We start from the raw sequence: 72,089 nt of genomic DNA, 5'->3' as shown, positions 1-72,089 counted from the left end.
AACCTTCGGAATAATGAACCTTCGGAATATTTGAACCTTCGGAATAACGAACCTTCGGAATTACGAATGTCACCCGAAAAATTTTCTGCATTACCGGTTATTCAAGCAAGTCCCATTTATAAGATGGTACTTTTTCTTGTTTATTTCTGGTACATGTAGGTTTTGATGACATCTACCCTCTCATGATAATACTAAATTACTTTTCATTTTCATCTACTTTTATTTGTAATATTTATTATCTATTACATTTTTTACTCTTATTTTCCATAAAGGTATCCCACAAGTGTTATAAATGCTCTCATCATAGCACTTATTGGTGTTTTGGTCTATCTTCTTCCAGCTGTGTTTGAACCACTGCAATTTCAGTAAGTTATTTGTGTTTCATAATTCATTTGATTCTATATTGAAACAAAAATATGGGACTTTGCTACTTATTTGGAAATATAATAAAAATATGATTTGTATATATATATGGCCCACCTTACTTTGCCCATGAATACTATCATATACACTCATGATAAAGATTAAAGAATTTTTTTTTTCTTCTGCATAGCATGAAAATTCTTGTTTAGAAAACACTTTTATATACACAATTAAACTGTTTGCTTGTTTCATCACCCGATATTTCATAATTTGCAACCATGTGGAAAAGTTAATTGTAATATGCATTAAATGAGATCCAAATATAAGAGAACATGCTTAACTGCTTATCAGTTAGCAATATACAGGGGCGGACCCAGGATTTTCCAAAAGGGGGGGCAAATTTTTTGGAGGAAAAATTTGACAAGAAAAAAAAAGTATTTAATTTCATGGCATTTTTACATTACAAATTTAAATTTTGCTTCTCAAAAGGGGGCACGTGCCCCTGTGCCCCCCCCCCTGGATCCGCGCCTGGCAATACAGATTCAACTCCATTTTATCAACTTTTTTTCAGATTAAAAAGTCCTCCTTACCTTGGTGATACTCTGCCTGTTAATAACCATCTTGAAAATTCGGATAAAATTCTTGAGAATCTGCTTCTCGGTCCAGAGTCCCTGGCTTTCAATGATGGTATGTTACAATCTTTAGCAGTTTGACATTGGTAAATTAAAAACAAATCCCTTTTGTTTGGCCATTACTAGGTTGGATGGAAGGGGCATTGGGTGATTCCACTATCCAATAGTTAAAATATACTATTCATATAACAACAAATGTATTGTACAAAAATGTATTAATGCACATTTATGAGTGTGTTATGGCGATGGAGCGCACTCAATGCTATTTGCAATACGCAAAAGCACGAGGCGCTTGTCTCCTTGTTTTCTTGGTCGTGACTTTTTTTTGGGGGGAGGGGGTCCATTCATACTCCCCCCCCCCCCCCGCCATCTGTACGTCTGAGTGTCTCATTGTAAATTTCACTTGACGTACGTATGAAGTAGGCCTTGTGCAAACCATCCGCCTCCCTAAAGGTGCCGGTTGGAAAGTAGATATATAACTGAAGGTGACTAAAACCCTGCCCCCTACTGTTACCATGGAAATGCAGTTTCCATAACATTTAGAAAATGAATCTTGCATGTCTTTACCCCAAGCTGAATATATGTGCCAACTTCCATGAGCACTGGCTGAAAACTGGGGAAGTAGTTTGTCCCGCAATGAGTTTTTCGGACTTTTTAGCCAAAGTATGTGTAACCATGGCAACACAATTTCTGAGAAATACAAAAAATGAGTCTTTCATCGATCTCTCTAGCTATATAGGTCTGTGTGTGTACCAAATTTCATGAGCATACATTGTAGGTCATAAAATGTAGAAGTAGTTCAATCCGCATGATGTTCATAGATTAATTGTTGTAATGTGCTGTTACCATATGGTGACGCAATTTTAAAAGTAGTTTTTATACAAGATTCGAAGTTGTAAATGCTAAATCGCATCATAATCATTTAAAATCATTGGTCCATATAGACATCCTTTGTACTGCATGGTTGCTAATGAAAATAGGTTACCTAGCAACCGTTGCTTTGCTAATTAGAGTTCATTTTGGCAACACCCCTAAACATGTTTAGAATGTTATTTTGATCACGTGTGTCACGTTTCATGCTTTAAGCAGAATCTGAACATTTTTTTCCACCCCTGATCGCCTAGACTAGTGGAAAGGTTGTTCGAATTGCTCCAAATGTGTTAGGGTCGCACAGATGAAGAGATCACATAAGCATGCCTAAGTAGCGCTGGTGACATGCCTTGCCTTTGAAAGAACGCATATATCTCAGATGGATGTACCAAAATGCAAAATACAGTGTGCTGCACAAAAAAAAAATGCACGGCTGGAAGGTTAATTGTGACTTACTTGCACTCACTATTGGCAACATCCTTGAACCTGTTTTATAATTTCTAATGCAAAGAAGACCATTGAACAATCCATCAAGCTCCTCACCTATTCTGTAGGAAATTGATATTCCATCTCAATTTCAACTCTGTGATTCATTTTTACTTGGTACATATTTGAATTTAACAAGAAGGAAAAAAATAGGATAGCTAATAAATAAGGAAAATGTTGATATTTTCAAATCATGCGCAAGACTATTGTTTTTTTTTTTGTACAAAAAGGTATAATCTACAGTGGTACCGCCGATGGAAAGATCATCAAAATCAGCCCATATATGGAGTTAACCACCCTGATTTCACTTGGCCCTTTAGGTTGTGGTAAGAATCCTTTACTTCATTCTTATAATGATGATAAGAGAAAACAGTATTTTATTATACAGTAATCTATATATCTATTCATATATTGGTTCTTTCATGCCGAACACAATGACCATGCAGGTTTATTTTGTTTCGATGTTATTCAAACGATCGAATTTGTCATATTCAAAGCAATATCATTTAAACAATACTCGATTGTGTATTGCACAGTACAATATTTATATGCACCTTGATCATAAGCAAAAGCATAGGGGTGACACTAGAAGTAACCGAGTACTGAATGAAGGGTTAATATTCAGAATATGGGATAAGGAGATACTATGCCCCTTATTTTGAATACATATGTAGATTGATATTCACAATAATGATTATGTTTTTTTTCCTTTAGTTAATGAAACTGAATGTGGTCGTCCGCTTGGTCTACGGTTCACTCAGGATGGATTATTGTATGTTATTGATGCATATCTATATAGGCATATTTCAAATTAATACATCAACAGGACCTGGTATGTACGCATCTTTGTCGCATTGCCAATGGGAGGATCTCCATAGCATTAGTGATAGCAATATTCAAATGCTCATAAATTTCTTATTATTTGTCTGATTTTCTCAAACTTTCGTTGATCTGTTTCTTTGATTTTTCTGTTTTCACACAAGCTATCTTGTTTCAAAGGTTTCATTCTCCTTTAAATTACAATGCTTAATGAAAATACATCCTTCCACCACCTAGCTCTTTTCAATTTTTACTTTTTTTTCCTTTTGGTATAAATTCACACAATTGAGATGCAATATATTACTGTTATTATTATAGGTTCGAGGTTTTAAACTAGTTTTGTACACTATGAATGTAAACCTGTAACTTGTACACAATTCAGCCTCTTAGCTGCAAAGTACAATCTGAATAAAACCTTTTCAATTCAATTCAGTTTAACACTCTCTCCTCTCTTGTTCTCCATTCATATCACTTCTAACCCTAATTACATTGTTGGTATACTGTTACAGATGTAACATAATTATCTTGTTTAATTACATACTAGTAATTGAAGAATGTCCACCTCGTTACCACACCATCACCAACACTGCAGGTTTGATCTCAGTACTGACTAACCATCTCACCCAATCCTTTCAGGTGAGAGTACCAATTTAGTAGCAAGAGATACAACAGTGGATGACAAGCCTATTCTATTTTTCAATGACCTGACTGTTGGCTCTGATAGCATCATCTATTTCACGCATAGTAGCACGAGATGGCATAGATTTCAACATCTCTCTCTTGCGATGGAAGGAAATAATGATTCAAGGTTATTATTCTTGTCATTCTTTCTATTATTCATCGTGTTGCTGTTTAATTACTTTAATAATGAAAAGCAATGTTGAAAAAAACATTCTTAGATTTTTCCCCTTCCCAGTTTATTACCTCTCTCTTTCTATCCCCTCCTTATTTTAATAATTCCCGTTATATGTAGAAAATGATACTTGTAGAAATATCCGGGGGGCCGTTTCATAAAGCTGTTCGTAAGTTAAGAGCGACTTTAAGAACGACTGGTGATCATTTCTTATGCGCTAAACCATCGCCAATGAATATACCATTTACCACAAGAAAAGATCACCAGTCGTTCTTAAAGTCGCTTTTAACTTACGAACAGCTTTATGAAACACCCACCTGGTGGAAGGGGGATTCTTGGTGTGTACTAGATACATGTATATACTCTATAAAGAATAAGTACAATATTTAATATATGTGGTGTATTATAACAAATAGGCCCGTATTCTGAAGTCAGGTTTAACTTAGACCAAGGTCTAACTCTGTGCTAAAATTATGGAAAGCCAAAAAATGTCAAAATTTTTACTTACATTGTATATTTCTTATGATCATTGTGCTCTTTTCTAACTCGTCATGGTGAAGATAGCTATCTTTCTTATCCTTCCGAAACAGCTAATGATTTGAAAGAAAAATGAGCTGATACATTGAAATAATACTGTTATAGATATATGACACTATTGACTATCCATACTTAATTAAACCCGGGATTAAACCACAACTTTAAACCCGAGTTTAAATTAAACCAGACTTCAGCTACGGACCATTTGTGTTTTTACTGTTCCCATGATACTCTTGACATATTTCAGACTACTTCAGTACAACCCGTCATCCGGGGAAGTTTCTATTCTTATCGATGGTTTAGCGTTGGCTAATGGAGTACAACTATCAAAGGATGAAAGTTTCTTATTGGTGGCTGAAGGAGGAAGAATGAGAAAACATCGGTAAGTTGTTATAATAAAGGTAATAGAAATGTCAGTGACAGGATAGATGGAGGAGGGAGGGAGAGAGGGGGGGGGGAGACAGAAAGAGAGAATGGTGAGAGAGAGGAGACAGAAGGGGGAATGGAGGAGAGAAAGAATTTAAAGACCCCAACAAAAAGTTGATTTGAATAAAAAGAGAAAATCCAACAAGCAAAACACGGAAAATTTCATGGAAGTCGGATGTAAAATAAGAAAGTTATGACATTTTAAAGTTTTGCTTAATTTCACAAAACAGTTATATGCACATCCTGGTGCTTATGCAAATGAGGAGACTAATGACGTCATCCACTCACTATTTCTTTTGTATTTTATTATATGAAATAGGGAATATTTTATTTTTCTCCTCATTGTCAAGTAAAACAACGATTAATTCCTCCCTGAACATGTGGAATGAGCATTGTTTAATACTATATGATTCAGTCAAGTAAGTACTTATTGTCAAATCTATAAACAATGAAATATTGTGTAATTCAAACAATAATAAACAAAAGAAATTGTGAGGGACATCATCGACCTCATTTGAGTTGTGCATATTCACTGTTTTGTGAAAAATCAGCAAAATTTTAAAGTGTCATAACTTTCTTATTTTACATCCGATTTTGATGAAATTTTCAGCGTTTTGCTAGTTTGATTTTTCTCCATTTATTCACATCAACATTTTTCTGGGGGTGTACTTGACCTTTAAACTGTAACTCAAACTACTTCATGCAGCACATGCATGGGTTGAAAAGAAATGAACTCATCTACATCTTTATCGACATATGTATGGTTAGCTTACTTCATCAGATGATGTATTCAATATTCTTATCAGAGTAAGGTTTGAATAGGATTCTCTTACATTGTAGTTCAAGGTTAGGTAATACAAATTGATTGAATTTATTTCAATTTACAGGTACTTCCTAACTGGTCCTCGTCAAGGAGAAATGGAACTATTTGCTGATAATCTACCGGGCTTTGCAGATAATATTCGTCCAAGTTCGGATGGGGGTTTTGGGGTAGCCTTTCCTACCATAAGGCGACGATGTCTCTATGATGTCTTTGCTCAAAGACCATGGCTTAGAAAGCTCCTTATTAAGGTAATATCGGTGTCATAGCAAGCATACTCGGGCATTGATGTTTATTAAAATGCATCAAAATATTTGGAATAATAAGGAACCATTTTTTTTTCAATGCTTCTCATGAAAATGATTATATTTGAATATAGAGAAAAAGTGTAAGCTGTAGATAGTGATAGTTGAAATGATTCTCAAACTTATTTTCCTGGCCATAAATGATGAATATGTAACATGGGTAGATCTATAAAGTCATTATTTTTTAGTCTGACCAAGTGTATAAAGTGAGAAACAATTATAAACGAACTAGAAAACAGATAGATCCCTTTAGGAAGCTCCCACATATAGGGGGGTGGACATATATACTTTATAGAATTTAAAAATTGATTTACTTCTATTGATATTAATAATTTCTGCTATCTCTCTGTTTATCCTAGTTTTTGAGCCCTGATTTCATTATTCATTCTACCACCAAGCCTTATGGTCTGATCATGGAGTTTGCAGAGGATGGTCACATCATACAAAGGTTAGATGATCCTACCGGTGCTGTAGTTCCTTACATCAGTGAGGTCCTTGATACCGGAAATGCCTTATACCTAGGATCATATACTTCTCCCTTCTTGGCTAAGATGCATTTACCATAAATTGTTTTTTTTTCTTTTAGTTAATTAGCTCATTGTACCAGTATTTCATGAAAGCTTTAGAGCGTCAATTATTACACTAAAATAAAGTCTGCATAAGTCAAATAATCACTCAAATTGGAGTACATTTTCATACCAGAATATGTAAAAATGTGATATCTACTCTAATTTGAATTTTGCTAATGTCTAATGGATTTCTGTGGTTTCAAGCGCTTTGAATTAAGTAGATTCACATGTACAGTATATCCCAGAATTGTGAAGATTATGCAGGAATGTTGTAAATATATGGAATATTCAAACACAAATTTACAATGTAACTTGAAATTCTGAATGGTCTTTTTATTTTGTACTATTTGGATGCTGGCCTGTCAAAATAATTAGTATTGTTTCATTTGTTCAAATAAAACTTGAATTTGTTCAAATGAAATTTGAATGTTCAAATTTATGGATGAAAAGTAGTGTGGTGATTTCACCACTGACTCAGATGAGCCTAAGAAAATCAGATTTACCTGAAAAGAATCAGTCAAGTTTGATGTTGGAGTTTTTGTGTTACTGTTGGAAGCACAATACCTTCCCTAGCTCTAACACCTCATCTGAATGAATCAAAATCACATTTATAGCTCAAAACCAAATGAGATTCATCATCTCAAGACCTAATTCATTTTGGCCCGAATTCACAAAGGTGGTTTTTAAAACCATCGGTTGAATCCATGGTTAAAGCAGGATTTCTGTCTAAATTACACTTATTAATCACGAATATTAAAAATATGTCCAATACTTGATGTGCGCTTTTATCACAGTGCGCCAAATTGACGCCTGTTGCCGTAGATATCCACGCTATTTTATTCACGAGTCCACTGTTTTGAATTCATGAGTCCACTCTTCAAACATTAGGCTCTTAAATAAAATAGTGTACTTAACCATGGCAACAGGCGTCAATATGGCGCACTGGCAAAGCGCGCATCAGCAATGGACATTTTTTATATACACGGTAAATATGTGTAATTTATACAGCAAATCTGCATAAACCAATGGTTTTAAAAACCACATTGGTGAATCTGGGCCTTACAGTTTAGAACGAAGCTGATATATACATTGAAAACAAATACAAAAAGGTCAAAACCAAACTTGAAATCAATAATGTATCCAATATTTTCAATTGTTTGATTTTATGAAATATCAAAATACAATATTACAATTTTATTGTAAAAGTTTGGTTGTCAATTTTTTTAATCTGTGGATGGTGTCTTATGAAAATAATTGAGAAATATTCAAGTCTATGTATCAGAGGTCATTTAGAGATATTAAGATGTGTTACGCAGCGGGGGGGGGGGGGGCGGCAGGGGGGGCGGCAGTTGCCCCCCAGAAATTTTGAAAACTTGCACATTTTATACTGACAATTTTCACAAAACTCACCAAAAGTATGCATGGAATCCTTCTTAATTTCACTTTACAAAATGCATAAGCGCCTCAATGACAAGCTCGGTTACTTCGCTCCCTCGCTATCAACTTAAAAAGTTAATGCGTGCTGCCCCCCCCCCCCCCCCCTGCGAAAAATATCTGCGTACAGCCATGAGCCACAGTAATGGCGCATGCTACCCACGACTCTTGGTATAGGAGTGATTCAACATGGAAAAATTTATAGATGCAATAATTCACTATTGATATTTCCACCGACCCTCAATTCTCTAACTCGAGTATTCAAACATTAACCCTTTTCCCCATCTGCATTAAAATGTTTCATATTTGCTGAAAAAAAGAAGAGAAAGAACGACCTACTGTGATTTATCAATAAGTTTTATTTTATTTACAACATTCACGCCAGCAATAAACCCAGGATATTGTAGGAAGTGCAGTCAACCAGAGAATACATAGAGAAAATATTTCATATATATATATGACATGAAATATATAATGAAACCTGTCTGCAAGGTCACCTTCACACAAGAAAAGTGGTCTTTATGAGCAGGTTAATATCATACCTGTTTCCATGGAGAATACTATTGAAGGGATACCAAACCTGTTTATCTTTAACAATAATAATGATAATAATCCGCTTTTATATAGCGCTTAATACATCAGAACGACGTGTCTTAGCGCTTTACAGATATATTATTACCCCGGTCATCGGATTCAATCAGTCATTCCCGCACACAATGTGTGCAAATCCTCCACTCCCTGGGGAGCATTCCTGTCAGTCGCCGGTGAGGCGCACACACTTTTTTTCTGAAGCGCTTAGAGACATGTTTTGTGATAAGCGCTATACAAATAATGTTAATTATTATTATTACATGTAACTCCAATTTTTTCACAAAGTATGTGGTGCTCACTCAGTTGGAAATCTTTTTCAAAATTAACATGATTCTTGAAATTGACTGTCTGGGAACATGCAAAACAGGTAATATTTTTTATTTAAAAAATCTTGAATTAAGCCCTTGTCATTTCTTTTTTTGATGGAGTGCTTATTTCAAAAAGAATTCTGAAGAATGCCCCAAGTCACCACTACACTCATATGTTATTGATGTGTTTCCTTGGAAAAGGGAGCATTAATGGATTAAAAAAAGGAAAAAAGAACCTCCCGAAAAATATCAATTTTTATGAAAATCGTGAACTCCATGATATTTCCCCCAAAAGTGATCTTTTAAAAAAAAAAATTCTGAAAAGTGTCCCAATGTGTGATGAGGGAGACAAACAATAAAGATTTCAAATTCAAATTCATTTATTTCACTTCCATCAAACAAAAACAAATTGTATACCATATATAAAACATAAATATTTGTATCCGTTGCAAACAAAATTAATTATACATATGTAGTGAAAAAAAAAAAAAAATACTTAGACGATTTGGGCAACACATTGTAGGTTTTAAATATATATACTATTTTTCAATATAAATTAAATTAAGATGGAAATGGAGGGACCCACTAAAAAGCAATGCTTGTACAATGTGGGCCCCTCAAGAAATAGATAACACAACAAATAACAAAATGACAAAGTATAAAGACAGATAATCAAATGAGAAAAGAATGAATAAATGAGAGGGAAATACTCACAAAATAAATACAAAGTAATAAAAAATATACAGTTTGGTGAAGGACAAAACAACCCGTCCTAAAAATATCTACCCTTCCCACCCCCCCCCCCCAGAAAAACTTGAGAAGAAAAAAAAAAAAAAAAGGGAAAAAGGGGGAGAATGCCCTGAGAAGATGGATGGGTGCTGCTGTACGTAGCTAGAACACATGCCGTCGTGGACTCAAGCAAACTGGATTCAATGATGTGTATAAGAGGAGAAAAAATATATAAAATAACCTGGAAAGAATATAATGCACGAAAAATGTGATTGATGCCGTTAAACAAATAACCGGTAGGAAGGCGGATAAGCGGACTGGACAGGAGAAAATAGAGGAGAGGATAGACACAATAATGAGCACATCTGAGAAGGACTTGTGTCAGATTTTTTTAATAAAAAAGGGATAATAATTTTATGTTTTAATTTTAGTTTAAAGTAATAATGATGATGACTTGACATAATAATGATGATGACTTGACAGAAATGATGAATTAAAATTAATTTGGGAGTATATTATAAGGTTTTAATAGAGATAATTTGAATTTAGTCTTAAAAGAGTTCAAAGATTTTGCATTTGTTATATCATTATGAAGTGAGTTCCATAACTTCGGTCCATCGTATATAAATGTGTTCTGAGCCCGCAAAGTTCTTAAAAGTGGTAAATGAAATTCACCCAATCGCCTTGTTGGATAGTTGTGAATGGATTGATTTTTTGGAAACATTGAATTGAATACATTTGGGAGGTTGTTGTTGTTATAGTTATACATAAATTGACCGAGATTAAACAAAAATAAGTCCTTAATTTTCAATATTCTATGTTCAAAAAATAATGGGTCAGTATGAGACAAATATGCCGTGTGACATATAATACGTAGAGACTTCTTTTGTAATAGGAGTAATTTGTCTAAGAGTGTTTGTTGTGTGTTACCCCACGCTAAAATTCCATAATTTAAATAAGGCAATATAAGGGATGAATATAATGTAAGCAGGGACGATAATGGTAAACAAAATTTAAGCTTGTTAATTATACCAATGTTGCGTGAAATAGTTTTACATATGTTATCTATGTGAAATTTCCATGAGAGCTTATTATCGACTGTTATTCCAAGAAACTTAATATGGGATACATTTTCCAAGGTAGTTCCATCCAAAATAATATCAACAGGAAGTGTATTTATGGAGTTGCTAAACAACATATATTTTGTTTTTTGAAGATTTAGTGACAATTTATTTGCTCTTATCCATTCGGTAACATTTTCTAGTTCAGAGTTGATTATATTAGCAAGGTGAAGAGGATTTTTATGTGAAAAAAATAAGTTAAGATGGACAAAAGAAGAAATTTTTTTTTTTCATGAAAAACCATGAACTAGCCCATTGCCATTTTTGTCTCGCCCACCAGATGTGAAGGCGAGACTTAGGGATCCAAATGTCGTCCCTTTTTCTCCTTTATTTCACCATGCAAGAGAAAAATAAAAAATACCGCTTGTGCTAGCCAAGTTAGATTTGTTATAATATCTGTGTGATTTTGTGTGTATTGTGTCGAATATTGGGATTGTACAATAATTGGAACATTTTTTATATATATCGGAGGATTTCTACTCAGATTTTTCTACACGCCTAAAGTCGGTAAGTGGTGCTTGGATATTATCATTTGCAACCCCCGCTTCAGGTTTTTTTTACCAGGACCAAGATACAAAACAGTAATTTTATCTCTGATCTTGTGAACCTGTTTGTGTGAACTGTTTGTATGTGAATAAATATATCAGAGAACAGAAAAATGCTGGGAGATCATTTTTACTATGCAATTAGCCAAGATGGAAAAGATAGATATTGTTACCATGGTAACCCCAATGTTTAAAGGTCAAGTCCACCCCAGATAAATGTTGATTTTTATAAATAGAGAAAAATTAAACTAGCATAACACTGAAAATTTCATCAAAATCAGATGTAAAATAGGAAAGTTATGACACTTTAAAATTTCGCTTATTTTTCTCAAAACAGTGATATGCACAATTCAGTGACATGCAAATGAGACAGTCGATAATGTCCATCGCTCACTATTTCTTTTGTTTTTTATTGTTTGAATTATACAATATTTAATTTTTGCATATTTGACAATAAGGACCAACTTGACTGAACCATATAGTATTAAACAATGCTAGTTCCACAAGTTCAGTGAGGAATTAATCATTGTTTCACTCAATGAGGAGAAAATTAGAATATTTCATATAATAAAATATAAAAAATAGTGAGTGGATGACGTCATCAGTCTCCTAATTTGCATACCGACCAGCATGTGCATATAACTGGTTTTTTTTAATTAAGCAAAACTTTAAAATGTCATAAATTTTTATTTTACATCCGATTTTAGTAAAATTTTTAGTGTTATGCTTGTTGGATTTTTCTCTTTTTATTCAAATCAACTTCTTGTTGGGGTGGACTTGTCCTTTAAAGAGAAACATTGTAGATTGATACGAATTGACTTAAGAACTCTTTTTTCAAATACATCATACAAGATAACTGATCAAAATATTTTCTCGTTCAACAGGCCCTTACTTTGAACACATTCAGTGAACTTGCTGAGCTGAGCATGTTGTATCCCATGCCCACGTACTGCAGAGACCGATCATTCATGCATTGTTCAATCCCATACGCTGTCTGAGTAATAATCATTTAAGAACAAACATAGACATGTACTGTACATGGAAGTTGAAAGGTTATCTTCCAACTGGGTGCTAGGGTATGTCTCGAAGTGATGAGCCAAATATCCACTCCCTTCATTTGCATCAACTTCCATGAATGTTTTCATTGCAGCTAAACTGTAAAGGAGGAATTTTGGGATGTGTTTTGGGGTGATTCAAAAGAAAGAATGAGAATGTGTAATATGTATTATAAAGGATCTTGATGATTCTATGAATATGAAATAAAATGATGAATTGTCCTTGCTTGCTCCATAGAGCTTTATTAGGACCTTGATGTGGTGAATATATTGAAGCTATCTGTTGCTTCGATACCATGGCAACTGTATCAATTAAAAGTTTAACATTTGTTTTAACATTTGACAACACAGAGCTTGGCTGTTCTTATTTTTTATACCAAGTAATTCAGAAAAAAAACTTTACATCTCAAAATATTGCTAATTTCAATGAAAAAATATTATGAACACACAGAACTATATATGTCTTTAAAAATATATTCTCCCCCCAAAAAAAATCTTATTAGTATTACTGCTTGGATAATAAGGAGGTGAATTTCATATTTGTCAAAGTAAGGCATGACTGCAATGAATGAAATCATAATGCTTCATGAGCTTCCCTGAACATCATTGCAAAATACCTTTTCAATTAACCCTAACTAGGGCCCTGCCCCCCTTCGGCTTTTCACCTGGTAAGTCCAAATTGCGCAGAGATTTTGCCCTGACTTTTTTCTTTGAAGTCTCGCGCAACTTTTGACACCAAATTTGCTACACCCAGATACGAAGTCTGAAAGTTCCAAATTTACATATGCACAGCAGACCCAAAGTTGCTCAAAAACGGATGTCATGTACAAGGGGCGACTGAAAAGTTTTGAGCCTAGCATAGATAGATTAAGAACATATGAAGATCAAATTTGGGCCATTAACATTTTACACAATACTTAATCCTACCAACCCAATGTCGTGGTCATAGCGATATCTAGTCATATTTTAGAAGTTCCTATAAAGGTGTGTGATGAAAAATGGACAAACCTGAGTACGGTATTAAGCTATCATCAAGTTTAACCAGCTGAAAGGCATGACCCTTGCTGAGACTTGGCACTCATTGAGGGTAACCCGTCTGATTTCTTGCAATGATTTCTAACTGGATTAAACTTGGTTCATCGTATGTTTTCATATTAGATTCACAAAGTAGCCTACAAAGAGGGTCTGGAGCCCAAATTGTGATATTTGGCCTTTTATTTCTTGATTTAGAGCAGAATTTTTATATTATGCATAAATTAGCATAATTAATAGAACTATACAACTTTTTGATATATCAACTCTGCAGTTTTATAGATTATGCCATGGACAGCATATGCGTGCCAATTTACAGCACGATCGGCCGATCGACGGCCGAGATCACAAAGGATGGGGGGCTGGGAGGCCCCTCTCCTCCCTGGACTTATAAACTACCAAAGTGGCCTGGCCTAGTTGGGGTTAAATTAACATGGGAGTCAATTTTAAAAAGTGTTTATTAAACAAGGTATTTGCAATGAATTTTGCTGCAACTCTTTAAGATTGTGACTTCATTGATATCTGGATTCATTCATTATATTCATGCCTTATACACAAAAACATATTTTATTTCAAAGTAAGAAACCTGATTATCCAAGTATAAAAATATATAATTGATAAATGGTTTTAAATTTGGGGGGTAGTCTTTTTGGGATATTTGTAATACTTGTTTGTTTATGAAATTTTTTTCATTTAGTTAAAAAAAATTGAGGTGTAATTTTTATTTTACTCCACCATTCATTTTTAAAAATATTTTTGACCAGGAAAGTAAAAAATAGATCTACTTTCAGTTGAGATGGAATCAACCACAGTAAGTAAAAGGAGAAAAATAAAATTGAAAGAAATTCGACCAGGAATAGGACACTCATGGCTGAATTTGTAAAGTGAATGCCCCGAGTAAATGCTGAAAGGGTTATTGAAATTGAAATAAAAACATTACCAATGCCAAATTTGTAATTGCTACAAAAATTGTCAAAACAGTATGAATTCTGATGGCTGAAAAAACATTTTAAGATGAAGAAATGACGCGAGATCAGAGATATTGTGTTGTCTAAAGGATGATGGCATGTTTAGAGATTATTATCTGTACACATGGGTTGCACTTATACGCTTACATAGTTCACGGCTACATGAAAACCATATATCATGAATTCATGATGGTCTAGGTGTGTGTTGGGGGAGTAGTACTGCTTGAGGGATTGTGTTTGGCAAGGAGAAAAGTTGGAAAGGAAAGAATATTTAAAACCCTATCTAGGCAGGGACCTCAACGATTCGCGCAATATTTTTGCCGCGCGAAATTTTTTGACTGCGCCGCTCGCTGACTTTTTGCTTTCAAGTCTTGCGCAATATTTAAGACCAATTTTGCGTCACCCGGGTACGTGGTTCCGAAATTACGCAACATTATGTAAGTGCATGTTAGACCAAAATTTGCTCAAAAACGTGATTTTGTCTACAAAGTCAATGCAAATTGTGTTTTCAACCAAAAATCATAAATGTATTATTATTTTTAGTTTTTCTGGTCTAAATGTATTTATTTTATGCTTTTTATGATCTCAGAAGAGTCCCCAACAAATTTCATTGAAAAAAACAAAAGGTCAAAAAAACTAAGAAATACATATGAAATTGCAAAAAAAATATAATACATAAGAAAACGATATGATATCGCAATTTTGTTCATGTACACTTGCTCATAACACCACAAAGAGTTTCTATAGCAAAAATTAGAACATTTGGAGCTTTATTTAGAGAGTTAAAGGAAAAAGTATGATTTTGCATACTTACTATGCATAAATTAGCATAATCACTTAATAGCGATTCGCATGAAATAAATTACTATACAGTTATGTAGATTATGTCTAAGACAACCCGCCTGCCAATTTTCGGCGCGGTCGACGGCTGAGATCTCAAGGGGGGCCTATGAGCCCCCCCCCCGGCCATATGAACTCCCAAAATACCCCGGCCTAGTTAAAATAGCTACAGGGCATGTGCTCTTCATGATTCACACCCATTCCATCCATATACACTTTTTTTTCCGAAGCGCTTAGAGACATGTTTTGTGATAAGCGCAATACAAATAATGTTAAATATTATTACTTGTAACTCCAATTTTTTCGCGAGTCATTTTTCACAAAGTATATGGTGCTCACTCAAATGGAAATCTTTTTCAAAATTAACATGATTCATGAAATTGGCTGTCTGGGAACATGCAAAAAAGGCAATATTTTAATATCTGTGTAATTTTGTGTATATTTTGTGTCAAATATTGGGATCGTGCAATAATTGGAACATTTTTTATACATATCGGAGGATTTCTACTCAGATTTTTATACACGCCTAAAGTCGGTAAGTGGTGCTTGGATATTGTCATTTGCAACCCCCGCTTCAGGTTTTTTCACCAGGACCAAGATGCAAAACAGTAATTTTATCTCTGATCTTGTGAACCTGTTTGTGTGAACTGTTTGTGTGTGAATAAATTAATAAATATATCAGAGAACAGAAAACTGCTGGGAGATCATTTTTACTATTCAATTAGCCAAGATGGAAAAGATAGATATTATTACCATGGTAACCCCAATGTTTAAAGGTCAAGTCCACCCCAGAAAAATGTTGATTTTTGTAAATAGAGGAAAATCAAACTAGCATAACACAAAATTTCATCAAAATCAGATGTAAAATAGGAAAGTTATGACACTTTAAAATTTCGTCTATTTTTCTCAAAACAGTGATATGCACAATTTAGTGACATGCAAATGAGACAGTCGATGATGTCCATCACTCACTATTTCTTTTGTTTTTTATTGTTTGAATTATACAATATTTAATTTTTACATATTTGAAAATAAGGACCAACTTGACTGAACCATATAGTATTAAACAATGCTAGTTCCACAAGTCCACAAATTAATCATTGTTTCACTCAATGAGGAGAAAATTAGAATATTTCATATAATAAAAAAAAAAAAAAATAGTGAGTGGATGACGTCATCAGTCTCCTCATTTGCATACCGACCAGCATGTGCATATAACTTTTTTTTTAAGTAAGCAAAACTTTAAAATGTCACAAATTTTTATTTTACATCTGATTTTAGTGAAATTTTCAGTGTTATGCTTGTTGGATTTTTCTCTTTTTATTCAAATCAACTTCTTGTTGGGGTGGACTTGTCCTTTAAAAAGAAACATTGTAGATTTATACGAATTGACTTAAGAACTCCATTTTCAAATACATCATACAAGATAACTGATCAAAACATTTTCTCGTTCAACAGGCCCTTACTTTGAACACATTCAGTGAACTTGCTGAGCTGAGCGTGTTGTTGTATCTCATGCCCACATTAATTTTTCCTTTTTTATTCGCCTTAGGGCTAACACCATAATTTCGTGCAATTTCAGAATTCTGCGAACACGCTTCTCTAACGATAATTCGACTACAAAATCCCCGAAATGGCATCAAGGAAAGGATTTGAAGTGTTTGTTTCTAAATTGCCATGGACTGTCGGTGTGCGTAAGTATATTGCCCCTGTTTTAGCCACTTACCGGTATTTGTGAACTGACTTTCCAAGCCCGATTATACCGGAGCTTCCCCCGGCCCACACTTATCCGAGGCAGCCCGGCAGGCTATCGACTCGATATTACGCTGGCGCCCGGCGGGCCGGGAGCGCGGAGCCTCGGATGCGAGCATGCTGATTTTCGTGACGATGACGCAGAGGTACAACAATGTGGTATCTCTGACTCTGCGTCGTCGTCACGAAAATCTTCATAACACCCAGATTATTTAAAAAATGCAAATCATGCACCTCCTCTATTCTATCGATGTTTGTCTTCACGGTCCGTATCATATAATTAGAAAAAGAGTTTGACCCTGGGCCCTGGCTCATGTGGCTAGACAGGAATAACCGTCGTTTCTGGGGATTTCAACAATTTCTGACATTTTACTATCATCCCCATTCACCGACGGTAGTGTGTTAGTGTGAGCTTGCATGTGTTATCTCATCCTCCCTTTTGCCGATTAACTGTCCACACTTCGATATGCTTTTTTACATCGAATTTACACTCTAAGACTAAGGTAAGGATTTATAAACTACAGTAAAAAGATATCAATCTTTCATATATAATCAATGAATGACTTTCAACGAAATAGATTAAAAGGTATGAAAATGGTACTTTACCGATGTTTACTTGCGACTTGGACACCAGAATCACTCCCAAAAAATGGCAGCCAAAATATGAGAAATTTACAAACGAACGGAGAGTGCATCAACAATTTACGAATGTGATATCGATATTGCAGGGCTCCACACTAACCCTTTTTTTCTACTGGTCCAACCTATTCATGTTGGACCAGTTTTTCAATTTTTTACTGGTCCGAACCTAAAATCTACTGGTCCCAAAAAATAAAGAAAACATTTTTAAAAGGCGCGAGTTTATTTTGCTGTCCTTTCTTGTTATCCCCCCCCCCCAAAAAAAAAATGAAGGAATGAAAGACAAAAAGAAAGCAAGACAGAAAAAAAGAAACAAACAAAGAATAAAAGAAAGGAAGGAAGGAAGAAAAAAGAAACGGTAAAGAAAGGATAGATGTGAAGGAAGGAAAAAAAGAAAGAACTAAAGAAGGAAAGGAAGGAAGGAAAGAAAGAACAAACATAAGAAAGAACAAAAGAAATAAAGGAATGAAGGAAAGAAGTGAAACAAGCAATAAAGAAAGAAAGAACAAAAGACAGAAAGTAGTGAAGGAAAGAAAGAAGCAGCAATAAAAAAAGAAAGAAAGGGTAAAATGAGAGATGGAAAGAAGGAAAAAAGAAAGAAAGAGATGGAGGAAGGAAGGATTGAAAGAAGGAATTAAGGAAGAAATAAAGAAAAGGTAAAATGATAGAAGGAAAAAAGAATGAAGGAAAGAAGGAAGGGAAGGAAGCAAGCAAGCAATATAAAAAAGAAAGAAAAGCTAAAAGAATAGATAAAAGGAAGAAAAAAAAGACTGAGACACAAAGAAAGGAAGGAATGAAAGAAAGAACGAAAGGAGAGAAAGGAAGCAAGCAGTAAAAAAAAAAAGAAAGAAAAGGTAAAAGGATAGATTGAACGAAGGGAAAAAAGAAAGAACAAAAGAAAGAAAGAAGGAAGGAATGAATGAAAGAAAGAGAAAGGGCTGAAAGAAGGAAGAAAAAAAAAACAAGGGTGAAGAAATAATGGATGGAATATATGCATTCATGGGGAGTAAGCCTACGTAGAGTAGATGACTTTTACTCCCCAGAAACCATTGTATGTGCAGCAGGTCCAATTTGAGAAAAACGCATTTCAAAATTCATATTTGCATAAGCTGTTAATAATTTTAAGGAAAAATAAAGGTTATTTGAGACTCAAAACTTTTTCATTATTTACAGAATGGTAATACCTATAACATATCAATAAATAATTTTTTGGCCCATTTTTACCCCGTTTATGAAATTGGACCACCTAATGACATGCGACCAATTATGATTTTACAAGAGAAACCTATATGGTTTACTTCCATAAACCACCTGCTTAAACTATTACAATTTTATATCCTGGTGGTACCCATCTCAACATCCAGATGTGATTTTTTAGTAATGAAATGAATTATTCATAATTCATTTTTTCAGCAGTTAAATGCTCCAGTCTTCATAGTTTAAATATGTATGATGCATACATGACTTTGCTTCTGTTGTTATTTTCACTAAATGTATTTCCCAGTTTGTCACAATAATTTAAGTTTTATCATAATTTTGCTTTTTTTAAATTATGCTTTTTTGTGACCAAGGCTACATCTTGTCTGCTCTTTATGCTGATAGTATTGATATCAGGGGATTCTTGTTAGGAAACCTTTTAGGAAACGGGTGTATTGGAGCCAACTCCGTGGTTAGTTGATAAAGTTATGGCTAACCTGTCCCTGTGTTGAGACCCCTGGCCTCTTCCGTCTCTAAAACTTAGACAGCTCCATGCGTTTCCATTCTAAAAAGCGAGCATGTTTACAGCATGCATTTCATATTCAGGATTTTGCAAAACATGATTAAGGTTAAAGGTCATTTAAGGCCAATGAACTTAGTAGTTGTGGGCGGCTGGGCCAACCATTTTGAATCACGCACCCTGCTCGCTAGTCGGACCATATTGTATAGGCCTATCCTCATAATTTCAAGAACTTACCTGCTTGGTTCGGAGTGATTACAAAAAATTATTTTCGGTAATTTTGAAGTCTGAATAAGTTCTTGTAAATAAATTAGCATTGTCAATGGAAGGGTCTAAAGTGATTTTCAATATTCAAATACTCATAACTTTTAAATCTTCCTCAAACTTTCTTTGTTTCTTTGATTTTTCTATGAATTTAACTGGTTTAAAAGGGTCACATTTTCATTTAAAAAGAGTTTCCAATGGGGTTGAATTCCCCTTTTAAAATATCATCAAAGACGCTATATAAATCCTTTGTATTATTATAAATCCTATGTATTATTATTTACTGTTATTGTGTTTTACCTAAATCACTCTTTCATTTCATTTCCTACAGAGGAGATGCGAACCTATTTTTCTCAATTTGGACCTGTGAGGAATTGCAGAATAGCCTTTGTAAGTATCTATCTTCTGTGGGTTTCTTTCATTTTTTTGTGGAGAGGAGGGAAGATGATCGTTCTTGTAAATTTTCTGTGGACATGTTTGCCCACATCCAATGTTGAAGGAAGCTCTAAAATAACAAAAAAATTCAGAGCAAGATTATTGGTACCTGTCCTGTATTTAAAATATCAGTTGGGGCGTTTTGGTCTAGTGGTTAAGACTCGTCTTTCAATAATAATAATATGTCCATTTATATAGCGTAGTTACTATGTGCATATACTCAACTGCGCTTTGATACTTGGTATCATATTATTACCCCGGCTGTAGCTGAGCCGCCATATTAATAGGCGCTAAAGCGTTCAAGGAATAAATTCCTACCGGGTACCCATTCAATTCACCTGGGTCGAGTGCAGCACAATGTGGATAAATTTCTTCAATCTGAGGGACATGGATTTGATTCGGAATCATTCCCAACCTTGACGTGTTTTCCTTCAGCAAGAAATGTTAATACTCACATTGTACTGCACTCAACCCCGGTGAGGCAAATGGGTACCGGCAGGAAGTAATTCCTCAAAAAGCCCTGAGCAACGGAATCGGTGAATAGCTTAGCCGGGCCCAGGGTAATATAGGAGCGCCTTTAGCACCTAACAAGGTGGATACGTGCGCTATCCACCTACATAATTTTTTTTGTCAAAATCTTCATCCAGGGGTGAATGTGCTCATCAATGGAATATTTACCTATGCCTGTCTTTTCTTTTTTTTGTTTATATCTATAGGATGATTCAACTGGTTTCTCTAAAGGGTTTGGTTTTGTTAGCTTTAGTAATACATCAGGAATCCAATCAGCTCTGAACAAAGATCAACACATACTGGATGGACAAAAGGTATGTGAAAGGCAGTTATTTCCTTTAGAAAAGGGGAGGTGTCATGATAGTGATCATCACTGCTCTCAACCAATCAGATGCAATGATTTCAGTAGCTTATAACAGTTTTCAGTGAAAAGTCCTGCAATGAGTCACTTCATGAAACACTCCCTGGAATAGTTTAAGTGAGCTTGAATTCTTCCCTTAACAAAGAAATTTACAAAAAAAACCTGGGGCTGTATTCTGAAAATATTCTTATGACAAATAATCTTATATCTGCAATGAAATCCGCATTCTGAACATTCTTTTATCGTTTCATGTCGGGTGAATGATGTCAGAGCTTAAGATATGTGTAAAGCTGACAACGGCGCATGAATCTCTCTGTGCGCAAGATAACTCGTGTACCACGCGTTACCCATTCCAGTCCATTCGAGTACAACCTGAGAGTTATGTACGCAGTGCTCATGCAATGCGCGCACTACCACTCGCTCGCTATCACAAGCACACTACAGTGGCCAACACTAGTTGGCTTCGATGTCGCCTCCTGCGGCTAAATAAGAACTTGATTTTATTGCACGTACCCTTTAAAAAACATCGCATCATCGTCTTCCTAAAAAAAACATTGCATCATCGACATTGTTTACTGTCAAACTTTAAAACTTAAAAATGTCATTGATGGAAGGTGATGGTGGATATGGGGATTTACTACAGGGAAAGGACTTAAAAGACGGAAGATTTCAAGGGCCAAAAAATTGAGCAAGCACGATCTTTTCAATATAGGACATAAGGGACAAGCAGGCCGCTGATGTGGTAGCCTTTCTTTGGAAGGCAAGTGTCAATAGAGACAATAATAGAATAAGTACTCATAATTTGAGAAGAAAGACAAAAATACAGATTTCTACAAGAATATTTGGCAGAATCGAATGTTGAAAAAAAAATCACACCAAAATAATTTCCCACTTTTTGGCAACCCAGGTTACAACCTTTAAAAAAAATCAACAAAATGACAATTTTTTTTTTATCCTTCGGGGTACCTTTTTATGTTATGTCGAAATATTCTGAAAATTCTCTATTTTTTTGATGTACAAGACTTTAGTTAGGGGGTTATTGTAACTTAATGTTGCATGCAACATTTTTCGGTCAAAAATAGTAATTGCTTGCTAGATCCCATAAGAACTTTTTTTTCAAATTGAGACATTCCAAAGAAACTACAGAGATGGATTAGCAGACTTTTCAGCAATTTAAATATTTCATTTGAGATGATGAATCTTTTCAAAGAAAATGGGTCTGGGAGAATAGCCACGTTTATTTTTCAGCTCAGTAGGGCAAACTCAAATGCATCAGGGGTGCAATGAAAATTATGTTGCACCTCATGCCAATAATGCGCTAAACATTTTTACAGAAGAGATGCTTCTATTGGTTGATTAAATCATGTATAACAGATAATTGGTTTCAACAACAAAAAATGGCATTTCAGAGATAAAATATGGGATGTCTGTACAGCGATAAGACAGATTACTGATTGGAGATAATATTAGCGAGCTTTCATCTTGCCGAGTTGGAAGAAAATTTACAAAAAAAGTTGACACTTTTCAGAATACCCCCCTCATAGTTTAGTATTTAAATGAAATCTACTCTGCAAATTTTCAAGCAAGTATTCTCCCTTTGTGTGTTTTTAAGGATTTTTTAACACTTTGCATTGATCTAAATCGACCTTTTATAATTCACTATCCTCTCTTAAGAAACATTTTAGTTTTACAATCAATTTGGGGTGATAGACTTCAGAATCCAATTACATGTAGCACGAATTGATTCCCGCCATGTTATGCAATGTGAATGTCACTGTGTACAAAATGTTAGTTATCTGTGCATTTTCAGATTGTGTTTATAAATTACCTTCATGTTTTCATTCATATTTATATGTTTGTCTATTTTCTTCCTTTTGTAAAAATGAAATATATATATTATTTGTTTCCATATCGTTCATTTTGTACCATTAGGTGAATGTGCAAGCCAAACAGAGCTCCTCACCAGCTGTGAAGAAATTACAGATATCAGATGTGATGGAAAATGGACATTGATACTTTCAGATGGTTGGATGCTCATTTGAACAATTATGAGGAACTCGCTCAAATATTGATGAGTAACTCGCTGAAATATTGATGAGGAACTGGCTCACTCAAATATTGATGAGTAACTCGCTCAAATATAGAAGAGTAAATTGCTCAAATATTGATGAGGAACTCACTCAAATATCGATGAGTATAAACTTATTCACAGTTTTTTTTTTGTGATTTTACAAACAGGCACAAACCTAATTTTTGGTCAGATATTTGAAATTGAGGTTTTTGCATATGAAAGTCCATCATTAACTCTATTGAATTACTTCAGAACATATTCAAATTTCGTACAAAACGGCACATACCCCTCTGATTTTACGAACCGGCCTGAACCATTGTTTCTGTACTATAGCAGTCTATGGAATGACTCGCAGAGGTCAATAACCTGACCTAGATGTTGCGTGTATGCATTTAATAATTTTACGAACTGGCAGAAACGGTGGTTTAGCTAAAAACTCAGTATTTAACAATGCGCATGATTTTATGAAATGGCACAAACCTCCTGATTTACGTTAAAATAAACAGTTCCTGAAATGCATACCTGCGCTTCATTTCAAATATTGATGAAAAAAATTTGATTTGCGGACAAAATTTTGTATATTATAAAAGAATAGAATGTATGCTTTCAATTGGTTTGAGTAATTGCTCTGGTTCCTTTCAAAGCGTGAAGTTACGAGCATCTGAAAAAACATCCAAACTTTGAACGCGATTATCTCGAAATTGTATATTGGGACCAAGGAAGGTTTTGTGCTGGTTCGTAAAATCACTGACGATTTATGATGGACCCGTGTTCAGGAGGAAGGCCATATTGCCATCGTGCACTCCTTTTAATTGTCTTCCAGAGCCAACTTTTATCAAAAGGAGTAAAGAGTTTCTCTTATTGAACCAGCTGCATTGAACCAAAGATTCAATAAGTAATGTGGATTTTAGGTTGTATCTATGCTCTACCTGTATTATGCAAATTTGGTCTCAACATAATCAAGGGGAGGGGGGGGGGGTTGTGTATGTGTATTCTGACTCTGATACACACTTGATCTCGTACTCGGTCTCGATCTCTACTCAAGAACTGGGCATGACTGCTTGGCTTGGAGTCACAATCACAACTCGGTGACTTTATTCTCCACTAAACTAAAACATGTTATACAGTGTACATGGTTACATAATATTTTCTGAGTGGCATGGTGATAATGGGGGTATAGACCAGGGGCCCGTCTTCCAAAGAGTTACGATTGATCCAATCAATCGTAAGTCTATGGAAATCCATCAGTGTCATAATTTTTTCCTCAGGAAATTTGCACAATGTCCTTTGTAAGCAAAGAGAAGCACAGTGAATTTTCAAGAAAACAATGAATGCATGAATATACATCATAGTTAGAACATATTTTGAACAAACATGCATAATAGATATTGACATTGCTGGCCGGCCATAGTTGTGATTGATCGGATCAATCGCAACTCTTTGTAAGACTGGGCCCAGATGGATAGAACGAGGGGTTGTTTATGATGGGGGTAATATAGTATGGTCAATGTTTACACACTTGGTCTGGGGATGGAAGGAATGTCATTATCACCGTGGGACCAGAAGGTGTGGTGGTCAGGTTGGAGAACATAATGTAGTTTGCAATTTGATAATACACACATGATTATACAGACACAATATGGGGGAGATATGAAGGCCCCTTACAGGGTTAATTTAGGATTAATTGAACATCAGGTGATTCTTGACAAATTAAAATATTCCTCCCCTCGGGTAAAAATTGACTTAAATTTGTACAATACTCCATAAATTGAATAAAACAAAAAGAAGCTCTGAGATGTATGTAATGATGAAAGTTTAATTTGTCTACATGTGTAGATGTACAAAAAAATCTGACCCATTGTGGGTAAATGAAACAGCAGCTCATAACATTTCATATACTTGGTGTATCTTGTAATATATCATATTTACTCTATAGGATGCCCGATTCCCAAATTAACAAATTGCAAGTAATTCAAAACTCAGCAGCATGGTTAGTTTCCTGTACTAAGAAACATTTCCACATCACGCAACTCTTCTTACCCCTAAGTCTATATCCATCTTCAAAACAAACTTATTAAAAGTGTATTGAATGACTTAGTGCCACTATTATATGCAATTTTCGCTCTTTTCTTAGCTTTTCTGTCTCCTTCAAAGAGCGCATAGGGACGCATTTTGCAATGATATGCATTATTCAAGCACGTTGGTATAATAATTATTATAAAAAAGAAACTATATACTGGATGTATAAAAGAGAGAAGCTAAACTTATATGTGCATTCTATTAAAATCCAAATAATATTTCACAAAAGATCACTGTGTAAGGTACAATATTTTACTATGTTCACTTGCATGCATGATGCATCACACATACATTTTTAACGTTTCGCTTGGAGAACTTGACTACTGGCCCTGCTTTTCTTTTGGCGTCGACATTGAAATCTTAACAATTCTGTGGTGCACATAAAAAATAATTATCTGCCCCTACTCCCCAACATTTCGTAAATTGCAATCCAGTTGCCATTCTACCCCACTTTAACAATACTGGTGTCACCACTGTATACAAGCTGAGCCTTTTTTGTTTGAATTATAGTTTGGATAAAACTGTGATGTATATTGAGGATAGAGTAGACCTAGTTATAGAAAGTAAATTTGTGGCATCCTTGGCTTAGCCTATCATCTTGGCGGGGGCTGCAGATTTTGCCTTTGGTGTTACACTACGTGTAAGCTATACGTCTGATGTGGCGAGACTACAAATAGTGCTCTGTAGTCTTGTAGACGTATCGCTTAAGTAACAGTGTAACAGTAAATACAGAATCTTGCCACCTTAAACTTGTGAAAGTGAAGATAATATCTGCAGCCTTAGACCATAAGCTTCGGACTTTGTACAATTAGCTGTTCTGCTGAATTTCATTGGCTACACTCTGTGGATGATGGTAAAATGTCAGATATTATTAAATAAATCCCCAGAAAAGAAGTTTATTCCTGTCCATTGAGGGATCCACCCACTAGTGTTAAGGCCCTTATCTACTGCAGGCTCTGCTAGGATTATAGGCTATCATTTAAACTCAATTTGCTTTCAGCCCTTGTTACTTTAACTTATTATCTAGGCTGAGACTGCAGTAGCAATCTGTCTGTCTGATGCAGAGTGACCCTTGTCAAAAGCCTACGTAAGAAGTAGTGCACTCCAAAACTGGGCGTTAGGGCATCCGCCTCTAATCCTAGCTGCATGGGGATGTTACAATTTGACATCTTTCGAATGATGAAGTTGAAGTTCCATGACAAATGACCAACTTCAACCCAGGGTTTAACACTATACCCTACCCTAAACCTAACAAAACCCTATTCTATTGCAACCCTAACCCTACATCTTGGAAGAAAAAAAAAGCCTGGAGCAATTGTCACATAAGCAAATGTCGTTTCACCAACGTTGAAGGTCAGTCCCAGACAGAAATAATCACCTGTGATAATCAAATACACACGTATATACATACACCCAATCACGAATTCATGCAGAACACCGTAACCCGACTAGTTTGGTTTTAGAAGATTCTCAACCTTGTTTGGTTTGAGTAGGGATGTCTTGAAGGGAAATCATCGCCAAGAAATGTTAGCTTTTGGTGGCGGATCATCCATGCTCAGGAGACCAGGTTGAAGTGAGACAATCGAATCTGAAAAAAAAGGATGATATTGATAAAAATTATAACAATGAGGTAATTAATTATCATCCACCCGAGGGATTCAGTTTCGGTGTCTGACCCACACGGATTTGAAAGTCATACAATCTGTTATCACGTTATAAATTTTTTATGAGACCATGGACAGAAATTTAAACTGCGAATCCTGGCTGCATAATAGGCGAAATAGGGTTTTTTTCCTGACCACTGTCATTCTTATTACTTTTCACAATGCATATTTTTACTCCTGAAATTGAGTACTTGCAAAGTATGTGAAATGGCTGATAATTATCATGATCATGACCGTCTTATGCATTTTCCGGTCAGTGGATTAAGGGCAACATAGCCTTCAATGATCTTATGGGCGATTCCATACGTGTCGTACCGGACATTTTGTCAACAATTTCTAGTCTCTTAGCTGATTGCTTGAGGAATGAAAAATTATTTTTGGTCAATAATAAAGTTATAGTGGGTAGTCATGTGAAAAAGATTACCAACAAAAAATATTTGATTATGGCTGAATTAAGGGCGAATATGTTGTGTGTCGTACGGGACGACACGCAACGTTTCACCTCTAATTCACCCATGGACAGCATATTTTTGTTGGCTGTCATTTTTCATGTCTACCCAGTAGTACATTATTATTACCACAAAACAAATTGAAGTTCTTTGTTTGTTTGGACAATAGGTTGAAATATGTTGCGAAAATAGCTGATTTTTCTAGCATGGAATCGCCCTTACGATAGTTCCTCGTCAGTAAAATGCTAACTTATATACAAAGGAAGGGCGTGGCCATTTTGCTCCCCCCCCCCCATGATCTCTGTATTCTGTCTTGTATGGTTGGTAACTACCTAGGTAGACTGAAAACAAAAAGGTGCTGTTTCTTCAGACTAAACATTTTCTGATATTTTTTCAGTCATCCTCCTACACATGGAGGGAGAGGATACCACGTAGCCACACAAAGTCTCAACAGAGGATATCCTAACCAAAATAGAATGATTTTGGGGGTCTACTAATCTACACTGTAAAAACTGAGGTGTTCAAACTGACACCAGTTGGTGTTAATAGAGGACCACACCCTGAGGTGTTAAAATTACACCCTAGGGATTGAACATAACACCAAAGGGTGTTGATGTGACAACCAAAGGTGTTGTAATAACACCTGTAGGTGTTAAACTAACACTGTCAATTTAACACCGGTGTAAAATAACTGGTGTGGTCCTCTATGTACACCGGTTAACACCACAGTTTTTGCTGTGTAGGATGCTTACTTGACTGTGTTGTAGATTGGGCTTCGATTGATTGGAAATCCCTCACTGAACAGTTTCTGAAACTTAACCAATCAAAGACAATAATTATGCTTATATTAAAAGAGTTGCAGCTTTAGGCAAGAGTGGTATCTGCTTGGCATTTAAAATGGATGTGGAATTGTGCCTCATGTGGAAAGAACCGACCTCCCCCCCCCCTCCCCTCCCCCAATTGGCAAAGAACTTTAAAGGGCACCCTAACAAAAAGTTGGTTTGAATAGAAAAAAAGGAAAATCAAACGAGCATAACACTGAAAATTTCATGTAAATCGGATGTAAAATAAGAAAGTTATGACATTTTTAATTTCGCTTTAATTTACAATATAATAACATGTATGTTTACATCCTGGTGTGCAAATAAGGAGACCAATGACATTATCCAGTCACTATTTTTATTGTATTTTATTACATGAAATGTTCAAATATTATGCTCATTGTCATGTAAAACAAAGTTTTATTCCTCACTGAATATGTTAAATTACCATTTCTAACATATTGTGGTTCAAACTAGACGGTCTTTATTGTCAAATCTGTAAAAATTGAAGTATTGTCTTATTCAAACAATAAAAAAAAAACCAAAATAGTGTGGAACATCATCGACTCTCTCATTTGCATGTCACTGAGTTATGCATATAACTGTTTTGTAAAAAGAATAAGCGCAGCTTTAAAATGTCATTACTTAATTTCCATCTTATTTTGATGAAATTTTCAGTGTTATGCTTGTTTGATTTTTCTCACTTGATTCAAATCAGCACTTTTTCTGGGATGGACTTGACCTTTAAGAATTCATTGTTAATACCCCCAACATGGTCAAAGCTCATTGACCCTAAGTGACCTTTTATCTGAATCATGTGACCTGAAACTTGAGCACAGCGATTGATGATACTTTCAGTTATGACATTTCAAAAATACCCCCAACATAGTCAAAGTTTATTGACTTCAAATGACATTTGACCTTTATCATGTAACCTGAAACTCATGCAAGACAATTAAGTGATACCGGATTACTATATGTCAAAGTTTCATGAACTAGATCCATATAATTTTAAAAGTTATGAGGATATTTCAAAAACTTAATCTTGGTTGAGATTTCAATGTTGATAGGGGCCTACCCTAAACATGGTCAATGTTAATTGACCTTACCTGACCCTTGACCTTGGTCATTTGACCTGCAAAATGTTCAGTGATACGGTATTAGCCTTATGTGTAAGCATTGTTCAAGTTTCATGAAATAGGTCCATACATTTCAAAAATGTAACTTCGGTAATACCTCAGTCACATTTGCTCTACGGTGGCGGTAAGGTGAGTCGGAAACGGTCGATTTACTATTTTTGTACCAGCTACATATAGGTGGTTTGAATAACAAGTGGAGCGCCTCTGGCAGTCTCGCCTGCATTACGCCATTCAGCAATGCTGACTTTGAAAAAAACAACTATTTAATATATTTTTTTGTTAATTCATATGATAGTAAAATACCACGGTCATTGACCCTAAATGACATTTGACCTTAGTCATGTGACCTGAAACTTGCACAGGATAGTCGCTGATACTTGATTGCTCTTATATCCAAGTTTCATGAACTAGATCCATAAACTTCCAGTAACGATGGAATTTCAGTAATTGCCTTTTGACATGGCCAAAGTTTGTTGACCCTAAATGACCTTTGACCTTGGTCCTGTGACCTGAAACTTGCACAGGATGTTTGCTGATACTTGATTGCTCTTATGTCCAAGTTTTATTAACTGGATCCATAAACTTTAAAAGGTATGATGCCATCATGGCAATTCAACAAATTCCCCCAACATGGGCAAAGTTAATTGACCTTATATGACCTTTGACCTTGGTCATGTGGCCTGAAACTCGCACAGGATATTTGATTGCTATTATGTCTACGTTTATGTCTACGTTGACGACGCCGCCGCCGTCGGAAAAGCGGTGCCTATATAGTCTCGTTCTGCTATGCAGGCGAGACCAAATTAATAAAGCGGCTGTTTTCGATTCGCCGTAGGGGAAATATGACTATTTCCACGTTGACGATGCCGCCGTCGCTGTCGAATAAGCGGCGCATATCATAATAGTCTCACTCTGCTACGCAGGTGAGACAACAATGGAATGAAAACAGGGGGCTAGCACAATATCGCTTGAAATAAGTATGTCTTGACAAGTTTACATAAGAAATAACATACGAACTATATTATAGAAATATATGATTATACCATTCTTCTTAAAACAAATTGTATAGACGGACCCCTTCGAATATTTTGAAAATGATCGCTTGAAATAAATGGTACTTTACAAAGTTTACAGCAGAAGACAGATACGAAGTCTATGACAAGATATGATATGGGATAACATTATTTTTGAAAGAAAATTCGTAGATAGTCCCCTTGCAAAAATGTTTATCATTCAATTGTCATGTACCACAAAGCTGATTTTCCTCTATAAAGAGCTGGCATCTGTCCGTCAATTTTGTTTTCGACCTTCAGATGTTTAATCCACACATATGGGCGTGTTAAACTCACCAAACTAAATTCTGGTGTTCGAAACCTGATTATTACTGTAGTACCTGTAATCATCGTTCCATAATATTATGTATCAGGGCCAAAGTATTCAAACAAAGAGTCCACCATGTTGTTTTGCTTGTATGGTTACTTAATATTATGATGGTAAATATTAACCCTTTGCGTGCGACGGGCTTCCACAGAAGCCCAGCGAGTCGTTCACTTAGCTACGACGGGCTTCTACAGAAGCCGAGATTTTTTTGGTCTAATTCGATGAAGTTTTTCAGCTTTTTCGTAATTGTTATGTACTAAAACCTCTGCCATTATTTCCTTTATAAACCTATTTCGATAACAGAATGAAAAAAATATACAGCTACGTGGGGAAAAATCCCGAAAATAGGAAATCATTTCAACTTTACCCGATTTTTTCGTTGGATTCAGACAGGGACGAATAAATTTGGTGACGAGCACGTACGCGCGCGCAAAAGGCCTGATCACGTGAGATGTTTGGATCACGTGATTTGATCCATATCGTACACCAACATCTTTTCTGCAAGATCGTCACGTAATAAGCTACGCGTTTATTCACCATTTTCGTCTTATTATTTGTTTCAGCAAGGAGATTTCACTCTAGAATGATATCTCCTCGGTTTCATCGATCGATTGTATTTTCAGAAAAACAAAAAAGCTTGTACGAGAGTAATGTCTTAGTACTTTGAGCTGATCTCGGTACACTTTTGAACTTTTTCACTCCCCATAATACGATCATCTCTCTTCTTCTCATTATTTTTGTCTACTATTCTGTAAAAAAAAAGAGAAAAGAAAGCAGTTTAGCGCACCATTCATCTTATGCTCTTTTCAAAAGGGAAACGCCCATGTTTTTCACGATATTCCCACTACCCGAACAAAAGAAGGTCAGGGCGGCCACTCAAACAAAATCCTTCCGAAAAGAGCAGGATACAGATGGTCAACGCCCCGAACAAAAGGAAGATTAGTGTTTATCGAGAGGATGACTTATTGAATGCTTTTCGTACTTAGCAATACAAAAAGCTTTTATGAATACTTTTATTTATTTCGACCAACATACCGGAACTAAAAACAACAAACTTTGTCTCATTTACCAACAACTAGTAGGTGCTTATGACATCCGTCAGTGATTCAAAGCGCTTTCCCTTGGTGATGATGCATATAAGGATGAAATAAGAACCATTTAGGGAAATTGTAGGAAAAAAAATGTTCAGATGTCACGGAGAACGAGAGAGAATGAGAGACAGAGAATAAAAGGGTTAATAGACAAGTGCGCTTTGCTAAAATCCATGAATATCCACTTAAACGAATAACAACATGACTTTATATTTGCTTATAGATTACTAAAAAAAATCCCACAACGTTTGTTTGTCGCAACTCGGTCCTCAGACCCTTGTCAAACTGATGACTTTTTTTTATTATTCTTGTTTGACATACCCCTTCCCCCTCCAGATAGAAATGTTCTGACCTGCACTCTAATATTGCTTGTTTGTCTCCTCTCTCCGATTTTCTGCTTTTTTTCGTCAATTTCTTATTTTTTTTAACCGGCGAAAAGCGTGGTAGAAAAGATTCATTTAGAAAAAAATCCAACCCACCCGTTTTTGTTCCCGTTACTGCAAACAAACATTTGGGTCGCTTACCCTGGTTAGCATCAAAACCAAAATATCTTATTTCTTACATAAAAAACGGGGGCCGCTGAGAGTTTTTGATAATGGAGGGGTTGAGCCGATAGTTGGAGGGAGTGGACCGGCCAAAAGAAAAATTACAAATTTATATAGACTTCGGATTTTTTTGTACATGTTTGCTGAAGGGGAGAGGACTGAAACTTCCTACCAACTCCGCCGCTTCTGTACTATTAGATTGAACGATTAAAACGATAGAGGCAAAAGTGAATTATATAATAATAATAATAATAATATGCAACATTTATATAGCGCTTAATATAAATGTTTCTAAGCGCTGCATACTATTACTATTATGATTTGTTTTAATGATTTATTTATTAACATTATTACTTCATGTGTTTTTGGTTGTGAAATCAAGGAGACAAATAAAAAATAGAACAAAACGAAAGAACAAATAAAAAACACTTTTAATTGCAGATGTTATAATTCATTTAAGAAAAAATAATTTCTCTTACTTTTAGTAGTTGCTAGCATGGCTCTTTTGGAGGGAAAAGTAAAATAAAGAAAGAAACATAGGAAGTGACAAGGAGAGAGTCGGGAGACATGATTTCAGATTTACAATTTTAGTCACTCGTACTCGTGTAACTTTGAAATAATTTCAAGATATTACCAATCGAATACTGGTGCGCAAACTTCAGGAAGAAAATTATTTTACTATTACAATAGCTGCGTGGCAAATCGAATTAAATGAGACATATAATTTACGAAAAAATCTTTAAAAAAATGATTTTTAGTGAAAGATGGAGGCCTCTGTCTTGCCATATCCTCAAGCCCCAAGTTCACAAAAAATAGATTAGTCGTGCCGTGCATTTTCTTTTGCGATAGATATCTACCCACGTTATTGGAAATGGAAGATGATATAGAATTTATTGTGAAATGACAGTTACAATATTGTAGTAGTTTTAAAAGGTTTTTCGGGACTTTTTTTGAGAATCTGGGAGAAAACCCCCCTAAATTTTCGACATGATGGCAACGATGCAATAGGATGAGAGGCTCACAAATGCAACAATCTCTGATCAATACAAGTTGGCAAAATCGAGGCATACTCTCGAAACGATTTCCGATGAAGAGAGAGAAAGGGAGAGAGAGAGGTAGAAGTAATGTAAAATGACAGGTACTGAGAATAAATAAATCAGAGAGAATTGATAGAGGGGGATGGGGCGGGTATACCTCGTAATCCAAATCGGGGAGAAGGAAGACGATACATATATCATTTAAATGAGAAGAACTAAGAGGGGAAAAAAAGGTGTAGAGGGGAGGGGATATAGAAATACATTAGATTTAGGAAAGGGAATGAAAGCGGTAGATAATACATTCAGTTACAGGTTAGAAACCAGGGAAAGGGAAAACGAAAAAATCCCTTGGTACCGTTTTTAAATACATGTAGACTACTACACTTTATATTGACAAATGCGCAATAACCCCCCCCCCTAAAAAAAACAAAAAAAAAACAACATCCGCCAGTCACATAGAATGATTTCAGTAACTTTCCAGTGCCCCTGGTGCACTTTGAACCCCCCCTGCGTTCTTTCATTCTCTCATCTTATTGCTATTATTTTTGTCTTCTTTATATTTCAAAGGAAATAAACAGAGAATAAAGCAATTTAGAACACCGTTTATCCTCTTCTCTTTCGAAAATGAAAACGTCCTTGTAGTTCTTGATCTCGGCACTCCCCAAACAAAAGAAAGTCATGTGGACGCTAAAACAAATCCCTTATAAAAAGAGCAGGGAACAAATAGCCATCGCCCTGAATAAAATGAAGATTAGTGATTTCGTCAGGATGACCTACTGCTTTTCGTATTTAGCAGTACAAAAAGCTCTTAGGAATACTGCTTTTCATATTACGACAGTAACATTTAAACAATGTAAATGTCTACTTGTTTATTGACAAATCATGCAGGCGCTTAAGAAATGGCAAGAACGTTTTCTTCTTGAACATGACAGCACTTTATAAAAAAAGAAATACTTTCCCTTTTTGTATACGTTTCCTGAAGGGGGGGGGGGGGTGGACTCCCGCCTCCTACCAACTCCAACACCCCTGTAATGTTTTAATTGAACGATTAAAAAGAAAGAGACAAAAAGTGATACAAATCTTTTATGATTTATTTATTAATTTTGTTTTCGATTGTGAAAAACCCCAGAACGGTTAAAAAAAATAAAATGGAGGAACATAATAAAACACTTTTAATTTAGATGTTACAATTTCATTAGATGAAAATAATTTACTTTCTCTCATTGTGACGAACAGTAGTCGGTAGCATGGTTATTTTGGAGGGAAAAAGAAGATAAAGAAAAATGAAATGTAGAACGAGACGAGGAGAGCGTTGGGAGGTATGATTTCAGATCCACTATATAATTTGAAACTTATTTACACCTTCACTCTTTGAAATTGCAACGGAAAACATTTCGAATATTGGTATGTAATCTTCAGGAACATTTTTTTTTAAATACAAACCATAATCTATGAAAAGATACCAAAGACGATATTTAGTGAAACGTTGAGGCCACCGTCTTGAAGTCCCCCAAAAATCACAAAATAGTTTCGGACTTTCGTTGCGCGGTGTTAAATCATCATCATCGCACTTGCAAGGAAAAATTCGCGCTTTTTTGTTCATTCTGGAAAATAAAGGTATTTGGTATGCTGTGATTTCACCCAAAACGGATTATCGTTGTAATTATACACTTTGCAAATGGTCTCTCTACAAGGAGGTAAAGAGACAATTCATGAGTAGCGGGACAATAGGCAATGAAAAAAAGCACTAGAGCAGACAACAAAGCGGTATCGATCGAACCCGACCTGTCCGCGCGTGCTGATTGCCCTTACGCATTTTTGTACACAGTGCCTATTGACTTGGGGAAAAAGCGAAGATTTTACAAAATAACACGACTTTTTCCTCATAAATTTCTTAACTATTCTGTTGATTTGAGAAGCGAAACCTGTATTTCTAGAAAGAAAAATGTCTGATCTTTCATCTTTACATTTACTAAAAATCCTGAAAATACATCAGTTTGGCGAAATTAGCAATTGATTGGGAAAACACCGCCACAGATCCAAATACCAGCAATGTACCAAAACGGCTCCGCCGCAGGGAGAGGTATCGGGATTCGCGGGTCCGCACGCAAAGGGTTAAGGCTTCCCACTGCCAACTTACGCAAGGTGAATTAGATTAGGATGCCATAACTGCGCTTCCTTTCTTCCGAAGAAAGCCGCAATAATTTTATCGCCAAAAGGGGAGAGAAAGGTAGTGGAGAAAACATAAGAGAATAATCTGAAGATTAGCACATTATTCATGACCGAAAATACCTGCTGTTTTGAGCCCTACGAACTTGACAGGTTTCGTATTTGATAAAGTCTTTGAATGAGCAAACCTTAGATGATTCTATCAACAAAGAAGATTTGTTACACCATGTATATGCGAGGTCCCTCTAAATGAACAAAATCTATACGTCGGTCAGTGAACCGTTTATTCAGTATAATTTCTAAAAAATAATTATTTTTTTACTTTATTCTAATTCCGACCAATATTCCCCTTTTTCCACTCTTGGATGTCTTATTTGGTATTAAACTGAGTGGCGGATATTCTATTTGTTTTATCTCTTTATTTGTATTTTTCATTTCATTTTCAAAATTTAATTTGTTTATTACAGTTTAATTTTTTATTTATTAAATTTATTCATTCATTCACAGAGATATATATATCTTTATTTATAGTTACTTAGCTTTTGTCTCGCCTGCATAGCAAAGCGAGACTATTAGGCGCCGCTTTCCGACGCCGGCGTCGTCAACATTGAAATCTTAACCTTGGGTTAAGTTTTTGAAATGACATCATAACTTAGAAAGTATATGAATCTAGTTCATGAAACTTGGAGTTTGAATTCGGAGTATGCATGTCAAAGGTCACAGTTCATTAAATATGCGGGTTGGTTTCCGCATGATAACTTATGAAATATTCTACAGATTAAAAAAAATCTTTGGTGTGTAGGTAGATGACACCAAAATCCAGGCTAAGTTCCGAATTCCGCAGGTCAAAGGTCACAGCTCATTATATATGCAAGTTGATTTCTGAATAGTAACTTAGGGAATAACTAACAGATAAACAAAATTAGTGGTGTATGTAGGTTTCTGCACGATATTAAGTTCAATCATATTTAATGAATTTCTGATCGCGTTAAGCAAAGCGGGGACATCTATGTCCTCTGGACACATCAACTTTCTAGTTTTGGTTTCAACTAGCTGGATTATCACCCAGTGGATCTATTCGTTGATATAAATGTCTGTAGATTTATATTATCTTAGAATAATCTGTGGCTTCAATTATTGAATTCATCTAAGCTTCTGCTCTAAGGCTTCATTTGCTCGTGATTGCGTGTCTTATATTGAGACAAATATAAATTCTTTAACATTGGAAATATCATTAAGCAGCTCAACCTACAACGCTTTCAAGATGAAAGTTGATTTCTTCTTTTTTTATATGAAATACGGGGATAAATCCCTTTTTCATGCACTTTATTTGCGAAATTATATTGTCACTTGGATTCGATTATTACAAATAACAGTTTGATGTAGATGTGGAGTAATTGGGGTTAGATCTACTATATATTTTTTTGGATTCTTAATTTTTCGCTTTTATGCATCTTTAATCATAAAGAAAAGAAGAGAAAGGTCTTACGTTTCTAAAAAGTGGCTGAAAGTAGAACGATTAAAGAATAGATTTCTGTCCCACTGGTCCATCGAGTTCATTGATGTCGATGTTCGACTCTCATTGCTGTCAAAATGATCTCGATAGAGTTGGATGTCGTCAGCGGAGAGAATGACGGTTAGGAGTTCGATGTAACAAGTCGCACCTCGTAATACCTGGACAGATAAACAAAAGAATATGAAATTATGAATGATTCTTTTCGTGCAACAGAATATCAAAACTATTTCTATGACATCATTGAAGGAAAACCAGTGTTTTGATCGATTTCGAACATGGGCATATAATAGATTTTCATTTTTTATTTACTTTTGATATAGCAATGCGCTATACCTATCAAAACATCTAAAACACTTGTTTTCATTGTTAAAAAAAACACCACTTCATTCATATGTTACGATAAATTCTTTCATATCGCCTACTGTTGGAAGGTTGGAGCGTACTGAAATGACAGAGAATAATATAACATACATTCAGATATTACATGAGCCATTAAAGAAAAAAAAGATCCCCAAAGCCGGCTGTTGAGTGATCCCGCAGCAGCGATTGAATGTTAGGTTAAGACGTGCAGTACATTTTTGTTATTTTTTTTAGTTCACGATAATGAAACTGTTAAATTGCATTTTTTGGAGCAACTTTTCTACAAAAATAAACATTGGACCCAAAATAAATATTGTTATTATTTGACTGTTTGTGCCAGGTGGATTTGAGGACATCAAAATAATGAAGGAAATCAATGTAAACAAAGGTTCATGTGAGATATATCTGGCATTGTTCTTTATAGGGTGTTTACATTTCATTTTTACTCTCACTTGTTTCTCCACACTTTTTCCAGTCATGACTTCAAGAAACAATAAAAATCAAACTTACTTCATGGCTACATGGGAAAGATCATGAACTAACCGCTTGCTATATTTTTCGAGAAAAAAAATGATGATTTTATATTTTATCAGAAAAAGTGCCCCAAGCCCCCACAACCAAGTTAGCCGATCATGAAATTACCTTGTTGTGATGAGGAAGCAAAATAGACTGAAATGAAGAGACAAACCAAAGTTGTTTGTCTGTAAATTATGAAATATTCTTCGCGACATATTGTATATTTTTGTATTTTGTCTTAAAAGTACCCCCAGACCATAGAGATGTATACATCTCTATGCCCCAGACCCACTACCCAATTAGCTGATCTTGGAGTTGGCTGTTTGGGATTAGTGAGCAATAGAGATTTTTAAAATCATTAGCTAACCAGTCCCTTGCCCTCTTCGCGAAAATTGTTTTTTTTTTTTTTGATGAAAAGTGTCCCTAGGCCCTACTACACAGGATGTCGGATGTCCTTTCTAGGATGATGAAGCATTAAAGACTATGAAGTTTCGATAAACTGTAAATAGTGTGAATTATTCTCGAATATCACCTAGCATTACAAATGTCTATTGACAATTTGAACCTTTTTTTTTAAACGGCTGATTCTCTTTGAAAATTTTCGATTAATTTAGAGTCCCAATCAACAAATTTTTACTCGTCTATTGTATTTCTGTGTGGTTCCAAATTGTAGGAACTCGAGATTAATTAATTATGTATCGAGCGCCCTCTCTTGATTTTTTTTAAAGACTTATACTTCTAAATGTTGTGATTAGATATCGGAAAGCTATATACAATAATAATATCCTAAAATTTCCAGCCCATTTTATGCTTAAAAGAGGTTTTGTATTAAACGGGTGCAAAGTACCCAGATACAATGTACTATACTTAGATAGGGCAACATATGAAATGAATTTTTGATGCAGAATTGTAAATTTCCAATTAAACACTTTTTTATCATTTCATATCATTCACAACCAGACATTACTACTGTTTTAGGGCACAAGTATTCATATGATCTAGAAATGAGTCGCAATTTATCACAACTAAAAATAGGCTTCAATAAAAAAGATAAAGAGGAAAAAAATCACATCAGTCATGAACTAATATCTTGCCATTTTTACGAAAAAGGGTGATGATATTTTTTTCTGAAAATGCCCCCTCCCTCTTATCAGAGTTAGCCGGGTCAGTAATGGATTTCCAAGGATTGAGTCGTTTTACTTACTAAAATAAAGTTTAATAAAAGTAAATCATATTCTTGTTAAATAATGACCTATATGGCCTATATCTGTATTGAGTCATATTATGAAAATACTGGAAAAGGCTTTACATAAACAACTGCAGCGGCGTAACAGGGGTCGGTGGCCAGGGGGGGCAAGAGCCAAAATTTTCCCGGTCATATCATGGAACAGGCAATGGCGTCTTAAGGCAAAAATTTTGAGGGGGCGATATGGCGTATCGGGCAAATATATATATATATATAAGCGAGCGAGCGAGCAAAATTTTTTGACATTTTTATTGCAAAAATCAAATTTTGTGATAGATTTTGACATAATGTTAAAAAGATGATATCTTATTCACCCTCCTCTCTTTCCCTTTTTCTCTGTTTTTTGTACGCCACGGTGAGCAGGATTTTTGTTATGATTGTGAGCATCAGGGCGAAGCTCTATATGCTCGAGGGGGCTGAGTATGGCGCTTCTGGCAAGAAGTAGCTTAATATAGGTCCCGAGCGAGCGAAGCGAGCGAGATAAAAAATCACCTTTTCATGAGAATCTAACATGAAGATAGATTTTAACGTGATATTCAGAAAAATATAATACACTTTCCTTTCTTTCCTCATTTTTTTTTGTTGTTGTAGAACTTTTGGGGGCCATGGTCCAAACTCATCCATATAACAGTGCTTTATGGGTGGGGTCCAGGGCAGAGCCCCGGAACCTCTTGATATCAAAGCCATTTTAAACCTTACAGATGGCCACTTATTTTAATCAAATTGCGTGTATATTTATATAGATTTAACACAACACATAAATTCAATGCAGTTGTGTATCGTAATCATCCAAATATTGTGAGGGGCACACCATAGCAAATGTGGGGAAATTTGTAAAAAGTCACCAGCGAGCGAAGCGAGCCAGAAAAAAAAGGCCTGTTAAAATGAAATTCTAATTATGTGATAGATTTTTACATCATTTTAGCAAATATCATGTCATATATTTTTTTTCATTCATCTCATTTCGCTGCCTCCTTTATTTTCTTTTATTTCCCCTTGGCTGTGGAACCACCCCCGGTACGCCAGTGCTTCAACGTAAAGCTTAATGCAGGAAGGGTCCATATAGGGGCCCGTTATAGAACCCATTAAAGGTTACAGATGAAGAGCCCCCACTGCACGGGGTCTTGACTCTTATTTGGAGATTTAGCAAGTTTAGGATAGACTTTCATATGACATTATGCTATATACCATCCATTTTTCTTCCCGCTCGTTATCTCAATCCTCGGCAGCCCGGTAGTGTACGTTATCTTGTCCCTGTTCTTTATTTTCCAATTTAGATTTTGGCTAATTCCATTTTGCCTTTATTTCCCGCTTTTGTTTGCCTTTTTGTCATCTTTAATTTATTTCCCTGTCTTACTAATCATGCTAATGTATTTGTATATCGGGGCGAACTGTTCTTTCTCACTTATTGCTTTTTCCTTCCTTTTCCCGTTATCTTTCCGTTTTCCTTTTTTTTAATGTTTTATCTTAGTTTTCTTTTCCCTTTTCCTTTCCCCTTTCCCTTTTTTTCTTTCCTTTCCCTTTCCCTTTCCCCCTTTTTTTCTCCTTTTTCCCGTTTTTTTTTTATTTTCCCGGTGAGCTCCGCCAGGGGGGGCAGCTTGCCCCCCCTGCCCCCCCCGCCTGTTACGCCACTGAAACAACTGTACACATATCTTGTATCAAATAATATACTCAGTAGTTCCCAATCTGGGTTCCGACCTCTATTCTCAACAACCACTGCATTGATAGATGTTAATGATTATTTACATGTTAATATTGACTATGGGTACATTGTTGGAGCCCTGTTCTTGGATTTTAAACGGGCATTCGATCTTGTTGACCATAGCATTTTGCTTGATAAATTATATGACTATGGTATCCAGGATTCTGAATTGACATGGTTTAAAAATTATTTATTGGGTCGCTCCCAGAGTGTATGTGTTAATGGTAAATTGTCAACGATTTGTGATATTGAGGTAGGCATAACACAGGGATCAATTTTGGGGCCCCTACTCTTTGTAATTTTCACTAATGATATATGCAATTTAAATTTCGAGGAAGATACAAAAATATGTCTTTATGCTGATGATACAGCACTCTTTTGTAAAGGTAAAGACATCCCTTCAATCCAGGCTCGTCTACAATCCGAATTTGATAAGTTAATGTTATGGGTTGAGGGGAATGATTTAAAGTTAAATACCAGTAAGAGTAAAGTAATGTTGTTTGGTACACGTAGGAAAATTATCTCAAAACTAATTATGATCAAATATAATTCTCAAGTTATTGAGCAGGTTAATAACTTTAAGTACCTTGGAATTATCTTTGATGATTTACTCAAATTTAATGAACATATTGATAAAACTTGTAAGAAAATCTCAAGGACCATTGGATTTATACGTCAAATTAAACAATACTTGCCTGACAAAGTCCTCACTATGCTTTACAATGGGCTCATTCTCCCACATATTGACTACGGTTTGGTAATATGGGGCAAATCTCCACAATAATTAATAAAAAAAATTACAACGCTTACAAAATCGATATGCTCGCTTAATTCTAAATGCTGACTTTCTTACTCCTCACACTATTCTACTTGAAAAATTGAAATGGCAGTCTGTTTCTCAAAGAGTCAATTATCAATTCTGTTTATATATGTTTAAGGTTATAAATAAACTTGCCCCAGAATATCTTTTGAATCTTATATTATTTCGCTCTCCTCTGATACAAACCAGATACGCCTTAAACTCCCCTCTCCTTATTCCCAAACCTAAAACTGAAATCATGAAAAAGTCCTTTCAATATTATGGTCCGTTCCTCTGGAATAAGCTTCCCTCTAATCTTAGAAATTCGACATCCCTTCAAGCATTCAAAACTAAATGTAAATTCTTTCAGCTGAAGCCTTAGTTTTAGACCCCACTTGGATTTTTTTTTTAATTTATATGTATACGCTTCCTAATGTTATTTGTTTTTTAATTAACATGTATACGTTTCCTAATGTTATGTTTATTGTATGATTTAATCTTATTCATATGTCCATTGTAAAATATGTATATGTTCTTTTTATCGTTGCAGGGCCTCTTTGTAAATCAGTTCTATAACTGAAAGGGCTACCCTGCGTAAATAAAACTGAAATAAATAAAATAAATAAACTTACAATATTGTCTTAAAAATATATATTTTGGGGAATTTTCACTAAAATGACTCAAGCCCCCTTTATACAATTAGTAGGGGTTTTAATCCGCTTTAACTGAAAAAGAATAAAGAGAAACAAAAGCTCTTTATCTTCCATGAAATTTATTAACTAACCCCTCTCGATTTTCTCGAAAAGGTGTTGAATTTTTTTTATGAAAAGTGCCCCGGACTCCCTTGGTCGGAATTGAAATCAATTGAAACATTGATAGAGAAAGAATAAATGGGAACGACATTTCTTTTTTTTACTTTTATGGTAAGATCATACACCCCCCCCCCCCCCCTCTTTGTTATTTTCTAGAATAGTGATTTTTCTAATTGCCCCAGTCCCCTCCAAACAATTATTCGGAATGGAACTCGGCTTTCAGGGATGGGAGAAAGGCAATTGAAAAACAGAGGAGAAAGGCATATTTCATATTTTTTATAAAAGTCATTGAATTACTCCTTGCCATTTTGTGTGAAAATTGATGAATTTTAGATAATCTAAAAACTGTCCAATTTCCTAACTCAATAGGATCGCGCACCATTCAATAAATGTATAATAAAATCATGAACTGATCACCTTCCATTTTCTGTGATTCGGGGATTAAAAACTAAATAAAAGGATTAACTTTTCGACTGGTCTTCCCTATTCGTATCACTCCAAATGGCTTATCACCGGTCGTCTACATATTACAATTCAGCTATTAACCATTTGGTCTTATACTCTTGTCATTTAAGCCCAATGGTGTACCTAGAAAACTTCTTCAGGAGGGGCAAACATTTTTGGGCAAGCAAAAAAAAAATGTCATTTCCGTCAAAAATCTTCAGACAATTAAAGAATAATAAAAAGGGGTCTGAGGGTATCAAAATTATTCGATCACCCCCCCCCCCTCCCAATTCGGATATTTTGGGACGCTTCCCGAATACGCGGATGACCGAAATAGATTATTCTCATTCAAACAGGCAATTATCATCTAATACTCTTGTAGAATTAGTGAAAGCGTTTTATTCATCTAATCTCTCTAATCTTCTTGTTACATTTTGACCGATCCCTTAAGATCTTTACAGCTTTTACGAACCTCCAAAGAAAAAGGACAATCTGCTCAGATTTGAGATCGCATATAAGCTGATTTACCTGACGGAAAATAACGAAAGAAAAAAGATCCTCATAGAATTTTCGTGTCAGTCATTTTGTTCAAAAACTTTTTCCCCCTTCCCATTCTCTTATTCTAATAAGATAAAAACAGATCATCCCGTTATTAGAGTAGTCTTTAAAAGTGACGTAATGAGCCCCCCCCCCCTAAAAAATGAAGGCTAAAACATGATGTCTGTATTTTCTTTAAACTCCTGAGCAAGCGAACAAAACGTTTTAAAATTAAAATCTAATTTTGCGATAGATTTTGAGATACTATTGAGAAAATGGTATCACAGTTTACCCCTTCTTCTTTTTCCTTCTTTTTTCCTCCCTATTTCTTTTTTTCTTGTCGTTGAACTTGTTCGGGGGCAAAGCCCCAAGCCAGGCCCCCTTCCTGTACGCCATTGATCTTTAACTTAGAACTATAATTCGTGTCTAATCCTTTCTAAGCTCATGCAAGACATTAGCTCCAAAGGCATCAAAGTCGTCAGCATTTTGATGTTCTTATTCTCGCCGAAATGGTTATCAGTCGACCACCGCAAAAATATAATATTTAAATACAAACATTCTATTTTTTAATTTCTATTTTATTTTGGAGTATCTATATAATATGAGATAAAAAATGTTCATGGGTACACAAGAAAATGTTGTAAATAGCATATTCCACCCAAGGTCATGCGACAGAGCACATTTATACATTTCATAAACATTTCCAAAAATAAAATATGAAATGTTATTACCTCTAACTTAGTAGCATTTCCCAATAAATGTTGAGGAACGTGATTGCTGAGGTTAGAATACGCACGGTTTACTTCAGCCAACCGTCGTCGTTCTCGAGCTGTGGCGTTCTGACGAACCCGTCGTTGACGAAGCTGAAACGTCGACATGACATCATTCAAATGTTCGATTCCCCTGGTCTCGTTTTATTCAACAAGTGCAAAATCTAGTAACTTCAATTCACAGCGGTTGGTATGGATATTAGCCGCCAAGAATGCCACAATTTCAGCTTCTCAAGAAACTTCCAATCAATAATAATAATAATTTTGATGTGTCGTGGTGAGAATGCAAGGAATGGTTTCATTTTGATTCGATGGTTTGTTATCACTGCCCACGTGATCAAGAGGCAGGATGCTATCACCATGAGGATGGAATTCTAGCTGGGGTTTGTCTCTCTTATCATTGCTCTTTGAGCCTTGCCATCATGCATCCACCGCTGATGTCATCCCATATAGGAACGGAGGGTATACCTCCTTTTGGCCCAGTCGACAGATGCGTGTCACTAATATGATAATCATTTTGCTTTATCAAGCTTGGTAATGAAATTGGTTGTCTTCTTGAATGATGGGTAGGTTCATAAGGTATGGACAGGTGTACAATTACAAGGGGAACAGGGGTTTATACCCCACCCTCACCAAACACTTCCCAAATTGTACATTATGTGTCTCTTCCTAAGAGGCCTTCCCCTTTTCAGTGATTGTGCTTCCTTCGCCGTGTTCGCCCTTTGAAGTAGAAACGAAAATGACGTTGTAATATTAGTCAGAAACTTACATTTTATTGCCAACAAAATCTGAAGAAACCAACGAAATTGATATGCCCCCACCGTCCCTATTTTTGAAATCCTGGGTCGGATCCATGCATGCCATTGCGCTGATAATCAGGGGAGCATATCATCAACAGTTCTTGTACCACAAGTACTCTGACAACTTTCCCTGATTCTGATTGGCTGAGAAGCACCGTTACTATGGTAATTGACGGATAAAACAGAAATTGTCGGATAATATCTCTGACAAGTCCTTTCATGGAACGCTTTCTAGGTGTCCGTTTCATAAAACTTGTTACAACTAATTTTCAATAACAGTCTAAAAACTACTGTAATAATTCAGTTTAATTGGCTGATAATAAACTTTAAAAATTGTGCATTTGCTATTATGCTATAGAAGAAGATGAAGAAGGAAAAGGAGAAGAAAAAGATGATGAAGATGAAGAATAAGAAGGAGGAGGAGGGCTAGGACGAGAGGGGCGAGGAGGAGGAGAAGAAGGAGGAGGAGGACAAGAAGAAGAAGAAGAAGGGGGATGAGGGGAAGGAGGAGGAGAAGTAGAATAAGTAGAAGAAGGAGGAGGAGGAGAAGAAGAAGAAGGAGGAGGAGGAGGAAGACGAGGAGGAGAAGAAGAAGAAGTAGAAGAAGGGGGATGAGGGGGAGGAGGAGGAGAAGAAGAAGAAAGGTTCTTTATTTAGTGCATAACTTTCTATGTAACGGATTTAGGATATTGGATAGTCGAAAGAAGGAACACTATCCGTTATATCCCGCCGTACCGATATAGAACGTAATTAAATGTATATTTATTCGATCTGTTTGAACAAAATATATAAAACAATAAGTTTTTGTTTACATAAATGATTTCATGGTTCAGTTTACAGCAAGTTAATAAATAAAATTGTTTTATCACACTGCATATTGTTCCACGTGTAATTATTTCATTGTTGTTCTCATATATGAACAATCATTGTCTATTATCTTTAAAACAGTATAATCATAATGATCATGAAACCGAATTGTTATCGAAATAATGATTATAATTCACGTCTGTTTCCTTAAATAATATAATGCAGAGGTAATATCTTTGAAATTCTTGTAGTTTAGAATTAGTCACAACTTTATGACTTTATCAATTTGCCCTTTAGCTATGCACACATTGATTTCAATAACTTTGCTTATCTTGCATAGACATAATTCAACTTAGTTATAACAAGGCAAAGCTTATATGAATTTGTTTCTAATTCTTTTCACAAACAATAACAATTGGCTACTACATAAAATAATTCCTTTGCCAGTAATTAAAATACACGTATTTGTAGAGCAATAACCAAATACTTCTCTTAGTATGGTAGTGGATCGTATTACCGAACACTTTTCATGAATTCAATCATATCAAACACATTATTCTCATAAAATTCACAAAACTTTCACCATAAATACACAATTACCTACAAAATATAAATATGTAAAAAATTTGCCGAAATTGTATTTCCTTTTTACGATATTAGCTTCCAATCGGACCCCTCTTCGCATGTGAAATATTTTGGTCACTTGAAAAAGGTATCGTATTACCGAACGTGTGTTTTATATGGGAAAAGTTGAGAAAACAACAAAATCACTGATGAGCTATTTTGACCATATTCTATTATTTTTAGAATATTAAGACTTTGAAAATGTGTTTTTACCATTTTTCATCATCTTTCTATTCAAGTTCTCTTTGGAAGGATTCTGCAAAATTTTGAGCGTATGAAATTATTTCTGATGCGCGCGTTCGGTAATACAAGGCCGGTCGGTAATACAAGCACTCACTATATACATCAATGAAGTTAAACATTCATTTGATTCTAAATCAAAACTTGTCAATACGTTTATCTATGCGAATAATATTCTGCTCTGTTATATCAAAATCATAATATCATTATTTTCCTTTTCATTTCGCAAATAATAAGTTCTTAATACAAATCATACAACATTTCACTTTGGTGGCTCAACGTTTTCAATTCAGCATAATTTATAATGAATCTAGATAAAACCGGAAATCCGAATCCGCGAACCGGAAAACCGGAACCTAAAACGCCCTGCCTTTGTTCCTAAACCGGACAAATTGAGACATTTTAAACTGAATTTATCTAACTTGTCAGACAAAATATGAAACATATCAAAGATTTAATGAATTCCAGAACACTTACTCTTTTCTGGCGAGACATAAAATCACGTTTAACAACTGAAAGTTTCCCCAAAACTGCGGAGGCCGATACAAGCGTCTTGACTCCTGAACCTTTCAAAAATGGAGTGCGACACGTCAACATACCGATGCACAGAACTCCACTTAGCAGGCTTAATTTGCATAACAAAAAAAATACGTGCTTCATTCTATAAGGTATCCTAAAATCAATGAAGGGAAATAAATTTAAATAAGCAATTAAATGTTTCCAATATTGGTATTATATAAATTTAAACAATCTTTTCGCTGGGCGAAACAGATATTTTTAGACTCCGACAGCCTTTTTATATATTGTTGCTTAGTTGAAAAACGATGAGAATTCGAAATATTTTTGTTCTTATACTGACTATAGAACAGAGAACACCAGGAGCATTTTATAGATCGTGAATCGTGAAAAGGCAAGGTACGTATATCTAACGAATTGCACGATTCCAGTGGTGTCATGTATACACAGATTCTCACAAACTAACAATGACAATGAAGAAATATGAAAAAAGCCTCATCTTCAGGCATATTCACCCAGTGCCGTACAAATGGGGACGGGGCGGGTGGGATTGGAGCGCTTCCCAACCCCCCCCCCAAAAAAAAAAAAAAAAAATCACTGCCAAAAAAAAGAGAAAAGGTAAGAAAAAGGAAAGAGAGAAAGGTGAAATAGAATTATTTTCTGAATATAAAATATTTGAAATTTTTGCTCGCTCGCAACTTAGATTAATTTTGCCCTATTCGCCTAACCCCTAAATTATATTTTTGGCTTATGACACCATTGTATTCATATGTATCAGCAGGGTGTTTCGCTTTGCCAGAAAAAAAAAGAAAACCTCAAGCAAATTTTGTGCCTGAAATAGAACTTTAAAATATAGTTTAAAAATCAACAGGCAAGAATGGTAAATTCCTGAGCTTTTGTTAGGGAGGAATACTTGGTGCAGAAGGTGTATCATGCGGTATGGTAAAATAGTGAAAATGTTGTTTGATATGGATTAAATATGCACCCCCCTGAAATAATGATACAAGTCACCATATTTTTTTGGGTGGAGTAAATATAAAGGGGAGGGGATGAGGAGCGATTGCTCACAGATGGCGTCACGATCAGTGGTGTGCCTGGACAAATGCGTCAGGAGCGGAGAAAATAATTTCTGACAACTAAAAAAGGAGAAAAAAGGTCAAAGATCTTGACAAAATCAAAATGTCAAGGGTTACAGGTCACTGCCATTTCCGGAAAAAAATTCCCATCAAAAAATTATGACAATTCCCTAAAAAAAAGTCATAAAGATTTTTTCAGAAGGGCTGACGCCCTCTGCCCCGCGCCCCCTGCTCCTGACCCACCCAATTCCGTAAGGGGATACGACGATGGAGTAGGATAAGACCTCCAGGTCGGGCAATTAGTGGACTGAATATGGTCGGAAGTAATAGTTACACGATATGTATTACTGTGAAATACATCAGACAATACTGACTTTCTGATGCATATAGTAATAGACATGATTCGATTTTACCCACCATGTTTATATGAAAATTATGTAAATTATAAAAAAACAGTGATTTGTAGTTTGTAGACTTGAAATAGAAATATGACTATTTTTTTTGAGCTAGAAAAGTCAATGCATTCTTCTTCTTTTTAAAGTTGCTGTTGGGCTATTATTGTTTTCCGTATTATTTATGAGAAAATCATCCAATCGACGCTCAGCAAAGAATCCTTTGATGAATCTTGCTGCCCCCACTCACTCGGAAGGGCGTACAAACCCCGCTCTCCTCCGTCCCACATAGATTCCCACGCATGATCTTGCTGCCCCCACCCACTCGGGAGGACGGACAAACCCCGCTCTCCTCCGTCCCACATAGATTCCCACGCATGATCTTGCTGCCCCCACCCACTCGGGAGGGTGGACAAACCCCACTCTCCTCCGTCCCACATAGATTCCCACGCATGATCTTGATGCCCCCCCCCCCCTCGGAAAAGCGGACAAACCCCACTCTCCTCCCTCCCACATAGATTCCCACGCATGATCTTGCTGCCCCCCCCCCACTCGGGAGCAGGGGCGTCGATCCATTTTTTCGATTGGGGGGGGGGGCAAAATCATGAATCAACGTTCCAAAGGCGCTCGATCGTACAAAACACCCACCCACACATATAGGCATAAATATATATATATATATATATATATATATATATATAAATATTTATATATATATATGACTCATGAGATACAGACACGTATCTCACCAACAAATTAATGCGAGCGCAAAGCGCGAGCTGAAATTTTTTTGTATACTGACCTTAAGGACGTTCCACAGTTATATTTGTGCGCATTATGATCTGCGCATAGTTTACACTCTGCGCGCTGACGTCACAATGGATGAACAGGTGATTAATTAGTTGCGGGTATGAGCTGATTTTTCTCACCTTCTGCACTTTAACTGCAGATCCGATGCGTTATTTCATGAAGCTAAAAAATTGAATTATTCCATGGACCATTCAAAAAAATATTCTCTACAATTTCAAAATACTTTACTCTGCAGTGCTGCCAAGAATCACGAATATTACCCCGAGTTTGAATAAATGGTAGAGTGGTTTTGATTTTTTCTTCACATAGATACTAAGCATTCGGCCCATTTTTGGTGTTTTAAAAAGCACATTTGCTCTAATAAAAATGCTGATAGTTTAAAAACAAGCACATGAACCCCTATTTTTTAATGTTTGTACCTCTTAGGTATACCTTCCTCTACAACTCTGCAAATTTTGGTGAAAATGACATGGATTTTGAATAAAGTGCAGCATTTATTGTACGTTTGTAGTTTGTTACTGAAATTTTACATTTTTTAGATTGGGATTTTGTTATCTTTTACGCCATTTTTAAGAACTGACAGTGCTGTTAAACTTAAAATTGCAAACAAATAGCACTATTAATAGATTCTCCATTCTAACGATACAATTATTAACTCTCTTGCGAAATTTGATGACTTTTTCATGTATTTTGACCGAGTAATGGAGGATTAAACTCATTGTAGTAATCTTGGGCGGTCTAAAAATGCCAAATTTTTTTGAATGCGCAATTCTTAAGAACATCAATTTGGGTGAACTTTGAAGCTCTATAGCAAAAAATCAAGCACATGGACCTATGTTAATTTTTGCATATTTCGAATATTAAGGTTCTAAAGTATCTATGTGCAAAGTTTGGTGAAAATGACATGGATTTCACTTTAAATGTGGAACGTCCTTAAAACAGGAAAAGCGTACCTCAGTGTTTAGGACTGTTTGTAGTAACTCATGAGGAAGATACATATTTCACTAAACAGATAATGCGAGTGCCGAGAGCGAGCTGAAATTTCTTTATATTCTGACCTGAAAGCTTGATATTGTAAGCATTTTTGGTACCAATGATTAAGATTGGTATCTAAAAGAACAATAGATGCGAGCGCGAAGTGCGAGCTGAAAATTTTTATATTTCGATCTGAAAAAATGACAGTTTAATGGACGTTTTTGATTAAAAAAAACAAGATATATATCCAACAAAAGATTATTGCAAATCGAAGCGGGAGTTCTTTTGAGGTTTAGAACTGAAAACGGGACAATCTATTCACCTATTTCATCATGAAAACTATGGGTTTTTGCTACAGAAATGATGCGAGCGCGAAGCGCGAGCTGAAAATTTTTACATTCCAATCTGAAAAGCGGACATTTTGAGCACGATTTGTAATAAAGAACGATTTGTGTTTCTCAATCTCGCTTGCTTAACATTATAATCTTATTTTATTTTTGCACGTCCGGAATTATTGGGGCCCGGGGGGGGGGGGGGGGCAAAACGATTTGTTTGCCCCCCCCCCAATATTTTCATTGGTGGGGCGATCGCCCCCCCTGCCCCCCAGGATCGACGCCTCTGCTCGGGAGGACGGACAAACCCCGCTCTTCTCCCTCCCACATAGATTCCCACGCATGTCCGATTATGACAACATCTTATCCAAAAGCAATCATTTATCTTGTCTCCTTTCTAAAAACCAAGAAACAAATTAGCTCAACACCCTCGTTCAAATATCCGGTGAAACAGTAGCAGTTAGCATGATCTAATCCAAGAGGCAAACTCCTTTCATTTCAAGAACTGGACAGTGATGAGTAACTGAGTACATAGAGAGAAAAGGTCTTAAGTGAGAATGGATTTTATTAAACCTTAAAGTACTTTGCAGTTGACCTATTGGGTAATGTGAGGAAATCTGTTCAGTCAATAATTTGGCAGTCAGAAAATGGACCCGTTATTTTCTGTTTTGTATACGATGGTGGTTGCCATCTTCTACTCATGCGCAAACACGTCATTCGATCAGGACACACTGTTTCTTCATTTCTGGGATGAGGTCATTTTTTTAAATATTTTAATCTGGATTGTTACGTATATGAAACGAACCGGGTGGGTGTATAATATAGATAAATTAGGTCCAGCAAGAACATTTTTATATTTTTTTATAATTATTTCTTTTTCTCCCCTGTTCATAATCCATTGGGCCTCTTTGTGTCATTATCAATGTTGAGGTTTCACAAGTTTTTGCTCACTTCAATATAGGGCCTATCCAGTTTCAGTTTTATTTTTTTCTAATTTCCAACAAAACAGTAGACAAAATTCATTAAAAAAAATACAGTTATAACAATTGAAATGTAATAAAGAAACATGCAACACAATGTGTGTGTGTCATAATTATACATTTGAAACTTAGGATCATTAAATATTTGTATCTGAAAATAACATGCTGGAAATGGAGAGGTCCACTGTGAAGATGTGCTTGTACATCGTGGACCCCTCAAATCAAATTATTCATTAATACTCCATAACATAATTAGAATAATGATAGTGGCCAAAAGAAGGAAAGAAAAAAGTGAAATAAACAACAACATAATGCATGACTTGAGTAATGTAAAAATAATAACGAGGAGAGACGATGCGCTACTCAGTTATCATGACAATAATATGGATCAATGATAATCATTGCACATACAAAAATTCATTGTCGAGAATAAAGGACTAAAAAAAAATATTGCTGTCCATCTGACTAAGCTGTTATAATACATCTCGATTCTAACCGATGAAAAGAAGAAAATCAAGTCAAAACAAATCAGCGTGACATAACTGCTTAACTAATGTTTTATTCACACCAAGATGAAATTAGGTTTACTATGAGTAGCCTGAGCCAGAATACGTTTACCAGGCCAGTAGTATGAATGAAATTTATCCATAGAAACGATTTTACATTTGAAGGCACATGTGCTTAAAAAAATAATAATAATTACAGTGATATGGATCCATGATCATCCATTCAACCGACAAAACCATTTCAAATTCCGAACGGTCCAACTGCAAACCCGGGCTCAAACACTATGTCAGGCAAACATTAAGATCCACTAAACCCATCAACACACGGTGTATGCAATATTATGAATACGTATGAAAAATAGCAGATTTAAAGGATCTGCATAAGTTTTGTACCAAAGAAAGATGTAAAAAAGAAGAACCTATCACAAGTATGAAAAAGTTAATTATCCATGTTCATTATCGTATGCAGGAATTCAGCATGTGCATTAATAACAACTCAGCGGGGAAAACACTGCTATGACCAGATAACACTGATCGATGCCAATCAAAAAATAACTATTATTCGATTGTGAAAACAATTTAAGACCCATAAACAGGTAAGTATGTTGAATTTTGGAAACTTGTAAGCGTCAGGTCTCAGGTATTTTGGAAATACCCCCCACAAAACAAATAATAATGATAACAGTATTTCAATTCAATTCTTTTTATTTCATTTCCATTCAAAAACATAATACAAAGTAATATAAAGTAATACAAATCAAGTACAATTTTACAGAAGGGCATTCTTACTTCGTAAAAAAACAAAACAGAAAAAACAGTATAATATAGAGCATAAATGGAAATGAGGGGGATCCACTAAAAAGCAAAGCTTGTAAAGTGTGGATCCCCCTTGGAAATGAAAAAAGTATAGTAGACTTATTCTGATATGCGTACATATATGTATTACAGGAAAGAAAAAGAGAACAAAAGAAATCATACGGATGCAAATATAATTACTGAACTAATGCAAAGCTTTTCACACAAGTATTTCACACAAGTATTAACTAGATAGGTAAATAAATAATTAAATAAATAATTAAACAAATAAATAAATAAATACATAAATAAATAAATGAATGAATAAAGAAAGAAAGAAATAAAGAAATTAAATAAAAAACAATAGAAATAGAACCACCATTTACCAAAATGAATAAATAAATGAATAAAAATACTGTAAATAAAATCAAAGAATTTTTTACAAAATATATCGATGAAAAAAAAACTATCAACATAATATCATTTTAATGGATATCAAATGAAATTAAAGAGAAGTGGTTAGTCGATAGAAGGAAGGTCAGCTGTATCATCAATCTAGCTTGTTAACAGACAATTTTTTTATTTTGTGTGTTTCAAACGTGTTTAATAAAGATAAAAACACACCTACGTTATCATTAGTCAGTTAGTTGTCCATTTTGCATTTATCTCAAGTGTGTAAAGAAGCCAAATATTGCAGCAGTTTCTATAAAAAGACCTCTTCAATGTCATGACAATGGCATGGTTATTTTCATACCGTATACTTATATACTTGATTATAATCGTCTGAAGCCATACAGTGTCTTATACAAGAAGGGCGTGACTATCAGTTTTTAAAGGAAAAATGAAACATTTGGAACAAGATAGCTTGTGCGAAAACAGAAAAATCAACACAAAAAAAGATCAACAACAGTTTGAGAAAAAAATGAATGAATGAGCACTTTAAGTTTAGATCATTATTGTAATGTAGATCCTCCTATTGGCCATGCGACAAAGATGTGTGACGTCACATGTGAACAACTTTGCCCTTTCTTTTGTATATATTTCATTTAAACTGCCTATTTTTTGTAACATCTATCAATAGATTATTAATTTTTTCTATGGGAGGGCATTTTATACACATTTTCAAAGAATACATTATCACCATAACAAAGAGTAAAAAGATACATTTTGGGGCCATTTTATCTGGCATTTTATCAAAGGGAAAGTTGTTCACATGTGACATTACACATAGCATTAGTGATCGCAATATTCAAATGCTCATACCTCTCTCATTATTTGTCCGCTTTTTCTCAAACTTTATTTGATCTTATTCTTTGATTTTTTTGTTTCTATACATGAGCCCACTCATTCCAAAGGTTTCATTTCCCTAGAATGAAACCATATATCTACACAGTTATTAAGAAAAGAAAGATATTTGAAGGATTTTGAAATATATTTAAAACAAAAAACGGATAAGAACTTAAAGTAGGAGGTTTTTTAACGATTTAAGAGTCCCTGTACCCTTATAAGATTGGAAACTGCTATTTAATCACACGTTTGACCTCTATTCTTTTTATAGAATACACACATAAAATCATAATTTGTGTATTCCTTAATAACATAAAAAGGACACTGGCCAATTCTAAATATATACATTAACCCATTGAGATTTCAAATATTCAGTATTGACCATTAGCGTACCTAAGGAGGGGGGGGGGCAATTTCCCCCCCCCCCCCTGACGAGTCGCAACACATGCAAGGGACGTATCCATGCCCCCCCTGACGAGTCAAAACTGATCCCTGAGGACCCCTCCTTTAAACTTGGAGACCTTTTTTTTTTTTTGCTTGTCAATTTTTTTTTCTGGTGCGAAATGTCTTTCACTTGAGGTTGAAGACCTTTTTTTTTTTTTTTTTTGCTTGTCAATTTTTTTTCTGGTGCGAAATTTCCTTTACTTAAGGTTGATGAAGACCTTTTTCTTTTTTTTTCTTGTCAAATTTTTTGGCGGAAGAATTTGCCCCCCCCCCTTTAGAAAATCCTAGGTACATTGTTAGGTGCGCAGACTTGGAGACCGCCATCATAACTTTAATTGTGATAGAATATTACATTCAATATACTAGTAGTTTGTTTCTCTGGACTCGCCAAACGTTGTAGTGTTGTGGTCAACATGCCTAAATTAGTGCACTAACTTTTTAGTACAACTGTAGTTTTCAATATCAGGCCAAATAAGTAATACATAACGCGTGACACAAGAAACGAACTGTGTCGATGTACATTTTACATCACAAATTTCTTGCATTAAACACACCTCCTATTCAATGTACATTATCTAATAATAATTATTGCTTGGTCTTTAATAGAGTGGTTTGCGCGCGTAAGATCTTGTCTTGTCACTTCGAAAGTGCATGGATTGAGAGGGTTGATGAAGACCTATTATTGAGAGATTAGCTTAAGTGTGATAATTGTAATATAATGAGATGAAACTCACTTATTGGTTATTAAGCATTGCTTAATCTCGCTTAGGCGATTAAAGCAGTAGCTCTTATTTCATCGTTTTCATGGAAATTGACTCTAGTGGGGTTATCATCAATTTCATCATAATTAAAAATCTCACGACGCACGTCTTCTGTATTTTTTACGTAGTTTATTAATAATATTCCCCATTTCGGGGTATTCTTACAGGCTAACGACGAAATTATCTGATTCATTAAAGGGGTACCCAGCGCTGAACTGATGGGATTTGAAGATATAAAGAAACTCAGACAAACAAAACATTCCAAATTTGAACAAAATTGGACAGGTATAACAAAGTTATGACATGTTAAAGATTCGCAAAATTTCGATGAAACAGTTCTGTATGAATGGTATGCATTTCTTCACGAATATTCAATGAGCAAATTGATGATGTCATATCCCCACTTGTTATTTCGTATTTTATTAAATTAGATTATATTTATTCAATTTTTTTCCTTCATGAATTATAAGAATTTGATTAACAACTGATTTAATGCATTAGATATTCATTGACGAAAATTATTTTATTATAAGGGATACACACACATGTATGCAAATGTGAAATAATTATAGGATTTCATATGAAAAAGGAAAGTGGGTACATGACATCATCAGTCCACCTTATGAATATTCATGACGATATGCATATAAATGTATATTTATATGAGTAACTTTGAAATCCAATAACTTCATTATTTGTTATCAGATTTCGATGCATCGTCAATATTTTGCTCGGTAAATTTTACTCTATTTATCTATTTATTTCGCTATGATGATTTTTTTGGACTGATTGCTATAAGAGAGAATGAATTCCCGCAACCAAGAAACCAGAGGACAGAAGGCTTATAGGTCCTATCCGAGGGACCTGACTGTTTGGTGAAATTATGCAAATATTGAATTTCAGAACTTATTCTTATTTCAAATCCGATTTTGTTCATCTCTTTTTTTTCATAATGTTCTCTATTCATACAACTTGCTGTTTGAGTGGACTTGATTGTTATAGAAACAAAGATTCATTAATTCTTCACAGGTGTCAGTGATTTATCCTCGGTTTATTCTTGATATGATTTTTAACCCCAAATACCCATTACTACTACTGATTGCTAGCTATTCAACAAAAACCCATCAACATACTTACATGTGTATAAGACCAATATAAGGAGGGAAACTTTTAATCTCGTTCATTAGGGTTCATTCTTCAAGGTGGTAATTTTTCGTCAAAGTTGTGCTCTTTTGACCAAACCATTCTTCTGAGATTGTAGGGTATTTTTAAAAATCTTTTTGAAAGGTAATAACGGGTGGGATATACAGAACAAGCTCATCTACTAATTGTGTAATCTCTACTGTACATAATGATACCACTGTCACTCCCATAAACGCCTTCCATAAAAGACCCCCAAAAGGTGGAAATGAAACGATCGAGCGAAACAAAAGCATGCAGAATAGAGAAAAGTCGTTGAAACTGTTAAGCCTTCGCTCCTCAAACTTTGCCTCTATTGTTGCGTGCAAAATACCTCCCCTACGTCGACCTTCCAACGAATAAATAGGATTTTCTGTCTTTACCAATACTACATTTTGTGATGAGCAAACAGATTGCAAATTGGTTTAAAAGTAGAGTACTTTGTTTATTTGCGTTTACCAAATACAGTTAGCGATCATCGCTCTCGTATTTCCGCTATAAAATGGGGGAGAAGAAAGTATAAGGGTGTTGGAATAAAGCAAATAATAAGAAAAACATATTTCTAATGCTTTGGTGTAGGCGTGAGAGCATATAACGTCAGACAATAAATATTTAATTGGGGGTATACATTAAAATATGTATATCCTGATCGATATGTTTATTTATACATTTATGATTCTCCACCCATGTGTAAGACATGGTTACCCGGTAGGAAGTAATCAGTTGAATGCTTGAGTGTCTGCACTGCCAAAAAACTCCGGTGTTGATTTAACACCAGCCCGGAATCTATATATATCCACACCAGAGAAGTATTGAAACAACACCAGTTTGGAATCAAACCGATGCTGTTTTGATACTAATTGGTGTTGTATAAACGCCTATCTGATGTTAGACCAAAACGAAACTGGTGTTGTTTAACACTTTTCTGGTGTGGACATATATACACACAAAAAACAGAAACTTGCATGTGTTAGTAATCGTACTCAAATGTCAAAATAATTTTGACACTATAGCGACATACTTTGATGAGTACTTTCACTCAATGAAGGTACTTTGAAAACTCATCTTGTCGAGTATATTTCATTTGACACTATAGTGACACATCAAGTGAGTAAATTTGAATAACTCAATCTAATGAGTAACTTAACCCAGTGTAATGAGTATGTTTAAAGTATATTTACTGACTTTTTGAGTATGTGAGCATATTACACACTTGATTAGTTTTTATGAGGTGTTGGAAAACACCTCATGAAAACTAATCAGTTGAGTTACTGACCCAAACCGAAAGGCGTGAGCCTCGGATGGATGAGAATGTAGATCAATGCACCCTGTTGTCACCATAAATAGCATTTATGTTTGCCCCATACATGTAGGTCTAAGCTATTATTGTCAAGAAAAGTAATTATAGAAGAAAAGGGGGAAAATTAATAAAAAAGACATGTAGAACTTACCAGAAAAGTCTTCATGCTCTGCACATTTGGCCGGTATCACGTGTGTGCGCAAGCAATTAACGCGAGATCCGAGTAAAATCACTTGGATGCATGATCTCAACACCCCAAAACTCACATACAAGAGTCATATACTACTCATTTTCTCAGCGCAGTTAATCGTCAGATTATCGCTTTACCTGGCTGTGAGTTTTTTCACCCGTTCTGCTATCATACCTTACAAACTTGAAGAAAAACTCATTTGTACGGATTGTTTTACATACTTTCACTGACAGGGATACTCAAGAAAAGTAGTTAATAAGTAATGTCCTTGAAAAAAAGATCAGGTGTAACAGAAACCCAGATTCTCGAGTAAAAACACACACGTTACGAATTTTTGCACTTAATTCTTTATGTAAAAAACAATTTTACTCATGGAAAATAGTTCTCGTTTTTTGTGTGTAGATTCCGGGCTGGTGTTAAATCAAAACCAGAATTTTTGCAGTGTGATTAGAGATGTGCTTAGAGACATTATGAAAGCGAAACATCACTAACAAAATGCAAAGGAGCTAGTCTGCTACCTAATCACTCTCCTCTCAGAGTGATATGAGGACCCAATCCTGATGGAGAGAGATTTTGGTCTTTCAAGAGTGGGCTTTGCCTTTTTTTTGGAGTGAAATATCTTTTTTTTTTTTACAATTTCACTCTAAAAGAGGTGAAAATTCACTCCAATGCAGGACCGGTACCTCATATCACTATGAGAGGAGTGTGATTAGGGGACAGATTGGCTCCTTTGCATTTAGAAAGTATGAAGCGCTATATTGTGCATATTATTTTTATTATAAAAAACTTTACCTTAGTTTTGTTTCCATTTTCATTAAAGGGGAATGAAACTTTGGAACAAGTGGGCTTGTGTGGAAAGAGAAAAATCACAGAATAAAATCAAAGAAAGTTTGAGAAAAATCGGACAAATAATTAGAAAATTATGAGCATTTGAATATTGCGATCACTAATGTTATGGAGATCCTCCTATTGGCAATGCGACAATTTTCCCTTTGATGGACTATAAAATATCCAAAAATCTCTCTTTTTGCTCTTTCTTATGGTGATACAAACTCTTTATCCATAATATATTCTATGAAAATCTGTGTTACATGCCCTCCTATAGAAAGAATACATGGTGATTCATGATACTGATAGATGTGATAAAAGAGGCATTTTAAGTGAAATAAATAATAAAACAATTGGAAAGTTGTTCACATGTGACATCACACATCTTTGTTGCATTGCCCATTGGAGGATCGACAAAACTTCAAATGCTCATGACTTTCTTATTATTCATTCAATTTTTCTCAAACTTTCGTTGATCTGTTTTTTTTTATTTTTCTGTTTCCACACAAGCCGTCTTGTTTCAGATGTTTCATTTTCTTTTAAACTTAATTTAGTGCTGTGTTTTACCAATTATATCTGAACATCATTTTCATTAGATAAATGTTCAGTTAATGTCTTTTCTTATAACCCTATATGGATTTTGAGGAATATCCTATTTTTTCGCAATGATAACAATAAACACCAAAATAGTTTACTGTCCTCTACTAATCTGTGCCATGAATAAAAAATATTACAATTACCTGTTTATAGTTTAAAAGGACATATTTTACCTACACGATAAAGTGTGATATACCACATAATCCCTGTTGTTCACTCTATATGAATAAATTGAATTCATTTTATGGAATGTTCTACAGAAGAGGAAAATGAAAATGAATAAGGCTTTAACTCAAGCTGTATGGTAATAACATGTTCACATCTAACGACGATTTGCACATACCGCTTTTACATCCAGAGACGGGTAAGATACTGCCACCACGACCACCTTACGAGAACGAAAAACAATATTAGAACAAATATCAAAGAAATATTTAAGTATCAAATAAGGTATGCCACAAGGCTTAATCATGGGGCCACTGTTGGTTTTCCAGAGTGAATGATTTCAATAACTGCTCTGATAATCCGACGTTTATTAGCTTTCGGACGGCCCCAATGGAAATGTAAGTAAATTATATTTATCATGATAAAAATAGAAATATTTTTTTTCGTTATAGAAAGATTTTTTTAAAGATAGCTTCTATTCATGCCCATAATACATCTTTCGACTCTAATTTGATAATTTAATGAAGGAAAATAATGTTACGCCGAATAGTGAGAATGCAAAATGAAGGGAAAATAATTTTAAGCCGAATAGTGAGAACGCAAAATGGAGGAGAGAGAGAAGAGGAAAGGTTGAGTGATTGCTAAGTTTTTCTTTCTATCATTTTGTTCTTATTTGTCCATCTCGCCTCTTGTCATTTCATATTTCCTTTACATATATAGATATATGTTTGAAGATGGCTTCCCGTCTAGCCGATGTCAGACTGTATAATTATGATCCTAATAACAACAGATTTGAGGGTAAAGAAATGAAATACTTACATAATTATTGAACGATACCTTACAAAAAAAAAATAGTTACTCAAGCGGCCCCTGGTTTGTGATGTCTACTCTTGTTCAATCAGCAAAATGTAACTTAATGTCTTCTCTTTATATACTTATTCATACTTTTCAGATATTTTTGCACAGCATTTAGCATTAAAAAAAACCAATTATCAATATGAATTATAGGCAGGAATACCATTTTACTTTATAATATTTAATTAATTCTATTTGATTAGGCGAAACAAAATCAAATACGCGTGATGAGAGGCTTGGTGGCGAGATGCATTATATATGAAATATCATGTCAAAGAGAACACACTGATGACCATTTGATTCTTGTTATAAAATATTTTCTTAAATAATTATGATGGTTTTTTGGCCCGAGCTGAGTTGTATTAACATGACGAGTATTGTTAGACCCGTCATCTCACAATTTTTGTTAGTGAAAGTATATCAGAGTCTTATCCAAGCTCAGAGTTTTTTTTAAGTCTTCTAGACTGTTTAATTTCAAGTGCATAATGCCATGGAATTAAACGATAGAACATAAAATGACTTTAATGCGGCACTTCGTCATCCTAATTTAAAGTCGATATTAGTTAAGAGTGGGCCCATAATCTCTTGTATTCTTTCAAGAATACCTCTGATTAGTGTCATCATGACTTTTCATTAAAATCACAGCGGGATTGACTTTTGACCAGCCTTAATTCTATAACACATCAATTAAGCGAGCAGTAACGTGTTTCAAAGAGTCCTGGGCCGTTAGCCCTGGAAGGGAACAATAGGTTCGAGTGGACAATCGTTCTCAAGACATTGAATGCGTGTCTATTGGTAGCTAGCTGCTGGTGGGAGATTAAGTAGTGACTGGTGGTTTTTAACAACAGCTACAAGCTAGAGAAACCCAATACAGAATCCAACTAGGTCGCAGCACGCGCGCATGCCCTCATAATGCTCTCTCACTGTCTCTTCAAGAAGAAGCTCTAAACTCCCTCCTCTCTTCATCCTTCGTTCATCTTATCACGTCTTGCTAGTCAAGAGAGGTCAATACCATAACGCGAAAGCAGCATCTGAGTTGGATAATTATCATTTCTGAGTGGTCACTCTAAGTGATGGACTATCATCTCCCCGACGTCGCCAAGAGCCGTTTTGCAATGAACGCCGCGTCGATTTTATCGGGCAATCTGGCTCATCCCGTGCACAGTCCATCATCGCCACCCTCATCGTCGACGACATCGTCTCCGCCGGCGACTCCAACTTCTTCAGCCTCCTCAGTCAAGCTACCATTCTCCTCCTCGCCGATCTCCCCGGCCATGGCGGCCTATTACAACCCCTACACCGGGTGTCCCATGACCAGTATGACAACTCCGTCTTTTACCATCGACAACATTTTAGCGCCCCGTCCCTATCCGGCTCTACCCCCGCGACATGCTCCTTATCTACCGCTAGCTCCTCATCCTCACTTCCCTCTGCTTCATCCTGAGTATCATTTAGGTAAGTGTATACATTTTTAAGTAAAATTACCCCCCAAAATGTTATTTGTCAATATAAAACGAAAACATCAGGGTTGACCAGCAAAATGAGCACCAGTATTATCATTACTTAAACTTGTGTTGTGTAGACTTTTTCTTTATTGTTCTTTCAGATCAATTCGCTTTTCAATTTGACAAAGGCATATTTTGTTAACTGATTATTCATATCCATACTCCATAAATCTATGCATTTACAATAAGAATTTCAGACTGAGAAAAAATATTTCAATCTAATCAAACATCTAAATTATGATGCGATCGTATGTTTTCTCTAATAACACGGTTCCATTCTTTTTAAAACACGAGATAAGGAATTGTGATTTTTTTTATTATAACGTACAAGTTAGTAAATGCCTAAGTACTCGAGAACTGGGAAACATATTAGGAACTTTATCCTTAAACAAATTTGAAACACTGCAAATTCACAAGAGGAAAGAGAAGATCACTTCATGTATTTCCCTGTTGTTTCGTGATGTAGATAAAAGAACGCGGAAAAGAATCCCACCTCCTTATAGAATTACACAACTAAAACAAAAGGAATCGCCTGTCCATTCCTCCATGAGTAATACATCGAAAGAAAACAAAAATGAGTCAAATTAATGTTCGGCAAAGTATTGTTTGTAATGTAAATAGTTATTCTTTTAGAAATTTAAAATCATTAAAGATTTTATACAAAATTTATGCATGTATTTCCGTTAGTAAAAATTATCACAACGCATACATGGCCTGTGTGTCTTTAGAAAGTCTGATTCGAATTATTTGGTATACCCTTAATTTGAAGCAAATTTGTAATTATTCACTAGATTATGCATGTCTTTCGTTTAAAAAAAATGTTTATTAAACAATAATAGCAATTTTATCGATTTTTTAAAATGAAATAATCAGTACGACCCAATCCATGCGTTGGATCAATGGGACTGTCAAAAATATCATTAATGTGTGTAGGCACCCATTGTTGGCAACATTGTGAAATCAAATAGTATTTATTTTCGATTCATTTATTGAGTCTTATTTATTCAGGGTTATCATTGAGATATCCATAGTATTAATTAGTCTTCCGAGTCACACGGTCTTGTCGTGTATCAAAATACTGTATGATGTCGCGAAAAATATATTGTATATTATCCCCAGCGAGGGTAATTAGATGGGATTCTAAACTTGCCATGACATTTTAATGAGCTTCATTTTCTTAGATTTATAGAAGCCTCTATGAAGCTATGAGAATTTTCTCCAAAAATCACCATTCGCATGACAATACAGTACACAAGAAGCCTGCGAAAGACGATTATGAGCTACACTTATTGAGTAAATAGGTTAAAATAGACAAAAAAACAAATATATATTGTTATCCAAATGAAAATGACAGATTAGCGAACGTTAGCAGAGTATAAAAGAATACCAGTGTTCCAGTCACGTGTATACTAGTTAAATTCACATCACATCAGGTAACTAGCGCTATTAAAGTTATTAATTCGATTAGGGTAAAAATTAGGACTAAAAATTACCTAGAATCATAATAATCTTGTTTATTTTACAAAATCTATAATTTAATAATATAATATAATGTAATAAATATATAAAATAAACTGTAATCAAGGTCATTACTATAATAAACTGCATGACCGATACCATTAACATGCTTGAACGGAAACTGATAATCACAAATGGGATACTCATTTGCACTCACATTTTGCCAATTAAAAAGAAATAATTATCGCGTTGACCAATTTTTTTAACAGGATTTCTACTCACTTTCATAAATTCTTGTGTCAACTTATCTAAAATTGTACAAGTGTGTGTAAGTTCGTTAAATGTACTAAAAAGTTAGTCAAAACTGACTGACTGTGTGTAAGTTCGTTAAATGTACTAAAAAGTTAGTCAAAACTGACTGACTGTGTGTAAGTTCGTTAAATGTACTAAAAAGTTAGTAAAAACTGACTGGGTTGTTTCATTTTTTTAGCCGTAGTTTTAAAGAAGATTAAGATCGATCACTTATTAGTCAGTTTGTCTGTGAAAAGATTTTTGGGCAATAATTTTTGCAATTTTCGAGCTTTTTGTTTGTTTGTTTTATTGTTATTTCTGCGTTCACAATACATTATCACAAATATTTATATTGTTTGTAATATACAAAATGATTCATAATGCATACAATATAAACATAATACATAATTTGAAGGGAGAAAAAAAATGGTGTGGGCATATACTTCACATTTTGATAATAAAAAAAGGAACATTAACACAATTTAATGAACGCAGGAGACCGCCATCGTGAGCGGTTAAGCTTGTAATTGATGGCGGCCTCTCTCTCTCTCTCTTCAAAACATAGATTTTCTTCCTGCATGTTCCATCTATAGTTAACCTTTTATTGAAAGTGACCAGAATTTTTGTGATAGACCAATTTATGTTCTCACTCAGCACCAAAAAACATATATGTTTTTAGTATTTTGTTCAAACATAAGAGAGGTATTTAACTTGTGAATTTCATTTAAAAAGTAAAAAGGAATATTTTAAAAATTATTGTTCGTTATGAAAGACAGTCATCAGGCTGATTATACATCAATTATTATCATCTGTCATGTTGGTGAAATCAATGAATGTAATATTGTCAAATAATCTTGTTATTCAAAATACATTAGTTCAAAATGCCGAAAGGGCGAAAATTATCACTAAATTTTGATGAAATTTAAAAGAACTAGTCAATAAATTGATTTGATATTCAAAACGCTTCGTTTTTAGGGGAAATCGATTTCTTGATTTCGTTGGGGTCAATGGTCGACAAGAAAAAGCTTGGACCAAATTAGACGGTTGTAAATGGTTTTAGCATTCCGTTCTTCAGGTAAGAATGTATTTATATTTCGATTCATTTATTGAGTCTTATTTATTCAGGGTTATCATTGAGATATCCATAGTATTAATTAGTCTTCCGAGTCACACGGTCTTGTCGTGTATCAAAATACTGTATGATGTCGCGAAAAATATATTGTATATTATCCCCAGCGAGGGTAATTAGATGGGATTCTAAACTTGCCATGACATTTTAATGAGCTTCATTTTCTTAGATTTATAGAAGCCTCTATGAAGCTATGAGAATTTTCTCCAAAAATCACCATTCGCATGACAATACAGTACACAAGAAGCCTGCGAAAGACGATTATGAGCTACACTTATTGAGTAAATAGGTTAAAATAGACAAAAAAACAAATATATATTGTTATCCAAATGAAAATGACAGATTAGCGAACGTTAGCAGAGTATAAAAGAATACCAGTGTTCCAGTCACGTGTATACTAGTTAAATTCACATCACATCAGGTAACTAGCGCTATTAAAGTTATTAATTCGATTAGGGTAAAAATTAGGACTAAAAATTACCTAGAATCATAATAATCTTGTTTATTTTACAAAATCTATAATTTAATAATATAATATAATGTAATAAATATATAAAATAAACTGTAATCAAGGTCATTACTATAATAAACTGCATGACCGATACCATTAACATGCTTGAACGGAAACTGATAATCACAAATGGGATACTCATTTGCACTCACATTTTGCCAATTAAAAAGAAATAATTATCGCGTTGACCAATTTTTTTAACAGGATTTCTACTCACTTTCATAAATTCTTGTGTCAACTTATCTAAAATTGTACAAGTGTGTGTAAGTTCGTTAAATGTACTAAAAAGTTAGTCAAAACTGACTGACTGTGTGTAAGTTCGTTAAATGTACTAAAAAGTTAGTCAAAACTGACTGACTGTGTGTAAGTTCGTTAAATGTACTAAAAAGTTAGTAAAAACTGACTGGGTTGTTTCATTTTTTTAGCCGTAGTTTTAAAGAAGATTAAGATCGATCACTTATTAGTCAGTTTGTCTGTGAAAAGATTTTTGGGCAATAATTTTTGCAATTTTCGAGCTTTTTGTTTGTTTGTTTTATTGTTATTTCTGCGTTCACAATACATTATCACAAATATTTATATTGTTTGTAATATACAAAATGATTCATAATGCATACAATATAAACATAATACATAATTTGAAGGGAGAAAAAAAATGGTGTGGGCATATACTTCACATTTTGATAATAAAAAAAGGAACATTAACACAATTTAATGAACGCAGGAGACCGCCATCGTGAGCGGTTAAGCTTGTAATTGATGGCGGCCTCTCTCTCTCTCTTCAAAACATAGATTTTCTTCCTGCATGTTCCATCTATAGTTAACCTTTTATTGAAAGTGACCAGAATTTTTGTGATAGACCAATTTATGTTCTCACTCAGCACCAAAAAACATATATGTTTTTAGTATTTTGTTCAAACATAAGAGAGGTATTTAACTTGTGAATTTCATTTAAAAAGTAAAAAGGAATATTTTAAAAATTATTGTTCGTTATGAAAGACAGTCATCAGGCTGATTATACATCAATTATTATCATCTGTCATGTTGGTGAAATCAATGAATGTAATATTGTCAAATAATCTTGTTATTCAAAATACATTAGTTCAAAATGCCGAAAGGGCGAAAATTATCACTAAATTTTGATGAAATTTAAAAGAACTAGTCAATAAATTGATTTGATATTCAAAACGCTTCGTTTTTAGGGGAAATCGATTTCTTGATTTCGTTGGGGTCAATGGTCGACAAGAAAAAGCTTGGACCAAATTAGACGGTTGTAAATGGTTTTAGCATTCCGTTCTTCAGGTAAGAATGTAATCGCAACGTAAAAAACAGGTGTGTTTGGTCTTATCAAGCTCAGCTTTTCTTTTTTTAAGGATGTTGTACAATCTAATCACTTTTCTTCGGAGGGTTTTAGCTGAGGGGATGTAATTGGTTGTCATTCAGGGTGAGATGTGTTTTTTCATCGTCAATGATATAGTAGGTAGCGATAAGCCTTGGACGTGATACACAACGTGTCAAGATTAACACCACGGAACAGTGCTCTCTAGAACAACCTCCTTTATTGAACATCGATTTGGGGGTTGAATGCAACAGCATTAAGCATGTTAAGATCAAATACAAAAGAACTATGGTTTAGCCAATTTCCCCATCCATTCAATCAGCCCCCGTTCAAAAAGACTACTCGTAATCACCCTCATTTTCTTTCAAGGCATTTACCAAAAACAGCTTCTTAAGATGAGCACAAGGTGTTGGTGTTATTGTAAATGCGTGGTTGGTGGTATACGATACAGTGTAAAACGACCGGACCATGTTGGGGGTGAGGTCTGGTCAGAGATGGCCCCCAAAAACCGCAAAACATTCTACAAATCAATAACCCAATTCTCTGGCTAATTATGAGGGTTAGGAAAAGGATTACGTCATGAGGGTTAATCTCAATTTCATAAATTGATGTGATGAATATTACAGTAGCACCTTGTTTGGATGTCAAGAGGCCAACGTCCTGAGCTAATTGTGGTTGAAATGAGAGAGAGAGAGAAGAGGTCACGATGACCATTCTTCCAAGAGAAAGAGAACTTTAATCCGATTGAAATACTCTTTTGAAGAGGGGTTGTCATTTCATCTCGGCTTTTAATAACCAATCTTTTAAAACCATTAACCTAAATCGGCCCCCTTTTCTGTATTCAACGATTTGACTCTGAGAACCCAACATTCTTTTTTTCTCTTTTACCCCTTATACATCTCACTCTTCTTCTCTTTCAGTTTTCATTTCGTCTTTAAAATAATGTTTTGTTCTTGGTGGTGTTTATTGTACTTCTGCTACTGTACTTCTTCTTTCATCTTCTTGAAATAAAATCACATTACCCTTAAGTTTTCATTTCGGTAACATTTCATATGGAACGGAGAGTGCATAATGCGAAGTTAATTTGATGATTTTTATTTCCCTCTCCCAATGAATACTTAAAGTGTTATACGGTCCTGTTATTGCACAGGACCTTCGAAGAAGCCAACATAATTTTAATTGAAATATATCAAAACTCAATCCTCGTTGATTTTCAATATGGAATCTATTAATCACATTCTGAAAGAATAATTATATCAACTACATGTTAATCTGTAATTATTTAAATTTTAATGAAATCCGGAAGGACGACAGAACAACATTCATACTGTTAAATTGTTTAAACAGTCCAATTTGGCAAGAAGGGGCCGACATTTTCCAAAGAGAATAAGTAAAGAATTATTTGAAACTTTTTACCTAATAAGATTTCGTTCGCTAAAATCTCGGGTTTTACACAAAGCGGTTTAAAAGCTCATTTCAGGATTAGTTAATTCTAACAAGAAGATTTACAGATTACATCAAACCAAAACGGATATTTTTTAGAAATCTGACAAGAGAATTAGCAGATTACAACTGGTATAAGGAGTTAAACCTTTGTATCCAATCTTCCTAAAATATATTTCGTTAAGTACAAGCTACATGCGTAACAAAAGGCATTACATGTCCTTTGCACGTTTGGTGGTGTATTATCACACAGTACTTAACATATTTGAGGAATAAAAGGTTGTAATATTTCGGGAACATATGGGGGCACCCCCCCCCCCCGATTTAAAAGTATTATTAGTAATGATGAATCTTAGAGGGAAAAAAAGAATGAAACAATATCGGCTTAATATGTTTAAGTTAAAAAAAAATCTTATCATGTCGAATGCACACCCTCGGATATCTAATTTTGTACATCACATGGGAGAGCGTCAGCTCCTCCCCACCCTATAGAGGGACCAAAATCTCACAAAATCGACACGATCGAGTGCGATTATTCACTATTTAAAACTTTATACTGCAACATCGCGCAAGAATGGGGGGGGGGGGAGGGGGAGTTTCAAAGTCCTTCCCAAGTAAGTTCATTGTAGGATAAACTCTCAACACTCTTTTTGTTTTAATCTCCACATTACCAAGTTGTCCCTGATCACGTGACATTGATGGATGAGATGAGCCATCGATCATTCTTTAATTCATTTGATTATCAAGCTAGCATATGCTAGTCTGCTTGTACTGATAAGATTAATCTCAACAACGTACTAAATTACATTCATATATCATGGCAAATTTCAGATGTACGCACCTCGTCGGTGTGGCATCTCTCAAACAGTTAGATATTTCACCATTTTAAAACTCGTTTGGGTCTGGAATTTGAAAGGAGTTTATACGAACACATTTAAAAACATAAACTGGTTGTTAGTTGCATAAGTAGAAGTGAAGTTACCAATTAGCGTTCAATAGAGCGGTCCACTACTTTAGTATAATTATTAAAACAATACGACATCATTCAAACAAGGACAAAACTGCTACTCTACTATTGCCATACGTCGTTCATTTTCCTGCTAGATCTTAAAAGTTTCCACCAGCATGATCAAGAAATCAAAGGTTCGGTGGCATATTGTTCTATTTTTATTTATTACTATAAATAGATATCTGAATTTAACTATCTTTCTCTCATCTGCCTAATCAGTTTCACTAAAATCATCAACAATTGCAAAAGACAAATATTGTTATAACAAAACAATTTCACAGCTAAAATACGAATTAAAAACAACATTTATCATAATAAAGTTTTCCTTTTTTTTTTAAAATGAAAATAAAAATTAAGCCAATGTTTATAAAATTCACAATATTCTCCCACAAATACGATATTTTTCAGCAACAGAAATAATGAAAGATGTATTCTTTTCTTTTGATTTTGTCATCAGCTGCTTACCATGCATACACTGCCTACCCCCATATGGACCTTTTGGCTCGCAATCAGAAGAGAAAACGAAGGCATAGGACCATCTTCACCGAAGAGCAACTGGAGCAACTGGAGGCTACCTTCGAGAAAACCCACTATCCTGATGTCATGTTGAGGGAAGAACTCGCCATCAAGGTCGACCTTAAAGAGGAACGAGTGGAGGTATGAATTACCAACGGGCGTGTGGGTGCACTGCAAAACTCTGGTGTTCATTTAACACCAGCCCGGAATCTGCATATGTCCTCACCAGAGAAGTATTGAAACAACACCAGTTTGGAATAAAACCGATGCTGTTTTGATTATAATTGGTGTCGTATAAACACCTATCTGGTGTTATACCAAAACCAAACTGGTCAGTGTTGTTTAACACTTCTCTGGTGTGGACATATATAGATTCCGGGCTGGTGTTAAATTAACACTGGAGTTTTTGCAGTGTGTGTGTGTGTGTGTGTGTGTGTGTGCGGAGTGGGGGTGTGTATGAAAGTAAGCGTGAGGGTGTGTATAGGTAAGGGTGAGATTGTGTGAGAATGTGTATGTACGTGAGTTTGACGGTGTGTGGGGATGTGTGTGTATAAGTGAGGGTGAGGGTGAGTGGATGGGTATGGAATGTGTGTGATTGATGTGACAGCTAACTAACAAAATGTAGGCTCATACGTCAAATAATATATCGTTCAGAAATAACTTAAGTTTGGTATTAGATTACGAATGCATATTCCTATGAATGAATTATAGAGAATGATTTAAATCTATCTGAATAAAGTATTAATGACAACTCATATTTCACTATGATAAACTTCTCCAGCCATTATCTGATCTTCGAGTGATCCCTGCATAATGAGTTATTATTTCCTTTCTGAAGTATAAATAATGTAGAAGGTCCCTTTAAAAGGTCTTTGGTATGACACACACACTCGGCCGGGGATCGAACCCACGACCATCCGTTAATGAGGCGGGCGCTCTACCACTAAACCACCATAAGTTCCGTGTTCACTCTGAACAAAAAGTCACAATCGTTGCAGAATGACAGATATAATTATTAAGGCAATTAAAACATTTTCACCTATGATTTACACTTCTCCGTTAGTATCTTTACACCCTTAGTTAATGGGATTTATTTTTAAATCTCAAACTATTTATATTCGAATCTTTGAAAATGTAAGTCCTAACCTAGAGCTTATATTAGTAGTCACTATCTGATCGCTATTTGATTTGAATCCATGAAATCTAGAGTGTAATATCATTGAGATAAAAACCCCGATAAAAGTTGACTTGTCAGAATGAAAAATAGCTAAGGTCGCATGTTTACAAGACTCTGTTAGTGTTAAAGACCACAATGACTACCATGTTCTGTAATAACTGTTTGCTTAGTATTGGGATATTTCCATTCACTATGAAATATTAGCAAAATATATCGGGCCTATACTCTTTTGAAAAGGCTGAATGTCGTTTGGTGATTACACCTTGCGCGAAAGAAATGACAAAATATTTGATGATGTACTCGAGAAGAATATTCATAAAAGATGGAGAAGTATGATAATCCTTCAATCCTAAGTATCTTTATCTGAGAACCCATCTTCTTCCCGGAGGGAAACTTTAAAAGAAACACTGATTTTGGGTTAATATCGGGTGTTTTCAATACTCGTATAAACTAACCATCAAAAGACAGCTATGAGTAAAATCACAGATAAGTATTCAGAAATGAAGATTAGTACGAAGAAAGCTCCCAGAGCTTTTAGCATCTATTGAAACGAGCGGGGGAGAAAAAACGCCATGTCTTATTTTCGGGATTTTCTTCAGGTTTGCCCAAATAAACACTAATCATGAATTTGCATGTTGAAGCGAGATTATGGCGTGTTCTTCTATCATAATATTATATGCAGCAGACTTAGCGGATAAACATATTTTAAATCCTTTAATCTTCAAGTATGTCTCATTCTATCCAGGGCATACGGTAAGAAATTGGTGGGCAATATTTACAAAATCATTTCAAAATTTAAATATTAAAGAAGGGATGGGAATTTTTTTTCATATCGCGTTTGTTTTTAGATTATTGAAGAGTTATACAAGAAATGAATAAATGGAAAAGCGAGTTGATAGCAATACAGAGCAAACTTTTCCCGGCTTTTTGCCGGGACCCCCTGCTTTTGTAGGGAACCCCCCTTTGCTATAGAAGAAGGGTATTCATGACTTACTTTTAAATAAGCCCTGATAATAAGAGGCCGCCACTCCCTTACTCATCATTCACTATGATGAAAATAAATATGCCCTGTTAGGCCCTGAGTTGCATTCTCTAAATTTGATAGAAGTTATTAAAATAATGAAATG

General features: G+C 35.0%; 3 protein-coding genes and 1 pseudogene across 4 annotated transcripts in view; 3 read left to right on the top strand and 1 right to left on the bottom strand.

The window, feature by feature from the left end:
• Positions 1-8,165, top strand: part of LOC129265727 (adipocyte plasma membrane-associated protein-like) — an 8,792-nt pseudogene extending 627 nt beyond the window's left edge.
• Positions 8,166-16,858: 8,693 nt separating this feature from the next.
• LOC129264397 (SRA stem-loop-interacting RNA-binding protein, mitochondrial-like) lies at positions 16,859-25,359 on the top strand. Its single transcript, XM_064102717.1, has 4 exons — positions 16,859-16,997; positions 20,007-20,065; positions 20,827-20,934; positions 22,914-25,359. The coding sequence occupies exons 1-4, from the start codon at positions 16,937-16,939 to the stop codon at positions 22,992-22,994; spliced, it is 309 nt and encodes a 102-aa protein (XP_063958787.1). The 5' UTR covers positions 16,859-16,936; the 3' UTR covers positions 22,995-25,359.
• Positions 24,851-47,227, bottom strand: LOC129264399 (myoblast determination protein 1 homolog 2-like). Of its 2 annotated transcripts, none has more exons than XM_064102716.1 (5): positions 47,077-47,227; positions 44,090-44,848; positions 36,916-37,100; positions 27,997-28,052; positions 24,851-26,719 (listed from the first exon to the last, which is right to left on the bottom strand). In XM_064102716.1, the coding sequence occupies exons 2-5, from the start codon at positions 44,234-44,236 to the stop codon at positions 26,643-26,645; spliced, it is 465 nt and encodes a 154-aa protein (XP_063958786.1). In that variant the 5' UTR covers positions 44,237-44,848; positions 47,077-47,227; the 3' UTR covers positions 24,851-26,642. The 2 variants fall into 2 exon arrangements, with proteins under 2 accessions (XP_063958786.1, XP_054758248.2); XM_054902273.2 differs by having other exon boundaries at positions 27,997-28,058; positions 47,077-47,183.
• Positions 47,228-61,454: 14,227 nt separating this feature from the next.
• The window catches only part of LOC129264401 (homeobox protein goosecoid-like), a 14,743-nt gene continuing 4,108 nt past the window's right edge, over positions 61,455-72,089 (top strand). Inside the window, exons 1-2 of the mRNA XM_054902275.2 lie at positions 61,455-62,042; positions 69,727-69,926. Coding sequence (XP_054758250.2) covers positions 61,661-62,042; positions 69,727-69,926 — 582 coding nt within the window. The 5' untranslated portion in view covers positions 61,455-61,660. The remainder of the gene's footprint in view (positions 62,043-69,726; positions 69,927-72,089) is intronic.

The sequence above is a fragment of the Lytechinus pictus genome, chromosome 7 (assembly GCF_037042905.1).
Source record: "Lytechinus pictus isolate F3 Inbred chromosome 7, Lp3.0, whole genome shotgun sequence".
Taxonomy (NCBI): domain Eukaryota; kingdom Metazoa; phylum Echinodermata; class Echinoidea; order Temnopleuroida; family Toxopneustidae; genus Lytechinus; species Lytechinus pictus.
Note: the sequence above shows the minus strand (reverse complement) of the source record. Positions and strands in the feature narration are given on the sequence as shown.

Excerpts from the sequence above, each read along its gene's own strand:
- LOC129264399 (XM_054902273.2), bottom strand. The coding sequence starts at position 44,236 with ATGTCGACGTTTCAGCTTCGTCAACGACGGGTTCGTCAGAACGCCACA. Across the intron at positions 37,101-44,089 it reads GAAATGCTACTAAGTTAGAG|GTATTACGAGGTGCGACTTG; the intron begins GTAATAACATTT and ends TTATCTGTCCAG. Across the intron at positions 28,059-36,915 it reads TTCAGCCACTTTTTAGAAAC|TTTCAGAAACTGTTCAGTGA; the intron begins GTAAGACCTTTC and ends TGATTGGTTAAG.
- LOC129264397 (XM_064102717.1), top strand. The coding sequence starts at position 16,937 with ATGGCATCAAGGAAAGGATTTGAAGTGTTTGTTTCTAAATTGCCATGG. Across the intron at positions 16,998-20,006 it reads GCCATGGACTGTCGGTGTGC|AGGAGATGCGAACCTATTTT; the intron begins GTAAGTATATTG and ends CATTTCCTACAG. Across the intron at positions 20,066-20,826 it reads GGAATTGCAGAATAGCCTTT|GATGATTCAACTGGTTTCTC; the intron begins GTAAGTATCTAT and ends TTATATCTATAG.